Source organism: Quercus robur, chromosome 3, assembly GCF_932294415.1.
Source record: "Quercus robur chromosome 3, dhQueRobu3.1, whole genome shotgun sequence".
NCBI lineage: Eukaryota > Viridiplantae > Streptophyta > Magnoliopsida > Fagales > Fagaceae > Quercus > Quercus robur.
In genome coordinates this window covers 49,909,434-49,981,522 of record NC_065536.1, presented here as the reverse complement: position 1 = coordinate 49,981,522, position 72,089 = coordinate 49,909,434, and the positions used below count along the sequence as shown (strand labels likewise).

General features: G+C 39.7%; 3 protein-coding genes and 2 long non-coding RNA genes across 5 annotated transcripts; 4 read left to right on the top strand and 1 right to left on the bottom strand.

The window, feature by feature from the left end:
• The first annotated feature begins 1,671 nt into the window (after positions 1-1,671).
• LOC126718204 (uncharacterized) lies at positions 1,672-3,206 on the top strand. The gene is made up of 2 exons (XM_050420296.1): positions 1,672-2,377; positions 2,458-3,206. Exons 1-2 carry the CDS (start codon positions 1,976-1,978, stop codon positions 3,001-3,003), a joined length of 948 nt encoding a protein of 315 aa, XP_050276253.1. The 5' UTR covers positions 1,672-1,975; the 3' UTR covers positions 3,004-3,206.
• Positions 3,207-37,501: 34,295 nt separating this feature from the next.
• LOC126718208 (uncharacterized) lies at positions 37,502-39,459 on the top strand. The gene is made up of 2 exons (XR_007652857.1): positions 37,502-37,719; positions 39,014-39,459. It is a non-coding gene; the product is annotated as an uncharacterized LOC126718208 (long non-coding RNA).
• A 1,161-nt stretch (positions 39,460-40,620) lies between these two features.
• On the bottom strand, positions 40,621-43,369 carry LOC126718202 (uncharacterized). The gene is made up of 3 exons (XM_050420294.1): positions 41,436-43,369; positions 41,091-41,295; positions 40,621-40,941 (listed from the first exon to the last, which is right to left on the bottom strand). The coding sequence occupies exons 1-3, from the start codon at positions 43,240-43,242 to the stop codon at positions 40,758-40,760; spliced, it is 2,196 nt and encodes a 731-aa protein (XP_050276251.1). The 5' UTR covers positions 43,243-43,369; the 3' UTR covers positions 40,621-40,757.
• Positions 43,370-44,064: 695 nt separating this feature from the next.
• Positions 44,065-44,461, top strand: LOC126718207 (uncharacterized). The gene is made up of 2 exons (XR_007652856.1): positions 44,065-44,213; positions 44,254-44,461. It is a non-coding gene; the product is annotated as an uncharacterized LOC126718207 (long non-coding RNA).
• Positions 44,462-52,535: 8,074 nt separating this feature from the next.
• On the top strand, positions 52,536-56,729 carry LOC126719716 (uncharacterized). The gene is made up of 2 exons (XM_050422243.1): positions 52,536-54,347; positions 54,381-56,729. The coding sequence occupies exons 1-2, from the start codon at positions 52,536-52,538 to the stop codon at positions 56,727-56,729; spliced, it is 4,161 nt and encodes a 1,386-aa protein (XP_050278200.1).
• The last annotated feature ends 15,360 nt before the right edge of the window (positions 56,730-72,089 follow it).

The window sequence follows — 72,089 nt, the reverse complement described above, 5'->3', positions numbered from 1 at the left end:
ACGGGATTCTTTCCATATAGGAGTCCGTAGGTTTCATGAAACGTGGGGAGCAAGTTAATTGTACACGTAAACGTGCAGAATAGACATTCCATAGACTGACGCCGTCAGTTTATGTTATCCCGTCAGTATACGCTCATCCCGTCAACTTCAGGATGTTCAGCCCTATGTGGAGTTCTTTTACCTTAGGTCACCGTCAGCCTCGAAGGAATGCTGACGGCAAAACCATCTCGTCACCCTTGTTAAGCCTGCATCTTCACCCTTGTCAGATCTGCGCCGTCGCCCTTGTCAGGTATGTACCGTCACCCTTGCCATCATAATTTTATCCTCATCATTTGCCCCCTACTCCATACCTCCGTCAGCCTCTGTACTGACGGGTTATGGAGTTTGTTTTCAAAAGAGGCAGAAATATCGTTTGCGTGGATCTGAGCATTTAATGCCTTGGACAGGTGGCTCGTTCCTATTGGCTTCACTTCTGACGAGACGTCGCTTCGTCTTCCGCGCCACTTTTTCCATATATAATCAGCGTTTTTCAGTCATTTTTTACTATTTCAATACTGCTGATCTTGCGGAGAGAAAGAGCGTCGCCCACCTTTCGTCAGCTTCACTTCCGTCGACTTATCTGTTGCTGTCTCTAGAGTCATTCAGAAGGTCCCCATACCGGTAAGTTTTCATCTTCTCTCCCTTTCCTTCTTTTTCTTTTTTATTTTTGCCTCATTAGTGAGGCCGTCAGCCTAGGTACTTAGTTTGAACCCGTCACTTGTAGGTAGTCAGATGTCGAGTGACGCGTCTTGGGACGAGTCGTCAGTCCACGAAGGAGCGGGCTACGACGAGACCTTTGGTTCTGGAAATGAGTCAGAGTTCTCCCTCCCGTTAGAGAGAGAGTCGTCAGCCCAATCTCCTGACGGTGATGAGAGTTTTGCTGAGGGAGATGGGGATGAGGGAAGAGGGGATGAAAACGATGGGGATGGAATGGATGTTGACGGGGATGGAATAGATGTTGACGGGGAGGATAGTGACGGGGATGAGAGATCCAGTGAAGGAACCTCGGAGGGTTCCGGAGATAACCGTCCCTTCATTCTTCCTGAGGATTGGGCCGTCAACAAATTCTTGCCTGGGATGAGTGGTAAGGTCTTTAGGGAGTTACGGGTTCGCTATCAAATCCCAGACCACATCCCCATCCGTCTCCCTAGAGAGGGTGAGAGGTGTTACTCCGGGCGGACAGCTGACGTCGGCATGTATGACGCCATGTTTGCTGCGGGCCTGAGGTTACCATTGACGGCTCTGCACCGTCAACTAGCTGATTTCCTTGGAATATCCGTCACCCAGGTTGCCCCAAACGCCTGGAGGACCTTTATAGGAGCTGAAATCCTATGGGGCAGTCTTAGCGGAGGACACCGTCAGCTTACACTAGGAGAGTTCTTTTATTGTTACAGGCCTCACCACATTGCCTCGTCTAAGGGGACATATCACTTTAATGCCCGAGAGAAAGGGCTACGGTTAGTGTCAGATATGCCTGACTCAAATAGGAATTGGAAGAGTAGGTATTCTTTTGTTGAAGGGACGGACTGGGTATGCCGTCAGGAGGAGTGGGCGACGATACCCAGTGGTTACTTTGACAATACCTGGGCCTTTGTCAAGGATTCAGGTTAATCCCGTCACCCGTGAGGCTCGTGCGTTTTTTGAAGTGACGGTACTAACACTTGGTATTTTTTTCTTTTTTCAGCTTATACCCGTCCGCATATAACTGACGAGCAGGAGGAGTTCATCCAACGGATTCTAGAAATCCCTTTGGAAGACCGCAAGTGCAGGAACTTGATCACCCTTGACACCCTCCATTTATACTGTGGGGGCCCAGATCCGTCAGCGGAAGCTCGTAGGTTGGAAGAGTTTGCGCGCCGACGTGAGTAGAGTTAGTTCCCGTCAGTTTAATTCTTTCCGTCACTTTTCCTAATCAGTCTTTGTTTGTGTTGTAGAGATGGAATCCGCGAAGCAAAGGATACGGGCTGCCGCAGCTCGTCAGAAGGAAGAGAAGAAGGCCAAGGAAGCGGGGGGGGAAGCCTCGTCAACCCCCACGGCCGTCGCCAAAGTGGCGAAGAGGAAACCTGACGGGAGTGACGGCCGTCCAGCAAAAAAGACTGCCGTCACTCCGTCAGACGAACCATTGAAGGAGAAGTCCCCTCCGACGTCTGGCCATGGCGCGGGAAAGGGGGTGATGACTTCCACTGGTCCCGTCAACGAGGGTCCGTGCCGTCTCCTAACCCACAAGGAATATGCCGTCGGGGAGGTTGAATCTCTGATAAAACCGACGGACATGGAGCCCTGTGATCAAGTAGGGACGGAGGATTTAGGGGCGTCGGCCCTCTTTGATCTCTCCAGGGTAGGTTTCTCACGTTTTTGGGTTGAACATGCCGTATCTTGTTTTGATGTACTTTTTATCTGACGGATACGCTCTTTTAGGCCTTGGTTCGTGTCAAAGCCCTTCGTGACCGTTGCGTGGCGAAGGAGGGGGTCGTCAGTCGAGTTCGCAGCCACAACAAGAACCTGTTGAATCAGCAGGCTCAGTACAAGGAAGCCGTCCGTATCCTTAACCAGGAGCTGCAGGAGGTTAAGGATAAACTGACGGCGGTCAGTGGCGAGAACGTCAAGCTCCAAGGAGAGGTGACGGCTCTGGAGGAGAAGTTACAGACGGCGGGGGCCGACGCGATTAGGGACTTCAAAACGTCACAGTCTTTTATCGACTCTTGTGGTCAGTATTACGGCACTGGGTTCGATGATTGCCTTCGACAGGTCGCGTCGGCCTTCCCGGATCTGGACTTTTCTGGGATTACAATGGATGATGGAGACGACGTCTCTCTTCAGCCTAAACCTACTCCGGAGCATGACGGCAGTGTAGTCCTGGCTCAGCCTGCTGCTAATTCTACAGCTCCTGATTCTCCAGCCGTTATCGTGGATGTCGAAGACCATCATGCTGACGGCAACCCTGCTGACATTCCTGCTGCTTAATTATAGCTATGTATTAGACAGTTTGTTTTCTTTTTTCAAATTTTTGGAGAATAGTTGTAATTTTTAAACAGTTGTAGTTTTAAACAGTTGTAATGTTTAAGTGCCCTCGTCGTTTATGTACGTATTTCATTTCCGTCGCTTTTATCTCTTTATTTTATACGAAATTGTTGGAAATTCCCGTCTGCTTGGAATACGTCAGCTCTTTAAACTGTTGAAAACCCCGTCGGTTTACAGCTTTTGATTGGTCGCGCCTTTCTTAAGGCCGTCAACCTCTTCTGACCGTTAGCCTTTTTTGACCGTCGGTTTACAAGTGTTGTCTTTTGACTTCTTTGTCGGTCCGTCAGTTTTGAGGATCTTGTCCCTATGATGGTTATTCCATCTTGTTGCATCGTTAGCCCTTTAGCTTTTGGCCTTTTCAGGCCGTCAGCCTTTTGGCCTTGGCCTTGGATGTTTTTTGACATCGTTTTAGCCCGTCAGTTTTTTAGGCGTTGATGTCTTTTGACATCTTTGTCGATCCGTCGGCTTTTTAGCTTAGCCTTTTCGGACCACTGTTTTCTTGGCTTTTTTAGCCTTGATGCCTTGACATCTTTCATTAGTCCGTCAGTTATTAAGGCCTGGGCCCTATGATGGTTACTCCATCTTATTGGACCGTCGGCTTTTTAGCCTAGCCTTTTCGGACCGTTGTTTTCTTGGCTTTTTTAGCCTTGATGTTTTTTTTACATCTTCATTGGTCCGTCAGGTTTTTCTTTAGTCCGTGTGTTATGGACTTTGTCGTTTTTGGGCCGCAAACTTAGCGGACCGTCGGAAGAAAAATACACTTCAGCAATTTCTGAATAAAACTCCTCTTATTTCCATGCATTTAAATAAAAGTAATTAAAACCAAATCCTGTCCCTTGGGCTAAAAAAGTATTGTTGCGAAAAAACTAAAGTAAACGATAAATCTGAGGAGTTAAACTATAATTTGCTGAAAAATAAAAAAGAAGTTGGTCTTCATGCTGCTGCTCCTATTGGTAGTACTTCCGTAGGTGCTCGGTGTTCCATGGATGTGGTAGTTTCTGTCCCTCCAATGTTTCAAGGTGGTAAGTACCTTTTCTCTGCCACGACGAAACTCGGTAAGGACCTTCCCAGTTGGGGCCGAGTTTCCCTTGGGTAGGGTCCCTAGCGGCGCCCATGACCTTTCTAAGAACAAGGTCTCCGACTTGGAAGTCTCTGTGTCGGACCCGAGAGTTGTAGTATTTGGCCATGCGATCCTGGTACCTAGCGAGCCTGTGTTCTGCTGCTGCCCTGATCTCGTCCACTAGGTCAAGCTGTAGTCGCATAGCCTCATTGTTTCTACTTTCATCGTGGTTGTGTACCCTGTAACTTGCGAGTCCAACTTCGGCCGGGATGACTACTTCGATTCCGTACGTTAGGCGGAACGGTGTCTCTCCTGTGGGTGTTCTTGCCGTCGTCCTGTACGCCCATAGTATACTTGGCAATTCTTCGGGCCATATACCCTTTGCCCCCTCGAGCCGAATCTTGATGATCTTGAGCAAGGATCGGTTTGTGACTTCGACCTGTCCATTAGCTTGAGGGTGGGCGGGGGAGGAGTAGTGGTTCTTTATTCCCAACTGTGAGCAAAAATCCCGGAAATGGTCGTTGTCAAACTGTCTCCCGTTGTCCGAGACAAAGACTCTAGGAATGCCAAACCTGCATACGATGCATCTCCAGACGAAGCTCCAAACGTTCTTCTCTGTAATCGTGGCTAAAGCTTCAGCTTCCACCTATTTCGTGAAATAGTCGATGCCTACTACCAGGAATTTCAGCTGCCGCATAGCTGTAGGGAACGGTCCCATAATATCTAATCCCCATTGTGCGAACGGCCACGGGGCCGTCATCGGGGTCAGCTCTTCGGTTGGTTGTCTAATGATGTTGCTGAACCTTTGGCATTTGTCACAGGCCCGGACGTAGGCTTCGGCGTCCTTCTGCATGGTAGGCCAATAGTAACCCGCTCGCACAAGCTTGTGTACCAGCGATCTGGACCCTGAGTGGTTTCCGCAGATTCCTTCATGTACTTCTCTCATGACGTAGTCTGCCTCTTCTGTACCCAAGCATCTCAGATACGGTCGGGAGAAACCTCTCTTATACAGGACGTCTTTTATCAGGACGAACCTCGCCGCCCGGACTTTAAGTTTCCTAGCGGCTTCCTTTTCGTCTGGTAAGACCCCATTTTTCAAGTACGAAACTAAGGGCGCTATCCAGCTGCCGTCGAAGCATACTTCCTGCATGTTGCTGAGAGTTATTAGCGGGGAAATCTGTACGAAAGAGAGTACATTACTAGGGATGACCATTTGTTCAGCTGAAGCGGCCTTCGCGAGACGGTCGGCTCTCTCGTTCTCTTCTCGGGGAATCTGGACGACTTTGGCTTCTAGGTCTCCCACCCTTGTCCTTACTTCGTCAAGGTATCTTTTCATCTTTTCGCCCTTGCAATCGTAGTCTCCGTTTATTTGGTTAGTGATGACCTGTGAATCGCAGTAGATGACTACCCTCGCGGCTCCTGCTGCTTTGGCAAGGTCAAGCCCTGCTATTAGAGCCTCATACTCCGATTCATTTTTGGTGGCAGGGAAGTCGAGACGGACCATACATTCGATGGTGTCTCCTTCGGGCGATAGTAGCACGATGCCAGCCCCTGCGGCTTGCCTGTTGGACGATCCGTCCGTATATATGCTCCATTGAGGGGACTCTGCTGCCCCCTTGTCTTCCCCATGAGTGAACTCAGCTATAAAGTCGGCGACGATCTGTCCCTTGATGGCGGTTCGCGGGCGGTACTGAATGTCAAATTCGCTCAGCTCTATGGCCCATAGCGCCAATCGTCCTGCGGCCTCAGGGCTGCTCATTGCCCGTCGTAAGGGCTTGTCAGTCAGGACGTTTATAGTATGAGCTTGGAAGTATGGCTTGAGCTTACGGGCTGCCATAACTAATGCGAAGGCAAGTTTCTCCACGGGCGGGTATCTTTCTTCGGCACCGTGAAGCGCTCGGCTTTCGTAGTATACGGGTTTTTGCACCTTCTCTTCTTCTCTGACCAATGCCGCGCTAACAGCTGCGGGGGAGACGGCTAGATAGAGGAAAAGTTCTTCTCCTGGCTGCGATGGGCTTAGCAATGGCGGGGAGGAGAGGTAAGCCTTCAATCCTTCGAAGGCTTGTTGGCATTCGTCAGTCCACTCTAAGGATTTCTTCAATGTTCGAAAGAAGGGCAAGCACTTGTCCGTCGCCCTTGACACGAACCTATTCAACGCCGCTATCTTTCCATTGAGGCTTTGCACCTCCTTCACACTTCTCGGTGGTGCCATATCCATAATGGCCCGGATCTTGTCCGAGTTTGCCTCAATTCCCCTTTGAGACACCATGAATCCCAAGAATTTTCCTGCCGTTACTCCAAAAGCGCATTTCCCCGGATTGAGCTGCATTTTGTAGGAGCAAAGTGTGTCGAATGTTTCTTTGAGATCTTCTAGATGATCTTCCTCCCTTCGGCTTTTGACTAGCATGTCGTCCACATAGACCTGGACATTCCTCCCGATCTGTTGCGCGAACATTTTGTTCATGAGCCTCTGGTACGTTGCGCCCGCGTTCTTCAGGCCGAAGGGCATGACCTTGTAACAGAATAGGCCTTGGCTGGTCACGAATGATGTTTTTTCTTGGTCGGCTTCGTGCATTTGGATTTGGTTGTATCCCGAGAAAGCGTCCATGAAGCTCAGCAACTGGTGTCGGGCCGTAGAGTCTACTAGGACATCAACCCTTGGAAGGGGGTAACTATCCTTGGGGCAGGCTTTGTTAAGGTCGGTGAAGTCCACACACATCCGCCATTTCCCGCTCGCTTTCTTCACCATTACTACATTTGCTAACCAGTCGGGATAGTACACTTCCCTGATGAAGCTTGCTTCCCGTAGCTTTCTGACTTCCTCTGCTATGGCTCGGTCTCGCTCGGGGGCAAACACCCTCTTCTTTTGTCTGACGGGTGAAAAGGCGGGCGACACATTCAACTTGTGCACCATGATTGAAGGATCTATTCCTGGCATATCTTCATGACCCCATGCAAATACGTCTCGATTGCGTCTAAGGAAAGTTATGAGCTCCTGACGGACTGTGGGGTTAGCGAGCGTTCCAATTTTGGTCGTTCGGCCAGGATCGGAACTGTCAAGGGGTATTTCTTCTAACTTCTCAACCAACTCCGTTACCGTCCGGTGCTCTTCTATACTTAAAGTCTGAACCTGATCCTCTATTTCCATCATGGCTATGTAACATTCGCACGCGGACATCTGACTTTCGCGCAGCTCCCCTACTCCGTAGTCAGTTGGGAACTTAATCATCAGGTGGTAGGTGGAGGTTACTACCTTCCATGAGTTGAGTGTGGGTTGCCCGAGGATAGCGTTGTAGGCCGATGAGCAATCAACAACCAAGAATGTCACGTCCCTGGCTATCTGTTGGGGGTAATCACCTACAATTACGGATAAGGTGACCTTGCCCAGTGGGAATACTCGGCTCCCGCCGAAGCCGACAAGCGGGGCATTTGTTGGGATCAGTCGCCCCCTGTCGATCCTCATCTGCTGGAACGCGGTGTAGTATAAGATATCTGCTGAACTACCATTATCGACGAGCACCCGGTGCATATTGTAATCCCCTACACGCAAGCTGACGACGAGTGCGTCGTCATGTGGATGGTGAAGGCGTCGTGCGTCTTCTTCCGAGAATCCGATTACGGGACCTTCTCTTCTGGTTATCTTCGGCACGACTCCCGTCAGTTGAACATTTTGTATCATCCGAAGATAGGTCTTACGGGCCTTCTTGGATGACCCGGCGGCGGTCATTCCTCCTACGATCATCCTTATATCCCCAATCGGGGGCCTCGGTCGCTCATTATCCCGTCGGGGGTGTTGGTCTTGCGTGGGGGGATCCGCTCTCTCCTTGCTAACGAACCTCTGCAGCTTTCCTTGTCTGATAAGGGCTTCAATCTGCTGCTTGAGGTCATAGCAATCAACTGTGTCGTGGCCGTGGTCACGGTGGAACCGGCAGTATTTATCTCGGGAGCGTTTGTTGGGGTCACTCTTCAGCTTTCTTGGGAATGTCAGCGACTCCTCGTCCTTGATCTGCATAAGGACTTGATCTATCGGGGCTGTTAGCGGGGTGAAGCTCGTGAACCTTCCTCCCAGGGGCTTAGGGCGTCTTTCGTCTCTTCGGTCTGTGGTTCTTGCCTTCTTTCGGCTTTGGTCCTGCCGATTATCTTCCTGCCGTTCTCTTTTCCTAGGCCTCTCTTCCCGAGCTAACAGTGCATCTTCAGCGTTCATATACTTTGTGGCGCGATAAAGTACTTTTGACATGGTTTTTGGGTCGTTTTTGTATAGGGAAAACAAAAACTTGCCCTTCTTCAAGCCATTTGTAAATGCCGCGACAAGTATCTTGTCGTCAGCTTCGTCGATCGAGAGTGCCTCTTTGTTGAAGCGGGAGATGTAGGCTCTTAGAGTTTCGTCTTCTCGCTGCTTCATACTCATCAAGCAAGCCGTAGACTTCTTGTACCAATGGCCTCCAATAAAGTGTGCGGTAAACTGAGCGCTGAGTTCTTTGAAGGTGCTGATGGAGTTTGGGGCCAGTCGACTGAACCAAATTCTTGCTGTGCCCTTCAGCGTTGTAGGGAAGGCCCTACACATGATGGCGTCCGCTACTCCTTGAAGGTGCATTAGGGTTTTGAAGGTCTCCAGGTGGTCCAGTGGGTCCTTGACCCCGTCATAACTGTCTATCTGCGGCATGCGGAACTTACTTGGTAAGGGGTAAGAGTTGACGGCAGCGGTGAACGGTGAGTCCGTTCGGTTGACAAGGTCGTCAAGGTCGCTTGATACTCGTCCCTTGAGAGCATTCATCATAACCTCCATTTGTTCCTTCATGGCTTGCATCTCCGCGAGAACGAGTGGCGGAGTGGTTTCCGCGAGGGAGGGGATGCTCGTGTTTTGTCGTTCAGGTTTGCTCGGGGCGTTGCTGGCCTAGGGTCCTTCCTGGTTTCTCCTGTCAGCGCTGGTTCCTTCTTGCTCTGCTCCCTGGTTGTTGGGAGCTGCACTCTTCTGTCTCAGTTGCTCTTCTAGGTCGTGGTTTTGTTTTGTGAGGCGCTCCACGGCGACAGCGAGCGTCCTCACCTGTCTTTCAAGCGCAGTTGTAGGAGTTTCTTCTTCTTGAATGTCGTTGTTGGTCGCCATTGAACGAGTGAGTACCATGTAACTCTCTTGTCTTGAAAGCGAGAACGTGTTAAAGCGGTTCCCACAGACGGCGTCAACTGATGATGCCGGAAATATGCCTACCAGTGAGTCACACGTTCCTCCCACGATCGCAAATGGCACCTGCACAACGAAAAGGAATAACCTAGCGGGGGGTACCGGTGTGGTACCGGCCAAACACCCTCCGAAGGTCAAGTTAGACTTATTCTCACTGCTCTAGAGTGCTAGAGAGGGTAAATTATGCGTACCTTGGTTTGTGAGGGTGCTTGGGTTTTTATAGTAGAGAGGGCTGACCGTCTTTTCCTTAGAGTAGAAGTCTTTTCCTTATCGGAGTCTTCTTGGGCGTATTTTACGGGATTCTTTCCATATAGGAGTCCTTAGGTTTCATGAAACGTGGGGAGCAAGTTAATTGTACACGTAAACGTGCAGAATAGACATTCCATAGACTGACGCCGTCAGTTTATGTTATCCCGTCAGTATACGCTCATCCCGTCAACTTCAGGATGTTCAGCCCTATGTGGAGTTCTTTTACCTTAGGTCACCGTCAGCCTCGAAGGAATGCTGACGGCAAAACCATCTCGTCACCCTTGTTAAGCCTGCATCTTCACCCTTGTCAAATCTGCGTCGTCGCCCTTGTCAGGTCTGTACCGTCACCCTTGCCATCATAATTTTATCCTCATCAAATAATAAGCTGAATAGTAAAATAAGTTGGCAAAATTAATCATGCCAAACGTACACCTAGGTCTATCCATAAATGAAAAATACAAAAATGAGGTTTCGACAATTCTAGAATTTTTACCTTTTGTATGTGACTCTATTTATAATGAATCCTAATCTTAGAATAGCTAGAAGTTGAATAAACTGAATCAAATTAAATCCTTTATGACATCATTGTAGCCTTACTCTTTATTAATTTTCTCACAGAATTTATCAAAAAGCTCGGAAACTTAAAAGTTAGTTTTACCCGTACACATGCCAAAAGTTATAGGGTCATGCTAACGAATGCCCTTAGGGCATTGGTTAACAATCCAGTTTAAAAAAAAAAAAAAAATTTATGGAAAAAAAAAAAAAAAAGCAGTTAATATTTTGATAACTTTTTTTATTTCTCATAAAAATGATGTCAAAACTTTTCTAAAATGGATTATTAATGAATATCCTAAGGGCACTCGTTAGCATTTTCCAAAGTTATAATTCGATCTTCTTAGGTACGTAGGAGTGAGTGGTAGCGTTGTATTAGGCAATGAAGCCTATATTCTGGAAAGAAGAAAAAGACATTTTTTTTTTGAGAAACATAAAATAGGGGCCTTTATGGCTATATTACACCCCTGGGCAAGGCGCTAGATGGCCTCGGACGGGGTAGCCCGATCTCGGGGGCCCGCCTGTACCATTGTGTGGGGAGTTACCCCACTAAGGATGCCCACCAACGGACTCCTGCGGGCAGCGGGATTCGAACCTAGGTGTGGTGCACGAAGTGAACGAACCTTACCCACTCAACCAAGCCCCCGTTGGCAGAAGAAAAAGACATGGTAGAGCCGCATTGTCTGATAAATAATTCTGATTTTATTATTTCAAAGAGGTAGCAAACACATCAAATATAGTTTACGTACATTAATTATATATGACAAACAAACATCAAGTACAATACATTTATATAACCCGTAGTTCCATTCAAACTTCATCCTCCGGTTCCCCCTTGCAATTACTTGTGACATAGAAAATACAATAAAAAGTATAACATGGAACTATGGAAGCACAACCTAACATGTAATTATTCACCTTGCCTGCCTTCTTAAGTAACTTCCCTCAAATTCATCATGATCACGAACCAAACCTGCACTAACCAGATAATGAAGTGAAATTATATAAAAGGAAAGATGAATTAGATGTAATGTAACTAAAAAATGATTTCTCTATTTAAATTACCTTCAACCTTAGGATTCAATCTTCCTTCGTAGACGAGTCACATTCACTGAGATCACCACAAAAAGTCTATCTTTCATTTTATCGACAAAGTGGAAGTAAGCATGTCTCCAAGACTTCTTTACCACCAAAGTACCACAAACTCCACAAAATCCCACAATAAACCCCAGCGCAATACTTACGTAGAACCATAACTCTTCATACCCTTCATTGTTGCCATCTAAATTTTCTTGATCTTTATGTTCTTGACCCTTGTCACTAGGTGTTGAGCAATTTGTTGGTAATGGAGGCCCACAGAGTTGTGAGTTACCAACATAATTGGAGGGATCGTTAAAGGTTTGGAACTGGTTGGCCGTTGGAATTTGTCCAGACAAGTCGTTATATGACAAGTTCAGACTACTTAATGCGGTGATCAAAGTCATGCTTTGAGGAATGGGGCCTGAGAGAAGATGGCATGAGAGGTCAAGAGTTTCTATATATTTTAGGTCTCTAATATTCTTTGGTATCTTTACAGTCAGGTGGTTCAATGACAAATTTAGGGTATCCAGTTTTGATAGCTTTGTTAATTCTATTGGGATTTTCCCTGAGAGATTGTTCTGTGAAAGATCTATGGTATTTATGATTGGGTAACCATAGTCCAACTGTCTTCCCTTCGACACCAAATCCATATGCTCCAGGTTAGAATGTGCATCGAACAGCGAAATAATTGTAGGATACAAATATTGGTAACCACCCAATCTACTAAAACATGTAGGAATAGATCCTGAGAGACTATTATGCTCAAGATCCAAGACATGGATTTGGTTGCAATTACACAATTCTTCAGGAATGTTCCAGAGAGCAAGTTGCCACGTAGGCGTAATGCCACTATTGAAAAAAATCTTTCTCCAATCCATTTTGGTATAATTCCTGAGAATCTATTGTCTCCAAAATCAATTGCAAATTTGTGAGAGCAATTTTTTAGGGATGAAGAGAGGTCGCCAAAAAATTATTGTTGCTCAATTGCAACCATTTAAGAATAGGTAGTGAGCACATTGAGTTTGGAATACCACCAGAAAGATTATTCTTGGAAAGATCCACATAATACAAGTTTTGCCTACCCTTCCAATGATCATGGATTTCTCCAGACAAATGATTGTTTGAAAGATCAATAAGAAACAAATTCTTTAGTTTGTTTATGGACGGGGGAATGCTACCGTTCAAAAAGTTCATGGAGAGATCTAAGTTGAACAATTGCAGCATTTCTTGGAAGATTTTTATCGGTATTGTTGGTTTTTAGACCCCTTAAAACACAATTGGATTAACCTAGGTAATTAGCCAAGTTGTTACTTAGTCCAAATTCCAAATCTAGGTTATCACAATCAAACAATCATATCATGCAAAGCAGCAGAAAAATAAATAACACAACGATATGATAACCCAGGAAAACCAAACCGGTAAAAAACCTGGGGAGGATTTAACCTAGCTATCCTCAAGGTAAAAAGCAAATCCACTAGAAAGAATCGAAGTTCATACAATAAGACTTACAAGCCCCCACGCTCGACTTCTTATTGCTACCCACCAGTAGAACTTACTGACACGACCACGTGCAAACTCCGAATCCACAGACTCCTTCTTTCTTTGGCCTTTGCAAAACACAAACACCCCCGTTTGTGACTTTGAGATCCCACTCAAAAGTTTAGCAACACAAACTCTCCTGTTTGTGACTCCAAGACCACCCTTGAAGGTTTAGATCATCAACACCTTTGATGACAAGAGAAGACAGCAACTTCTACAACACCGGTTCTTGAGATTCTTCAAGGAATAATCCTGGTAGAAGACATAAGAGAGCTTTTTGGGTACAAAACCATAGATCTACAAAAGAGGCACAAGATGCACTCTAATCTCTCTAAAAAACTCTCAAAACCCCACCTAGGGTTAGCTTATAATGTCCTTTAAATACTAGAAAAAACGGCTCGCGACTTGGGCTTCAAACGAATAAGTTATGGCAATTTTACATTTGCTGATTTTGCTGATATGCGATTTTGGATCAATCGAATCTGTCTTTCAATCGATCGAACCAACCAGCTTGTAACTCATTAGTTTTTATCCCAAACTTGAGTTTTTTGTCTTGGGCTTCAATGTAGACCATTCTAAACTAATAAGACTTAGTTTTTGTCATGTTTTGTCATGGTTTGCCAACATTACAAACTCAAAACCTAACAGGTATCTCTCTAGAAAATGAATTATTCCTCAGATAAAGATTTGTCACAGTAATCCATAAAAGGAGTGAGCCCTCTAAAAGATTGAAACTCAAATCTATAGATGCAGGAATATTAAATTTTAATGACCCAAGAAGATTTCCACTTAATTGGTTATGAGAAAGATCTAGATTATAAATTTGTGAAGACGAGTTCCATAACCAATCGGGTATTGTGTCTAATATTGCAGCATGTTTGAGAGTGATATCCCACAAGTTTTTCTGAGTCCTAAGCCATGCAGGAAATGCAGGGCCTAATTGACAGCCATCAGCTTCGATGAGGGATAGATCAAAGGAGGGAATCCAGTTATGACTCACATTAAGAACTAAAAGATTGGTAGTTGATGACAAAGATAATCTGCTCAGTTTTGTGAGATTTAGGAATTGAATTTCAGATATGATTCCTTCCCAAGAATTGCCAAAGAGATTCAATTGTGTCAACTTTGTAAGTTGTCCAATACTTTCCAAAATAGTTCCACTCATCTTGTTATAAGAAAGGTCTAATTCTTCCAAACAAGACAAATTTCCTATATTTTCTGGTATTGGACCTGAAAATGAGTTTACAGATAGATGAAGGCGTTTCAAGCCTTCAAAATATCCCAAAGAGGAGGGCAAATTCCCACTAAGAATATCAGAATTCAAAGAAACTAGAAGAGCTAAATGAATCGCATGAATCCAGAAGTCCAAGTAGCAGTATAGCTGAAGCAGAGATCAACGACATGTAGTTTAAATATAAAAGCTACATGTAGTATAATGCTAGTTAGTGGACATGTGACTTGCACGTCTTTTACTTAGCTGTACTTTTCTGTTAGTTAGTTAGGAAGTTTGTTAGATCAGATAAGTTAGTTTTTGGGTTTGTTTAGCTGCTTAAGTGTTACTATAAATACCTGTAATTATCCCAATTATATTCAGATTAATGAAATCATTTTCTCAATAATTCTTATATGGTATCAGAGCTTTCCTGCTCTATTTTCTCCCAAAATTTCTAGGGTTTGTTCTTGAGAGTCTTGAAGCTTCGTCAATGGCTGAAGCAACGAACACTTCGTCTTCTTCCTCTGTGCAAGATCCTGCACTTGTAGAGGATATCTCAAATCCTCTGTTTCTTCATCACGCTGAAAGTCCTGGAGCCATGCTTGTGTCCGAACCGCTGATTGGCGAGAATTATCATGCTTGGGTTCGTTCAATGAGGAAAGCATTGGTTGCTAAGAATAAATTTGGTTTTGTCAATGGTAGTATTACTCTCTCTTCGCCATTGATAAAAACTCCAGCAGATGTTGATGCTTGGATTCGATGTGACAACATGGTAGGTTCTTGGTTGATGAAGGCTGTGTCACCTCAAATTCAAGTGAGCATCACCTATAGGGATACTGCTCTGGAAATCTGGAATGACCTCAGGGATACACATTCTCAAGGGAATGGACCTAGGATTTTCCAACTTCAGAAAGATATAGCTTCAATGTGTCAAGGCGATTCTTCAATCACCAACTATTTCACTCAATTGAAGTTGTTCTGGGATCAACTTCAGAATTTTAGGCCTACTCCTACTTGTTCTTGTGGGAAGTGTACCTGCAATTTGCCTCAGAAGATTGAAGATCTTCGTCTTCAAGACTCAGTCATGCAATTTCTGATGGGACTCAACGAGTCATACTCTCAGATCAAAGGTCAGATCTTATTGATGGAACCATTGCCAACCGTCAACAAAGCCTACTCTTTGTTGATTCAAGAAGAGAGGCAGAGGAGTGTAGGGCTTGGCAATTCTATTCACATAGAGTCTACTACTCTTGCAGTGAAGGGATTTGATGCTAATTCCAATCCTAATTTTCCTGCTTTCTTTGCCAATTCTAGTGTTTTTGGAGGAAAGAATTCCAAAGGTAGAGACAGACCTATATGCACTCACTGTGGGAAGCTTGGGCATGTCATGGAGAAATGCTTCAAACTACATGGTTTTCCTCCAGGATTTAAGCCTAAATGCAAGTACTTTAGGGTGAATCAAGTCAATGTTCAAGAGGCTTGTGCAGATGATGATCATACCTCTGCTAATTTTCCTTTCACTCAAGAGCAATGTCAGCAATTTTTGACTATGTTGGGGACTCAAATGCAAGCTGCTCATCTTAATTCTGGTGGCAAGGAGACTCAGTTCAATATGGGGAACAAGGAAACACACATGGCTAACAGTGTGATCAAGCCTAATCCATTTGTGTCTTCTTCTTCCAGTGGCATAGATGCTCTCACCATGGCAGATACATTTAATCATACTTGTCCTAATTTGAGGCTTTCAGTCTTTTCTGCCCAAATTACACATAGAACAGCTTTTGGTGGTAATGTTTGGGTTATTGATACTGGAGCAACAGACCATATAGTGTACTCTGTTAATCTGTTAACTGATTTTACTGCTGTTAATTGTGTGGTTGCTCTTCCTAATGGTGAAACTGCCTTGGTAACTCATATTGGTTCTATATGTCTCTCTGAAAATCTTGTCTTAACCAATGTGCTTTGTGTTCCATCCTTCTCGTTCAACCTTTTATCAGTTAGCCAGCTCACCAAGAAAATACATTGTTGTCTCATTTTCTTGTCTACCTTCTGTTTCATTCAGGACCTCAATTGCTGGAGGACGATTGGTGTGGGTGAAGTTCATGATGGGTTGTATCTTCTTCAACATAGCCCTTCTGATACTTGTGCCATTCCAACTCAGTCCCAGGCTATTCCATCTTTTCATTCTGTTTTCCATTCCATTTTTAGTCCCAATAAATCTCATGTTGTCAATAATGTCAAAATTCCTTTTTCTGTATGGCATTCTAGACTTGGGCATCCCTCTGATGCTAAGATTTCTGTTTTGAAAAATGTACTTCCTGATCTCAATTCTGTCTCTAATAAAATCTGTGAAATTTGTCCTCTAGCTAAGCATAAAAGACTTCCTTTTCCATTTCATAATCATGTCTCTGAATTTCCTTTTGATTTGATACATTGTGACATATGGGGTCCCTATGTGGTACCTACTGTTGCAGATCACAAGTATTTTCTCACCATTGTTGATGATTGCACTAGATCAACTTGGGTGTATCTTATGAAATCTAAGTCTGAAACCAGGTCCTTATTACAATCCTTTTATACCATGATTAAGAATCAATTTGGTAAGTCTATTAAAGTCTTTAGGACTAACAATGGACTTGAATTTCAAATGAATGAATTCTTTAAACTTCATGGCATCATTCATCAGCACAGTTGTGTTGCTACTCCATAACAAAACTCTGTTGTGGAGAGAAAAAATCAGCATAGACTCTGTGTTGCTAGAGCTTTAAGACTTCAATCAAATATTCCTATTGCTTATTGGGGTGATTGTATCCTCACTGCTGTTCACCTTATAAACAGACTCCCTTATCCTTTTTTGAACCACAAATCCCCTTTTGAGCTTCTTTATAATAAACTTCCAAATTATTCCCATCTCAAAGTGTTTGGTTGTCTATGTTTTGCTTCTACTCTCTCTCACAATAGAGGCAAATTTGATCCTAGGGCTCTTAAGTGTGTCTTCTTGGGGTATCCTTTTGGGGTTAAGGGTTATAAGCTTTTAAATTTGCAGACCAGATCTTGTTTCATTTCTAGAGATGTTCTTTTCCATGAATCTGTGTTTCCATTTCAGTCTCTTCCTACTTCTATTCCTTTATCTCAATCTGACCCCCTTTATCATGATTGCTTTCCTGATGCTCCACCTCTTCCTATCACTGATTCTATTCACCATTCTACTCCTATATTAGATACCTCTGTTCATGTTGATTCCAATATTCTTGAAGAACATTTTGTTGATCTTCCTAAGGAGTTGTCTGTTTTTTTTCCTAATGACATTACTACTCCTATTCCTGACCTTCCCTCTTCTTCTTTGTCCACTGATTCTGTCCATGTTCCTCACTCCCTTCCAGCTGGTCCTGTTCCAACCACTCTTGTTCCTAGGAAGTCTACTAGAATCTCTAAGCCCCCTGCTTATCTTCAAGCTTACAAGTGCCATGCTGTTTCCACCAAATACCCTATTGCCAATTATGTTTCTAGTCATAAACTTTCCCCTTCTTACTCTCATTTTTGCAATAGTATCTCCCAAATTCCAGAACCTCAGTTTTACCATCAGGCAGTTGGTGATCCTAATTGGGATGCTGCCATGGCAGCTAAAATTCAGGCTTTAGAACTTAATAACACTTGGTCTCTTGTTCCTTTGCCTCCACATAAAAGGGCTGTTGGATGTAAGTGGGTCTTCAAAATCAAATACAAGTCAGATGGTAGTGTAGAGAGGTACAAAGCAAGGTTAGTGGCCAAAGGTTATACTCAACAAGAGGGTTTAGATTACACTGAGACATTCTCTCCTGTTGCCAAGATGGTGACTGTTAAACTTCTCTTATCTTTGACTGCTGTGCAAGGCTGGACTCTTCATCAATTAGATGTTAACAATGCATTTCTTCATGGTGATTTGCATGAAGAAGTGTATATGTGCCTCCTCCAGGCCTGCCCAGCAAGGGGGAGCTTGTGTGCAAGTTGAATAAGTCATTGTATGGCCTTAAACAAGCCTCAAGGCAATGGTATTCCAAGTTTTCAACAACTCTACTGCAACATGGTTTTCTGCAGTCTAAGGCAGACTACTCTTTGTTCACCAAGCACTCAGAAGCTTCTTTCATGGCACTTTTGGTATATGTTGATGATATACTTGTTGCCAGCAATGATCCTCAATCTGTAGCAGACCTTAAGGTTCTCTTAAATAAGGAGTTCAAGTTGAAGGATCTGGGCAGTTTGAAATACTTCTTGGGTTTGGAAGTGGCTAGATCTGAGAAAGGCATCTCTTTATGCCAGAGAAAGTATGCTCTTGAAGTGATCAATGATGTGGGAATGCTTGGGTGTAAACCTGTTAAAACTCCCATGGAGATAAATCTCAAATTAAGCAAAGATGAAGGCAAGTTATTGGCTGATGCTGGTATGTACAGAAGACTGATAGGTAGGCTACTGTTTCTTACCATTTTTAGGCCTGATATCACCTACTCAGTACATAGGTTGAGCCAATTTATGTCTAAGCCTAGAGAGCCTCATCTCAGGGCAGCCTATAGAGTGGTTCAGTATCTTAAGGGTACTTCAGGACAAGGCTTGTTCTTTTCATCTCAATCCTCTTTGCATATCAAAGCATTTGCAGATGCTGATTGGGCTGCATGTACTGATTCTAGAAGGTCCATCACAGGTTACTATGTGTTTCTTGGTGACTCTCTCATTTCTTGGAAGTCTAAGAAGCAGAACACAGTTTCAAGATCCAGGGCAGAAGTAGGGTACAGGGCCATGGCTGTTGCAGTATGTGAAGTGACATGGATTTTGTATTTACTTAAGGATCTGGATGTAAAACATAGTCAGGCTGCCTTGTTGTTCAGTGACTCTCAAGCAGCAATTCACATAGGAACTAACCTAGTGTTCCATGAGCGTACAAAACACATTGAAATAGGCTGTCACATTGTTAGGGATAAAGTGCAAGCAGGAGTTATAAAGCTGATGGACATTCGTACCCAATGTCAGATAGCTAATTTGTTGACAAAAGCTTTGAGCTGGAATCAATTTTCTGGTCTTCTTACCAGGATGGGCATCTCCAATATTCATTCTCATGATGTCCATCCTGAGGGGGAGTATCAGAATTCAAAGAAACTAGAAGAGCTAAATGAATCACATGAATCCAGAAGTCCAAGTAGCAGTACAGCTGAAGCAGAGATCAACGACATGTAGTTTAAATATAAAAGCTACATGTAGTATAATGCTAGTTAGTGGACATGTGACTTGCACGTGTTTTACTTAGCTGTACTTTTCTGTTAGTTAGTTAGGAAGTTTGTTAGATCAGATAAGTTAGTTTTTGGGTTTGTTTAGCTGCTTAAGTGTTACTATAAATACCTGTAATTATCCCAATTATATTCAGATTAATGAAATCATTTTCTCAATAATTCTTATAAAGCATATTACATGAAAAATCTACCTCTTCTAGACTACTATTACCGCATCCTGCTAAGTCCTGGAAAAATTCTGTTATTTTGCCACTAATATGATAATTTGATGATAGGCCTAAACTTCGCAAATTACATAGGATACCCCTTGCGATCTCAGGGATGGAACCCTTGAGATTACAGAAGTTAAGTTGGAGATTTGTGAGGGCAGTGAGGTTAAACAACCACTGGGGAATTAAACTAGAGTTGAAGTCATTAAAAGAGAGATTTTGAAGTTCACAACCAGAGAGTCCAATTCTACCAAAGAAGGAAGCATATTAACAACTTGCAACCAATAAGTCATTGGATTAATAACCCTCACGCCACTCAAACTGAGGTATTGTAAGGAAGAGAGACCAGAAAGCCAATTTAAATTTGAAACCGAAAGGTTCAGTGAAAACGTATACCTAGAAAGATCAAGATTGCTCAAGTTAGACAGATTCCCAAGATGAAGAGGGACAGTTCCACCAAATGATGAATAAGAGAGATCAAGGAAACTCAACTTATCGAGAGAACCAATGAAATTTGGGATGGGAATTCCTTGAAAATCATTGTTGCTCAGGTCTAAGTAATTTAGATATTTTAGATCAAGTAAAGAAGGAGATAACTCACCACCCAATGTTAACTCCTTACAAAATACACCACTACCTGCTACCTGCTACCTGATTGCAAGCAGGTTGGCTTTTGAGATCAAGTTTAATGTCGTGACCTGTTTGATTGTTACAGCCCACTCCTAACCACGTGCAGCAATCTTGGCCAACCCAAGAAGAAAGACCATTTGAAGGATCCTTAAGCCCTTCTTTAAATTTAAGAAGAGCTTGCCTCTCCATCTGAATGCAACCCACAGGGGTATTCCCAGCACTAGAATTGGACAATATAGCCTCAAGTGAAATTAATTTAGTTGACAAAAGAAGGAAATGGAAACTGAGGAGTAGAAAGGTAGTTTTCAGGCTAGCCATTGTTCCTTGACACCTTACAAAGTTGAAGGTTTAGATGCTACTTATAAACATAAAACATGGAGATTGTCTATTTTAGATTTTTTTTTTTTTTTTTCGCTTTCCTTTGTATAATTTGTTTATTTGGTATTTCATAAGTACAAGAAAACATACAAAATCATGCGGAGAAGAAATCTGGAGTTGACTCTATGTTAGGTATTTGAATACCAAAATAGATTTATCATGCGGCCGGCCAGAATAAATTATATTAATTACTTGGTGTTGGTGGAAATCATGCACTTTTGGATTTTCTTTTGATTCTTATAGTGAATTCCTGGCCAAAAGGACAAATAATAACTTGGATCGATCTGTTTTGATTATTTAACAGAGTGGATGTTTTATAAGGAAAATATTTGGAATTTCCTTTGCATATAAAATCCATATATCTATCTTCCTGGTTCTAGGTCCCAATTAAATTTTCTGGTTGGAAAAAATTTGGCTCTAAATAAGTTTAAAATTATTTTTGTGGGGGGTACAAGACCGGGAGACCCATGTCAATGTCTACGTTGGGCTGAGGGCCCAGTCCAACGAAAAACTCCTCCTCGGCCATGGGAAGGACCCTTCTCGACCATAGATATAGCCGAGGACAAAAGGAACAACCTGCTACTGGTAGTGACACTCCAGATCATTTCACGGAACAAGAAAAGTACTAAAACAGAAAAGGACAACAAAGAAAAGAGAAATATTTGAGGAAAAGGCTGCCATTATTGCATTCAGTGCCTGAAACATGACATAGCCATGCTTTTCTGCCTTTACAACCACTCCCAACAACTGGAGGGAAGGGCTGATGGGACAAGTACCTGCCCTGGGAACCCAATTCAGGAGGAAGGAAACTACTATAAAAAGGAGGTGGAGGGAGACTGGGGGGGGGGGGGGGCGGAGACCCCTATCACACCAGAGGCTTCAGAAAGAGCTCCTCGGACCGTGCCAAGAACCAATCTTCTTTGGTAAACTCAGTTAATCTCAGCTTGATCGTGAAGAACACCGTGTTAACTGTTGTCCATACATCAAGGCCTAACTCTTTGACCCATTATCTACAAATTCATTGTACCGGACTCGCTAGTCTAAGGTCCCATGCATCTTGGGCCTGGGCTGAAAAACGTGACCCTACAATTGGCGCCGTCTGTGGGAAGAGCTTGTGCATTGGCGAATGCAACGGTTAATCACAGTGGGATCAAGCTCCTATCAGCAAGAGTCCCTCGAGAGGACCATTTTGGCGGTGGTGTAAGCTAGGCGAAAGCCTCCCCATTATTTCCAAGAACACACCGTCATTGTCATAACTCAACTTCCGCTTAGGTCTACACTTCGAAATGTTGATTACGTGGGAAGGATTGCTTAACGGAGCGCGGTTCTAGGGGCTTCTGATGTCAAGTACATGCCCCGTGCATTCGTCAAAGGGCTAATTCTAGCAGGTCTAGTAGTCCGGTTCGCTGAATTCCCTTCGGAGAAAGAAGCCAAGGGCCGAAGCAGAATCTTTTGAAGCGGTTAGACAAAACCAAGGTCTTGCACGGTCCTCGGACTCAAACCTATAGGGAAACTAGCTACTTCAAGAAGATCTAAGTGGTAGACAGAACTAAGGTCTTGCATGGTCCTCGAACTCAAACTTATGGAGAAACTAGCTTCTTCAAGAAGATCTAAGTACTAGACAAAACCAAGGTCTTGCATGGTCCTCGGACTCAAACCTATGGTGAAACTAGCTACTTCAAGAAGATCTAAGTGCTAGACAGAACCAAGGTCTTGCATGGTCCTCGGACTCAAACCTATGGGGAAACTAGCTACTTCAAGAAGATCTAAGTGCTAGACAGAACCAAGGTCTTGGATGGTCCTTAGACTCAAACCAATGGGGAAACTAGCTACTTCAAGAAGATCTAAGTACTAGACAGAACCAAGGTCTTGCATGGTCCTCGGACTCAAACCTATGGGGAAACTAGCTACTTCAAGAAGATCTAAGTGCTAGACAGAACCAAGGTCTTGCATGGTCCTCGGACTCAAACCTCTGAGGAAACTAGCTAGAAGATCTAAGTGTTAGACAGAACCAAGGTCTTGCATGGTCCTCAAACTCAAACCTATAGGGAAACTAGCTACTTCAAGAAAAACCAAAGTCCTAGACGGAACAAAGGTCTTGCGTGGTCCTCGGACCTCCGGTTTTGTGGAAACTAACATGCGATGGTACCTTTCTAATCGTTTAAGCTAAATTCAATCATGCCTCGGTCCTCAGACTAGACGCCTAAAGCAAGTTAAAGCTATAAACATCATCGGAATCGTGGAAAAGAGCCTTAGTACCCGGCAATCCCCTCGGACTGTTTACTTTAGGTTACACGTCCTCGGGCAGTCACACTATTCGCAATGAAGAACATATGGTTGTTTCCCTGGTTAATCCTATATAATTAACTTACTTAAAGTTGGCAATGGTGTGCCCGTCAGTTTTGATTGGTTCGGGATGACAACTCTTTACCATTAACGGCGTCAGTTCTAAGCACTATTCAAAAGAAAAGATACCAGCACACCCATGCATAAAGTAATTATTGCGGAAAAGAAAGAGTACGCGAAATGAAATAAAGTCATTTTTTCTTATTAAATAAAGAAGAAATACAATGTACATTAAAAGGGCTTAGACAAGCCTATATCGGAAGCTAACTAAAAAAAAAGCAATCCATGGGAATGATAAATCCTCAATCTTGCTCCAGCAGCAATCGAGCAAGTATGGATGGCACCGGCGGTGGAAGAGAAGAAGAAGCAGGGACGCCAAATCTACATACTTGCTCTAGCAGCAATCGAGCAAGTATTGCTCTAGCAGCAATCGAGCAAGTATGGATGGTACCGGCGAGGAGAAATCCAAACCCACACACGCGTGACATACGGCACCGGATGAAAATCCAAGTTTTGTCGCACCAAAAATCTGATGCAAACTACACCTACTTCGGATTTTGGCTGAAGGAAGGGAGACTTCTTTCTAATCCAGTCGAAGGGGAAGAATATCTTTGGCCTCTGCCTCCCTTGCCTTAACTGTGTCATTCTGAATCTCGGAGACACCCATGGCTTTTGAAGAGGGTTTGGTTCCTTCACTCTCACCCTTATCCTTGACCATCTCACTCCCTAAATCTTAATCACTACCTTGGTGGGGACTTTAGGAACATTTGGAGAGTTAAAAACCTGAAAAACTCAAGGGTCTACGAATAAAAGAGAATGGTCTCCCCCTATGTGTCTTATATAGGGGGCAAACTTGGTGGCAATCAATTCGCCCAACTCCCCAAGAAGGAATTACAGGCGAGATAAATCTCGCTCAATTTCCAAAGCAGTCTTCAACCAATAGATTTGCGTCACCTCGTGAAGAGACCTTTATAAAAGCGCGCCTCGTGTATCGAAACGGCAGGAATGCTGCTTGGATAAACTAAAAGAATGTCTTACTGCCAGGAATGTGCACCAGGCAAGCGAAGAGGCTCTGGCATTGATGGAGGACAAGATTTGGCAAGCCATGATAGAGGCCCGATGTCACCAAAACCCTCCTCTCCGTCCGAGGAGCGGGACAGTAGGATTTTGAGGGGCTATTGTGGGGGGTACAAGACCGGGAGGCCCATGTTAATGTCTACGTAGGGCTGAGGGCCCAGTCTAACGAAAAACCCCTCCTCGGCCATAGGAAGGACCCTTCTCGGCCATAGATATAACCGAGGACAAAAGGAACAACCTGCTACTGGTAGTGACACTCCAGATCATTTCACGGAACAGGAAAAGTACTAAAACAGAAAAGGACAACAAAGAAAAGGGAAATGTCTAAGGACAAGGCTACCATTATTGCATTCAGTGCCTAGAACCTGACATAGTCATGCTTTTCTGCCTTTACAACCACTCCCAACAACTGGAGGGAAAGGCTGATGCGACAAGTACCTGCCCTGGGAACCCAGTTCATGAGGAAGGAAACTACTATAAAAAGGGGGTGGAGGGAGACAGGAGAGGGGGGGGGGCGGAGACCCCTATCACACCAGTGGCTTCAGAAAGAGCTCCTCGGACCATGCTGAGGACCAATCTTCTTTGGTAAACTCAGTTCATCTCAGCTTGATCGTGAAGAACACCGTATTAACTGTTGTCCATACATCAAGGCCTAGCTCTTTGACCCACTCTCTACAAATTCACTGTACCGGGCTTGCTGGTCTAAGGTCCCATGCATCTTGGGCCTGGGCTGACAAACGTGATCCTACAATTTTGCTTCAACCTATTATATTGCAATTGAAGAGATTATCTATGTATAGTTTTAAACACATGAATGTTTTAATGAGTTATGTGATTTCTTGAAGTAGCTAGTTTCCCCATAGGTTTGAGTCCGAGGACCATGCAAGACCTTGGTTCTGTCTAGCACTTAAATCTTCTTGAAGTAGCTAGTTTCCCCATAGGTTTGAGTCCAAGGACCATGCAAGACCTTGGTTCTGTCTAGCACTTAGATCTTCTTGAAGTAACTAGTTTCCCCATAGGTTTGAGTCCGAGGACCATGCAAGACCTTGGTTCTGTCTAGTACTTAGATCTTCTTGAAGTAGCTAGTTTCCCCATCGGTTTGAGTCCGAGGACCATGCAAGACATTGGTTCTGTCTGGCACTTAGATCTTCTTAAAGTAACTAGTTTCCCCATAGGTTTGAGTCTGAGGACCATGCAAGACCTTGGTTCTGTCTAACCGCTTCAAAAGATTCTGCTTCAGCCCTCGGCTTCTTTCTCCGAAAGGAATTCAGCGAACCGGACTACTAGACCCGCTAAAATTAGCCCCTTGACGAGTGCAAGGGGCACGTACTTGTCGTCAGAAGCCCCTAGAACCGCGCTCCGTTAAGAAATCCTTCCCGCGTAATCAACACTTCGAAGTGTAGACCTAAGCGGAAGTTGAGTTATGACAATGACGGTGTGTTCTTAGAAATAATGGGGAGGCTTTCGCGTAGCTTGCACCACCGCCAAAATGATCCTCTCGAGGGACTCTTGCTCATAGGAGCTTGATCCCACCGTGATTAACTGTTGCATCCGCCAATGCACAAGCTCTCCCCACAAACGGCACCAATTATAGGGTCACGTTTTTCAGCCTAGGCCCAAGATGCATGGGACCTTAGACCAGCGAGCCCGGTACAATGAATTTGTAGAGAGTGGGTCAAAGTGTTAGGCCTTAATGTATGGACAATAGTTAACCAATGCGCGGATCCCAGTACGCGACTTCAATCACCAACTAGAGAAGGTTGTTGGCTGCAAAGTTCTTCAGTTCATCCCAACGATAAAGGTTAAGAAGTTGCTTGGTCACAAAACCCTACGGTGCATATACACAGCAATTTCTTCAAGAATGATGAACTAGGGCAAAACTTTGTCTCCGGTTACAAATTGCTTGAACAACTTTGCTCAACACTTGTGCAACTTGTATATCTTTTTACGACCCTTAAAATAATCCTTTTTATATGTCTAGAGTTGTGAGAAAAGAAAGCTCAAACACATAAAACCAGATTAGAGTCAAAATAGAATTGGAATTCTGTTTTTCATAAAGCTCGACAGATACTTGTCTGTCGAGCAACTGTCGAGCCACGGGGCTGAAACAGCTTCTTAAGCTCGATGGATAGCTAGCTGTCTAGTACAAAAACCAAAGAGTCTAGAATAAATGAATCGTAAAAATTAAAAAAAAAAAAGAAAAAAAAGTGCTTCACAATAATTTTTTTTAAAAATGGACAATTTTCATTTTATACCTAATAATATCCTTATAATTTTTTTTAAAGAGTTAACAAAATATAAAAATGACTATCAATAGTATTTAAAATATATATATGAATTATATTATGTATCTTATTATATATCTTTAAATGTATCCAAGCATATGATGGTATTATGCATGTACGCAGCGGAAAATTAACGGATCTACTTCATTCACAATTGATAACATGTGCTATGTAAATTTCAGAATATGAGAATAAGAAAGTGTACCTTGATGCGGTGAAATTCAAAACCGAAGATGAAAAGCACTTGGGAACACTTTTAATTTTCACTCCAATTCCACTTGATGCTCAAGAAGTGTGGTCTCTCAATCAGTTATGTGTGTATGTTCTAGAGAGAATGTAGAAGTCTCTTACCAACATACAAACCATTTCATATTCTTAAAATTCTGTATGTTTCTCTCCACATCTCTGATTATCTAATTGGGCTAGCCTTTTGGGCCTTCCCAATCGGGCTTTTGTGTGTGGCTTAGAGTGGGACAAAAAAGGAACAAATAAGACTCTAGCTCCAATGGGCCTTAGGCTTTTCTGTCAACTCTTGACAAGTCCAAAGTTACCATTAAGTATATTTATTGCCACTATATAAATATAATTGCACTCTAGGCCTTATTGATAATTATATCCCAAGACTTTATTGTACATGCAACCTCTTCATAAAATATTCGTAGTAATACAAAGTCATTAATGTAGACTACCACTTTGTAGATTACTACATCTTAATCCTTGAGTACCCAGTTTAATCCTTTAAGTTATTCATCATATATTTATGAAATCCAATTTTATAAATATATACTTTAGTAACTATTTACTAAAGTAGTTAGGCCTAACTTTCTGAATAACAAACCCATTAAACTTATCTCAAGGGAATATTTTGTATCTCCGTTAAAAGACTATAAATTTCATCTTGAGAATATATGTTCCATCAACACTAAATGTGGCTGCCCAACATACTGAGGTTTTGATCGTCACCTTAGATCTCACTCCTGATATATCAAAGCAACCTACACTTCATGATCAGGTCCATTATTCTCTTAGGATTAAGAGTTCATGTAAATAGAAGTCGTGAAATTTATTATTCAATTGATAGTCATTAGGAGAATAATAAATCTCACAGCGGTCCAGTTCAATATTTCTTAACTCTTAAAACATATCAACATATCAACTAGAAGTCTCCACTTCCATGATCAAGACAAATCATCTTAGTTAATATGTTATAGTCTTCGCAGATGAAATGCCCAATTTCATCACCGACTACGAATTATAATTCTGAGTTTACAAAGAACTTGTGATTTATATCTTCTATGACTTTTTAAATAAATCACATACTATGCATCTCATGGACTATATGATAATGTCCGAATATTCATGTTACCATTATTTAAGATAATAATAAAACAAATTTATTAATCACAATATTAAGTCATACATAATGTCATACTTAATATCATATATAGCATCATACAATAGGATTTAAGGGCACTAATCCTAACAGCATATGCATGGGGTTACAAGCTAGTATATATATTAATAGGCAAATCTGAGAGAAAATTCAATTAAATTTCAAATTGAAATTCAATTAGAGTCTAATTTTGCGCAATGTGTCTCATCTAATCTAAGTTTTTAAATTTTTGTTCCAAGTGAGTTAATTCAGTGTAAAAATTGAATTTCAATTAGATTTTAATTTTGCGTCATGTGTTCCATCTAATCTATTTTTTTAAAAAAAAAAATTGTGCCAAATGAATTAATTTAATGTAGAAAATGAGATATTCAATATAAATAAACCATAAAAAACATAATCATATATAATGGAAATTTATTTATGGAATATAATTTAAAATTCAATTAAAAAATATGATACGCCAAGATATTAATAGAAAATTTAAATATAAAATAAAATTTGAATTTAATTATATATATATATATATTTATATATATATATATATATATATATAAACAATCACATGTAATGTATGGTTTTAAAACAAATATAAGCTAATACCATGTATAATTTGAACTGTATAAGAATTGTATTTGTGCATATGCACGGAGTTACACACTAGTTATATTAAGAGAGATAGTCTGGTAGTCTGTCAACTCCCAATGCTCAATTCTGCATTTTTGTTTAATAAAAGTCAATCCATAAAAAAAAAATAAAAAATTAAGAGAGAGATTGCAGCAAATAATAATAATCACAATAATAAGGGTACATTTAAGAACCCTTAAAGCGTTCACATCAAATGTGCTAAACTTTAGCTTTTAGCACCTCAAAAGCTATTTTATCTATTTTACCTCTCCATTTTACAATACACTTCTTCTATTTTTACATGCAATCTATTAAAATAATATAAACAACCCAACATATTAAATTATTAATTTCTCTATAACCTTTTTGTCTCTCACTTCTCTCTCTTCCTCTCCAACCCATAAAAATAAATGAATTAAATAATAGTAGCGCAACATGCTACAATGGTCGACTATTAGTAGTTGATCACGGTAGCACATTGCTAAATTTTTTTAGCTTTAGCACCTTTGATATAGCATGTATTTTGGTGTTTGAAGTGCTAAAAATAGCTTTTTAGTAGTTTTACAACCACCATTGTGAATGCTCTAATTGTATAAGTTAAAGATTGATAAACTCTCAATTAAGAGAGAGAACTTATTGATTCATGCTTATAAATTTTTGGAAAATTTTTTTTTCTTATTTGCTGCATACTTCTTCATTTTTTAACTTATGAGAAAGGCTAATAAAGATTTAGTCTTTGGAAATTGTCATGTAAAAAATTAATGTGTTTTCATCTTAAAAATAAAACAAAAAAAAGACAAAAAGACTTGCTCATTTTTAAGTAAAAATATTGTTAACATAATTTTTTTTTCCAATATGGGACTAGTTTTATTGTAAGAAAGACTTCAGATAATTCAATTATTAGGATAAAGAAAATTTGAATCTTAAATGTCTTTATTGAAAACATTAAAATGTGTCGGTTGAGCTACAAGGCTCTTGACTTGTTGAAAGTCCTATATTGGAAAAATAAAATGAACTTTATAAAGGAGAATGTTATGCTTGTTGTCTTTAAAGAAGAAACATTCATTGTCGTCTTCATCTTCTCTCTGTTTTAAAATTCTCTCCCAAGATCTTCTTCTTCAACAGTTCAATCACCACCTATGTCTTCTCTCACAAAGCTCGACTTCGACGTGATTCATGCAATCATGTGAGGCTGAATTGATGTTTATGTACTTAAAAGATCATATTGGAGCTTGAATTCTAGCCCAAACCTTCTTAATCTACATGCGCGAGCACCGAGAGAGAGAGAGAGATATAAAAAAAGAAAAGAAATATTGGGCTAAAATATCTTAATTCATGTATAATGCTATTGTTCATAAATTACTTTTTGTCTAAAGGCTATTGAACTTCACGGAAATGTGTTTTAATAAAGTTTCGCTATGTTGAGCCTAATGTGAGTGCTCTAAGTAGGGACGAAACCAAAACTTTGAGTTAGGGGGGGTGGCTTTACTATTGACTGTGTGCAGCGGATTCAACCTCTGACTTTGTTACTACTTAGCTGCTAAGATTTTTTATTTTTTATTTTATTTTTGTGTGTGGGTAAGAACAAAATTATTTTTGCTTAGAATTTTTTAAAGGGCATGGTTGTTTATTTTGGATAAAATTGGTTAATTGAGATTAATTCTTTTTTAGTTTTACTATTGGTAATTTTTGTTGTTGAGTTATTTTTTTGGGCTCGTATATTTTGTTTTAGATTTTAGATCTATAAATTTTTTTATAGTCACTAAAATGAGGAAAATGCTAGAACTACAAGTTTTTTTTTTTTTTTTTTTTTTTAAATTACTGATATGATAAGTGGTTACTGGTAAGTAAAAAACTGATGTGAGTGGTAGGCCCATTATGCGAACCAATAAGAATTTGCTACCAAAACAGTTTGTAAAAATGTTGTAAAAAAATTTGTGAGTATAGTATTATGCTTAAAAAAAGAATTAATTATATTATTTAAGGAAAACAAAAATGTAATTTTATATAACAAAATTGCTAAAATTAATACACATATATATAATAATATTAAAAAAAAAAAAATTGGGGGGCCATTGCCCCCCTGGTCCAATGATAGTTCCGTCCATGGCTCTAAGTGGTGAATGATTTCATTGTAGAACGTAAAGTTGTCTTCACTATCAGGCAAGAAGAAAACAACATCAACCCCAAATGGCATCATGGTAGTTTTTGTGAGGATCATGATTTAAGGAACTGGTGACAACCATATATCCAATGAACTTGACTCAAGTCTTTAGAGGAGAAAATGCAAATACCAAAGTAGTAATAATGGTCAATTTTGGTATCAACAGTTTAGGAACATGCACTTTTCTTCACAAACATTTCTAATCGAAAATTAAATTTTCCATTAAATTTGATGGAAATCTTAGTGTGCAAATTGTTTATTACCCATAGTTAAGGAGGGAAATAGCTAAATTTTTTAGTTTTGGGTGACAACTACATCATAGTTAGGGAAACTACAATTTTCAATTTTTGTGTAATTTGTTTCATTAATTTAATGCAAAAATATGAAATTTACTCTCTAGGCTTGAGCAAAATTCATTTCAATCCTTTAAGTTTACTTTCGTTCAATTAAGTCTTCTAAGTTTCAAATTTGTTTAGTTAATACTTTCCATCCACTTTTGTTAACTAGTTATAACCGTTATCTGTCCAAATTTTATTTTTCTTTTTTTGAGTACCTTTTTTTTTTAATTAAAGAAATGATATTTTGAAAAAAAAAAAAAAAGGGAGAAGAAGAAGAAGAAGGAGAACAGACCAGGTTGCCTAGATCAGCATGAATGAAGCAACACTATCGGCAACACAACCCAATTAGCAACGCAATCACTTTTGATTATGTTTTCTTACAATCTTTTTTACCTCTACAGGTGCTGTACTGGTTCTAAGAGCACAGAATTGTACTTTGAGAACCGAGACAAAGAAAAATGGGTTAAAAAATTTATGGAGGCCAGTATAACTCTCTTCAATCTTTCTTTGTTAACCATATTTAATTAGTCGAGTTGCGCTTACCTTTCACTTCAATATGCAAGACCCTACATTGGATATTAGAGCAGCTATAGAAGTGATTGGATACAACATAGCTGCAGCAACTCAGTTGGCAACAATCTCTTTAACTTTGTGCGCTCTCATTGGAGATACAAGGATTCATCTATGGAGATACAAGTCAATCAACCTGTGAACGTGTTTTAGTGTTGTGGGCTTTAGGCCCACCTTGATTACTTGTATAACACACATACTTGTACTACTCTTTTACTTGTACTTGTACGCTTTTAGACCCCTTAAAACACAACCAGATTAACCTAGTTAATTAGCCAAGTGATTACTTAGTCAAATTATTCAAATCGAGGTTAACATAAATATATCATATCATTGTAAAGTGCGGAAAATAAATTACACAAAGATATGATGACCCAGGAAAACCAAACCGGTAAAAAACCTGGGAAGGATTCAACCTATCTATTCTCAAGGTAAAACAGATCTACTATGAAAGAATTGAAGTTTATACAATAGTGACTTAGACCACTAATATCCTATTGCTACCTCGAGTAGGAAACTTACTACCACGACCACGTGACAGCTCCGAGTCCACGGACTACTTCTTTCTTAAATTCATAGCAAGCACAAGCACTCCCGCTTGTGTATCTTTAAGCTCTTTATGCAGCAACCAAACCAATCATCAAGCTCTTGACATAATCTTGATTCTTGATAACCCTAAATATATGTGAAGGCAAACACCTCTAAATCTCACAAGAGATTCACATCCACAACATAAACAACAACTCTAAAATGTGGCTAGAGTTTTTCCTTTTATACTTAAGGCAAAACATAAAACCCTACACGTCACACCGGCTTAGGCTAAGTTGGAAAATTCTGCAGAAAAACAATCTGCACGAGCTTTGATCGATCGAGTCTAGTTTTCGATCAATCGAGCCTTGCAGAAAAACAATAGTAATTTTCTGCATTTTCTGCAATTACTTGATTCCAACTTTACATACAAATATATTTTGAGCAAGTCTAAAACAAAACTAAACATTTTGATCATGGTTTGCCAATATTACATAATGAAGTTCTAATACATTTAAACCTAAAGTCTTAGAACCTAACAAACTCCTCTTTTGGCAATCCGTGACAAAACACAAAATAAACAAAATGCTTAAAGTTTACAAAAACAACCCATTACAATAACATTACCCAACAAAAACAAATTCATCCTAACTACTATCTATCAGTTACAAGTGTAAACAGCAGCACGATTGAATCAATTTGTATATTCCTATAACACTTAACAAACATATAAACGCATGTGTGGAAAATACAAGTAAAACAAAATAAATTCATGATTTCACATAATCATAAACTACAAGACATATATCATGAATAACCTCATAAATATAAATCAATAATCAATGTAGCACAATGTGAAACAAGAAATAGAAATAAATACATCACAGTATCTCCCCCTATCGTAGACAACTCAAATAAAAAAAAAAAAAAAACAACATGAGCCAAAAAATATAAATACAAGATGAAGCACCTAGATACAATCTAAGAGCTCCAAAGCTCCAAAACAACAAAAATCTCCCTATATCAACAAAATCTCCTATCCAAATGTTGCCAAAGGGCAATCACTCATCATCAAAAGGAGGTGGCGGAGGTGACCATCCAAAACTCGCCAAGTCTGCGCGCAAAGCCTGGATCACCTGAAGAAGGAGGAAGAGGAGGAGGAGGAGGAGAAGGTGCACAAGAGGAAGAGTCGACCTTAGGTTGTTTAAAACTAGCTTGCATCTGAGCAGCTCTCTGCCGAAGGAAGGTGGCACCTATGGGAGCTATGATATGAACAGGCTCAAACGCCGGAAAATGCTCTAAACCTAGATGTAATAAAATCCTATGAATAAAAACAAGAAAGAAAAGAGTATGAGCAGAAGAACTACTCCTATGAACCTCAACCAAAGAACGAATGAAAAGATGAGGAAAACTCATAGGAGCGTTTGTGGCAAGAGCATACAAAAATGCACATCTCTCTATAGGAATAGTGTGCAAATGAGAGATGGGCCAGATCGAATGGCAAGAAATTTGGAAAAAGAGATAATGAATCTTGGTCAACTCGTGAGAGGTGATCTGAGGATCAGAACCCCACTAGATAAAAGATCCAGTAAGATATGACATGATATCATCCAGGAGAGGAGACTCATCGTAAGGATAAACAGAATGCTGGACCATAGGCACCCCAAGAGCAGAGGCCACTACCGTAGGAGTAATAGTGTACTCTTCACCCCGTATCCAACTCTTCACCTGAGTGTTAGAATCATAGGAGTGGACAGAGAGGTTCAAGTAGAACTCTCTGATCAAGGTAGCAGGAGGAGGATGGTCAACATCCAACAAAGGCAACCAGCCCCTACGCTCAAAGTTTCTCCTAATTTCCGGGTCAAGCTCATCTAAAACTACTTTCCGCTCAGCCCACACATTCCTAAGAATGTTCAGCTTCTCAGACGTCTCTTGGTTTTTCTCACTCAGAAACCTTTCACTATCAAAGGATGGAGTAGAAGAAGAAGAGGATGTCCTATGGGTTCTAGTCTTCCTAACCATGATGTTAAAGAGTAGAAAGGACAGACAAAAAAAAAAAAAAAAAACCAAGGGCAGACTGTATCAGACACAGTTAGATCAAAAACAGTAGAAAATAATAATCTATATGATGCATGAACAATATCAACCCATGATGCATGCTCTAATGCATTGAGAATAGTCCAATTACACTTTAGAAACACAAAATTGGCTTGAGCATAGAGTTTATATCCAAAAACCCCAAATTTTGAAAACCCACTTTCACAAATTCCAACAAACTGACCAATTGATCATTACACAAGATAGAGAACATATTAGAATGATCAAATTAATCAATTTAACAAGCCAATTTCATCAAATTATGTTCAATTGAACAAAATCCCTAATTTGGGTAGTTTCAAGCCCTAGAAAAATTCAATTTTTCTCAAATCAACAAATTGATCAAATTAAACACCAAGGAACAATTTAATAACATTCCATAACAAAAACCCAATGATCAATTTTGAAAGAAAAGATTGAAATCAACAACAACCCCAATTTTCCTTAGGTTTCTAAATTTTCCCAAAATGCATGAAAAAAATGCTTGAAACATGAAAATAAATGAAAAAGGAAGGGCAAAAAGTTCTTACCGGTCTTAGAAGTCAAAAACCCTTGAAGAAATTTGAGGGAAAACGACAAAAAATTTTGCTTTGAACCTTTACCGATCGAAGAGAGAGAGAAAGAACTTTTTGAAAAAGTTTGAATAGTGACAAACACGTGAAAAACTTATGTTTTTAAAAAACTCTCTGAACGATTTTCAATCGATCGAGTCTAATTTTTGATCAATCGAGCCTTGCAGAAAAACAATAGTAATTTTCTACAATTACTCAATTCCAACTTTACATACAAATATACTTTGAGCAAGTCTAAAACAAGACTAAACGTTTTGATCATGGTTTGCCAACATTACATAATGAAGTTCTAATGCATTTAAACCTAGTCTTAGAATCTAATAGTATTGCACACATCTGCCCCCTATATAAAGGCACACATGTATATTCTTTTACTATGAAATACAATACTATTGAATTCAGTATTTCTAACATGGTATCAAAGGCAAGTTCTAACCTTTTCTTAGCAGTCTTGTTTTTATTGGTGTTACTCCATTCTCAACATCGCTTCCGCCGTCACAGCAGCCGCCGCAGCCTTTCACTGTTGAACCTCCGACGTCTTCCAACCGTCGTCCTTGGGTTTTGAACCTGCAGCTGTCGCCGTTGAGGAGTTCCACACCGCAAAGACCACTACTCTTTTCATCACCGCAGCGAATATTGCTTCGATTAATTTTCTGCTTGTACCACTGAAATCGTCATGCGCCGATCTACACATTTGTGGAAGCCTAGAAGCCATCGGAGACTGCACGCGCCCCCACGCGCCGCTCAAAAGTTCTGCGCTGCAGCTCACGCGCCGTCAACTGCTCCAGGCTGACGTCACCCATGACGTTAGTAATGCCACGTCAGCCCTAGCTTACGTCAGCATCTAGTCATCTATTGACGTTAGTGCCACGTCATCTTGCTGACGTCATCACCTCTGACCGTTGACCTAGTGGACCGTTGACTTTGACCGAACCATTGATCGTTGACTTTTCTCTAGAGTTGACTTTTTGCAGTCTAGGTTCTCCTTACACAGTTTTTCGCGTAGATTTCATTTTTGCAGTTTGTTTTTGCATATTGTGTCTCTAAATGGATAAAAATGATATTTTTCTTCCTTGCCCCATCAATACTATATTGGAGGGGAATAAGAATTACTTATCTACCTCTAGCTCTAGCAATCGTTGTAAGTAGACCAACAAAAAGTTCTGCAACTATTGCAAGCGTCCTGGACACACTATTGAGACTTGTTACCGTTACAACAAATCTATTGCTACTATTGCTAATACTGATTCTACTCTGCCGATGCCTTCCATTTTAGCTGAGTCTCAGTCTTCTGGATCCACTATCAACCTCTCCTCCACTGAATTACAGGACATCATAGCTCAGGCTGTTCGTATGGCTGGTAATGCATCTCATATCTCACTATTACTCATCCAGACATCTCCAATGCTATTCATCAGGTGAGCCAGTATCTGTTTGCTCCACAATCGACTCACTATACTGCTGTTCTGCGCATTCTTCGATACTTGAAGGACACTCTCTTCTATGACCTTTTCTACTCAACTTAGTCTCCTCTTGTTCTCCGTGCATTCTCTAATGCTGATTGGGCAGGAGATCCCACTGATCACAGGTCCACCACTGGTTATTGCTTTCTCCTTGGTTCTTCTTTGATTTCTTGGCGAAGCAAGAAACAGACCATTGTGGCTTGCTCCAGTACTGAAGCAGAATATCATGCCCTTGCTGATATCACATCTGAGCTCATTTGGCTACGATGGCTTTTTAAGGACTTAAGTGTGTCCGCATCCTCTGCTACTCCTCTTTATTGTGACAACCAGAGTGCCATTCATATTGCTCACAATGATGTCTTCCATGAACGAACTAAACACATCGAGATTATTTGTCATTTTATCCGTTATCATCTTGTTCATAGTGCTCTCAAGCTCTTCTCAATCTCCTCCAAAGATCAACTTGCAGATATCTTCACCAAGTCACATCCTAAAGGATGCCTTCGTGCTTTGGTTGACAACCTCAAGTGGTCTCACATCCACCTTGAGTTTGAGGGGGGGGGGGGGCTGTTAACGTGTTTTAGTATTGTGGGCTTTAGGCCCACCTAGTTTACTTGTATAGCACATATACTTGTGCTACACTGTTAGTTGTACTACACATATCTGCCTCCTATATAAAGGCACTCATGTATATTCTTTTACTGTGAAATACAATACTATTGAATTCAGTATTTTAAACACAACCATTAGCATCAAATCCATATGCCTCCTAACTTGCTTCCTCCTGGCTTTTTCAGGCTTTGTTCAATCAGTAAGGTTTCTTAATTATGCAAACTATCTGATGAGCACCCAAGGCAGTGGCAAGGATAATTTCAAAGCTTTGGTGAAGAAAATTAGAAGGGCTAGTGAATGTTGGTTATTTGGGCTTAGAGCACTCTATTTTGCTCTAATTTTTCTGCTATGGTTTTTTTGGTCCAATTCCCATGTTTGTTACCTCCTTCATCCTGGTGATAATCCTCTATTTTCATGATACTGATACTAAAGACTGTGATAATGAAGAAGATAATCAGCAAGGGAATGTCTAAGGTAACTTTTGCCATTCCATTATAAGGGTTAAATTCAAATTATGGTCTTAAAGATTTTAGATTGTCATTTTGTATTTTAGTTGTTGAGTGTGCCTGGACGTGTTTTAGGCCTTAAAATTTGTTTTCTTTCTCAAGATTATGTTGCAGATACCAGCTGCGGGTTTGTACTAATTTTTTTTTTTCCTCTCCTCTAGGAAAAAGTATTTTATATCAAATTTTATCACGTCATCTAAATTAAAATCCAATAAATGAGAAACATATGTACAAAAATAACTAACCACTAACACATGTCTTTCAATTATTGGTAAATTAGTTATTTTTTGCTAACATATCTCACACTTATTAAATTTTGAAGAAAAAGTATGTTTTGCTGACCTTGTAGTCACAGCCAATAGAAAGAAGACACCTCATGAAAAATGAATGACATCAGCTTAGCTGCCACATCATTCTGACACACCCATAGATTTTAACATCGTTAGTCCTATCCGTTAACTTGCTTGCAAATTTCAAAATTTCATTTGGGAATTAGGCAGGTCGGTGAGAGATTTCAAAAGGTAAAAGCTTTCAAAATTCATTATTTTGAAAATTCTTTTTTTTTTCTCTCTCTGATGGTCCATCTCCATGTTCATCATCATCACGATTTGCTACTGCTTTCTTCCACCACAACGTTGGCAACACTTCTTCTCTATTTTTACTTCATCTATTCCTGCCCAGGCCTATAGATATATCTCATGGCTAGATGATAACTCTTTTAGTTTTTTTACTTGGTAAATTCGAACTCTTTTAGTGTTTTTTTTTTTTTTTTTTTTTTCCCCTCTTAGCTCAATATTATCTGGGTCAAGTTCCTGTTGCCTTACTTTTCTTTTATATTAAATGGGTCAAGCCTTAATGGTGTTCCTTTAGTGGCAGTTTGTTGGAATCTTAGGTTCTGTAATACATGAACATGGGTTTCAGATTAGATTTATAGTTTAACTTTATCGATTGTTAAATATGAGTAATAGTTTTGTTTTTGTTTCCTATAAAATAAAAAATAAAAACAAAAAAAAACGAAAAAAAAAAGGTTTTAGTTTTGTTGGATTTGATTTGATCAGATAACTTTTGAGAGTGGTTAGGATCGAAAGTGCTTGATTTAGGCAAAGTGTCAATGTCCCAAATTTTTTTTTTGGGTGGCATAGAAAGTGTTTGTTGAAATGCCTCATAGAGTTCTGGTTTGTCTGAACTTGTTATGTCTTTGTATCCATGTCTATGTGGTTCTGCTGTTTTTATTTTTGTGAAATCCGGTGTTGAAGCTGTCTCTAAGTGTAACAAATTTGCCATGCATCAACTGCATTATTTTGTATCTTTTCTTTTTTAGTTAGTCAATCCATGACCTCAAAGTTTGATAGTGGAGTTAAAGTGTCATATAAGTATGCCATGGGCTTCAGGTGCTAAACTTGTAATAACTCTTTGAAAATTTTGATTACTTTGTTTCATGTATGATAGAAACTTAGGTGGACTTATTCTAAATTCATGTGCAAGTTTTTGGTAATTTCATTGTTACTTTTGCCTACTACGGATGCACATCCATCTCTTAGGGGATTTTGTAAGTCATGTCCAAGTTTAGTTCATTGTCATTCATGAGCTTATTTATGAACATCATAATTGACATTTTATAAAATTAGTAGTATTATGCTTATTTTCAAGTCTATATGCAAACAATTAAGGGAAAATTTTGATTACAAGTATGAGAGATACTGATTGGCTTTCATTGGTTGCTCTATGTGGCTTTCTACTTTGGTACTTATCTTAATCGCAATTAGAGGTTCACAATTCTAGAATCAATTACAACAAGAAGCCCATGCACCATTAATGCATAAGCATCTTGATGCAGGAGCACAACCAAAATAATTCTTAGGAATTAGGATTTATTTTTTAATTTTGTTCTTTTAGTTTCCTCCTTATTTTCCTGCATCACATATCTTGTTTAATTCCATTAGTGTTGATATGACATGATGCCACACAATATTTTTAGCAACCATGCATAGTTCTTTTTAATTGATTATTGTGAATTTTTACTTGCAGATAGGATTAGCATTGAAGCCCAAATTAGAACAATTGAAGTTGCCCTACAAATGACTATGGGAGAAAAAGTAAAGTTGCATGAGTTAAGGAGATTATATATATATATATATATATATATAGAATATTTAGGTTTATTTATCAAATACAATGATGAGGTCAATTTGAATGTAAATGCGGGAGGGTGGGGAGACTTTTTTTTCCCCTGACGTTTAACTCTCCAAACTCTCTTGTTAGTTTTATGAGTTTTTTTAATTTTTTGTGCTCTTCTTTATATCATCATCATAGAGGGAAAAGATTGTATCCTGTATGAGGTTTTTTTTTTTTTTTTTTTTTTTTTTTGAGCTCTTTTTTATCATGGTAGAGGGAAAGGAGATGTTGATTGTAAACGACTATAATAGAAAGGAAGTGCAAAAATGTTGGTGAACCTCTTTAACGTTACTTTTGCATGTTATGTTCCTATTTTAATCTACTTCTTTGAATCAAGTTCTTCAAAGTATGGAAAAATTGTTTTGTACATCCAATGTATTACAAATTCTTGCATAAATTTTTAGGTTTCATGTGTAGAACTCACATGTGAAGTGTTTGGTTGATCAAAAAATGAACAAAATATGTAAAAATATAGATCTCAGTAATTTTATTTTTTTGTAGTTTATCTATAGTAGGTTGTATTAGCAATGATGGGACCAAACTTGCACTCCAATGGCATTGGCATTGTTGAGTGGTTGTGATTGCAGTTTATATGGGTATTGATTAACTAGACTTTTTAAAAATCTAAAACCAGTCCATATGAAACTGATAGCCACTACTTGTGATAACTTTACTGGTTTTTGCTTGGTTAAGGAATTCATAAATCATGAATTTGCTTTGAGCAATCTAACATAATATCAAATACATTCTATTTGAGATGAATAATTCATACATCCTATAAACATCAACTTGACAAAGAGATAGAGGACTAATTGATTCAACATCAACTTGATAATATCCAAGAAAAATAATAAACTAATAACTCAATTTGAAAAATCTACTTATTGGCTAAATTCTAATTCTAATAGACTACTAACAGCTCCCTTGGATAAAGGAACACTCATGCTTATCCACGTTGCTTGAAATTTGCATCTTATGTTGTTGCTGCAAGATATTCATACTATTTAGCTAGCCTAGAGTCCCCTATTGAATGGTGATGCTTGTTTAAATCCATGGTTTTAAAAACCGGTACGGTGAAAGAACCGGAAAATGAGCTAATTACCGGTTTTATGGTCGGACCGAGGTCCGACCGATGGTCGAACCGGTGACGTCATAAATAATTTAATTAATATTTATTTAAATTATATAAATAATTAATAATTTTTTAATATACTAAAAACATAATTTTTTAATATACTAAAAACAAGTCATTGAAAGCCCATCAAAAAATCCTCCTCCAATTAGGCAATTACAGGGAAAAACAGTTAACAATTTGTACAAAATGGTGACTTGGCTTATCATTCATATTCTATTCTATTCAATAGATACACATTCATATTCTTAACTCATGTTCTATTCTAATCAATGGCTTATCTCTAAATCCGGGAGGAGCATCATCTTCATCACCAAATGATTCCAAATTAATGTCATCATCGTTATCCTCAATCACTTCATTGTCCATATCTATACAAATTCCAAAACCAAAGAACAATATCATTTCTCATAAATAATAAATAGTCTAATTAAAATATGCATCTAAGCAAAGAATTGTTATAAACTAACCTCTTTGTACATGGCTAGAAGACCCTTCTTCAATTGGATAGGCTCCCTCTTCATATAATGCATTTTCTATCTCCTCATGATCAAGGAATGGAGGTTCCTCATCTTCCACTACCCAAAATTCAGTTTTATCGATACTTGCATAGTCAATAGGATCAAAATTGAACTTCTTCCTTTTGACTCTATATCATGAGATGAACATAATTAATAATTTATTTAGTAAACAAATCACTTATATTTAACAATCACAAAGAACCCACTTGACCAAATCAATGAATCACTCATATTTCCCCACAAAAACATTGAAACAAAGAAACTATATAAGATATACCTTTCTTTCAATCGGTAGTTATAATGAACAAATACAAGATCATTAAGTCGTTGATGCTCCAATCTATTTCTTCTTTTGGTATGTATTTGTTCAAAAGCACTCCAATTCTGCTCACATCCCGAAGAGGCAGCTGTTTGGCTAAGGATCCGAATTGCAAACTTTTGTAAGGTTGGAGCACAAGATCCAAACAACTTCCACCACTCATCTAAGTTCTATATAAAACACAAAACAATAATACAATGAATCAATAAACACAACTATACTTATCCCAAAAATATAAAAAAGAGCTATGATCTTTAAAACATATTTTTATTTTATTATTAGTTAAAGTAAACATTATCTTACCCGGCTGAGATGTCTTGGCTGATTCTTGAGCAAGTTGGCTTCCAAAAGTTTGTTCACGCTCTCGAAATAGCCTTAATTCCTCCACCAACTTCAACCGACCAACTGAAACTTTTGATTCAATAACATCTGTCACAGCAGATTGTGTCTCTAGCCTCTTATTAAGAGTGGAAGTGTCATATTGGAATGCAGGATTCAACCAATAAGCAGCAGCATGAATATCTCTATAGAATTGATTATCCCAACGATCCTTAATAATATTAACATAAGGCTCCCATAGTCTCTTCTTGTCCTTGAAAATTTTTTTAATTCCATCAATTACTCTATACATGCCATCATATACATAACCCATAGCTGGTTTTTCATCAGAATCAACAATGCGTAATAAACGAATCAATGGTGACATAATATGCACAATTACATGACAATCATTCCAAAATTGATTATCAAGAATGATTTTCACCACTGCCTTAGCTTTCTTATCTTTTGCATATCTTGATTCAACATAAAATTTGCTAGTCACCAATGCTTGTAAGTCATGCTTATGTTCCTTAAGACTCCCTAAGGCAATGAAAGTAGTAGCAAACCTAGTTGGCCCTGGACGCACAATTTCCGTCCAATTTTTTCTAGTCCTCAACCAAGCTTGCAAAGCCACATGGTTATAGATGAACACAGTGATCTTGGATGCACGCTTTGCAAGTTTAGCTACATGATCCATCTTCCCAATCTCTTTAAAAATTAGGTTTAGGCAATGTGCTGCACAAGGTGACCAACTAATGTTCCTATATTTTCCACACACAATTCTTCCAGCAGCTACATAATTTGCAGCATTGTCAGTGACCAAATGTACTATATTTGCAGGACCAACCCAATTAACAATTTCATCAAACAAGTTACTTAAAGTAATAGCATCCTTAACCAAGTCAGAAGCATCAATAGAACGTATAAAAATAATACCTTTAGGACAATAGACAAGAAAATTAATCAATGTTCTATGCCTAGTATCAGTCCACCCATCAGCCATTATTGTACAACCAGTATCAGCCCAATATGAACGATGAGAATCAACAATCAATTGAACTTCTCTTTTTGCTTCTCTCAACAAAGGCACTCGAAGGGCATGATAATTTGGACCTCTATATCCAGGACCATAAGAAGCTACAGCATTGAGCATAGGTTGATAATAACTAGAATTCACAGCATTAATTGGAATGCAAGCATCATACATCCATCTAGCTACAGCCATATCAACCCTCCGCTTCTTTTCTTTGCCAGCAAGCACACTTTTAATAGAAGGTTGAGCTCCCGGTGTTGTCCTAGGAGCGAAGTAATTATCAATGTCACCAACCTTTCTCTTGCCAAGATTGGATCTTGGTGGAAAATTACTAGGACTACTTCTATTTCCCCTACCTAACCCCCTACCTCTAGGAGTAATTTCTTGGACATCTTCAAATTTTGGTGACTCCTCTAATGGCGAATAATTAGATGCTTCTTGATCCTTTTTGGTTTGTTCTTTAGATTTTGAAATTTCCTTCAAATTCTCAACCATTTGGAACCTAACATCATAAGGTACACCCATACATGGAGCCACATCACCTTTAATTCCAGCTAGATGTCTTTTCATTCGATTAATGCCCCCTCCTTTATAAGTTTTCCCACAATGTATACATCTATAACTACTTCTTCCGTCTTTCAACTCTTCAGTTACATGATCCCATGCAGGATCACATTTTGCCCTCACAGATGAAGAATTAGCATTAGACCCGGTTGTAGAAGCACGTTCATTAGATGGCACAGAGGCAGATTCCATTTCACTCAACAATTTCAGACTGTAAACAATATTTCACAAACAATAATATGCTGTAAATCAAATCCACAACATACAATCCACAACATACTCAGTAAAATACAAATACACAGTAAACAATATGTCAATATTTCACAAACAATAATTCTCTGTAAATCAAATCCACATCATTGATCATACACAAAATCCATAACACACTCTGTAAAATACTTTGTAATTTATATTTCACAAATAGTAATACTCTGTAAATCAAATCCACAACATACTCTGTAAACTAATAATTGAAAGATAAAAGTAACAACTTACCAGTGAAGTCACAGAACGGAGAACCTAAGATGAAGCCGAGAACTTGAATGGAGAATCTGAGATGAAGCTGAGAGAAATGAAAAAAAAAAAAAAAAAAAAAGAACCGAGAAAAGAAAATTATCAAAATCAAAATCAAAATCAACTAATCAAAAAATCAAGTAATAATTGAAAGATAGAAATAGAAGTTACCACTTAGGCACTTACCCAGTGAAGTCCAGTGAAGTGAAGGAATGGAGAACCTGAGATGACCGAGAGAAATGAAAAAAAAAAAAAAAAAACAGAGAAAAGAAAATTATCAAAATCAAAATCAAGTAATCAAAATCAAGTAATAAAATCAAAAGAAAAGAATGTTACCTTACCTGATGAAGCCGAGAAGTAGAAAGCAGAGCACTTTAGAGGGCGAGACCGAGAACCCGTAAGGATGAGAAGGAAAAAACCCAAAAAGAAAAAAAAAAACCCAAAAAGCAGAGCACTGTACTTCAAACCCGTGAGCTTGAGTGAGGCAGAGAGGAAGAAAAATGTTTGAGGCGGAGAGGGCGAGGCAGAGAGGAAGAGACTAGAGAGTGTGAGCTTGAGTGAGGCGGGGTGGGCGAGTCAAAGGGCAGAGAGTGTGAGCGGCAGAGAAGGCGAGGTAGAGAGAGTGAGGCGGAGAGGGCGAGGCAGAGAAGGTGAGGCAGAGTGTGAGGCGGAGAGGGCGAGGCAGAGAAGGCGAGGCAGAGTGTGAGGCGGAGAGGGCGAGGTACAGAGGCAGTGAGGCGGAGAGGGCGAGCGGCGACTGGCAAGGCAGTGAGGCGGAGAGAGTGAGGCGGAGAGGGCGAGGTCTGAGCGGCGAGGCAGAGAGGCTGTGAGCGGTGAGGAAGAGAGGCTGTGAGCTTGGGTGAGGCGGAGATATTGAGATCGGAGAGTCTGAGTTTGAGAGTGAAAAATGAAAATGACAAACACAACAAAACTGAGTGAGCTTTAGGGTTAGGAATTAGGATCCCAGCCTAAAACGACGTAGTTTTGTTGTTTTAGGCCTAAAACAACAAAACTACGTCGTTTTAGGCTGGGAAAGGACAAAAAAAATAAAAAATTAAATAACCGGTCAGTAACCGGTTTAACCGTGCCGGTTCCCGGTTTTCCGGTTGAACCGGCCGGTTTTTACTGTTCCACGGTTTTTTCATTATTTCCGGTTTTTAAACATAACCGGACCGGATTGAAGGCCGGTTCCCGGTTGAACCGGTCGGACCGGCCGGTCCGGTCCGGTTTTTAAAACTATGTTTAAATCATTAACCGAAGCCAGCCACTTTGTCCAACAACTTCGCTTATATTGGTCAGGAATGGATAACCATTACTAGAGTAAAGTAGATTGAGAGGTATAGTGCAGTAGCTGCATGTCTTTAGACTCTGCATCCATGTTGAAGCAACCAACATCAAGTTTAACTATAAAAATTATCCATAGGCCGCTATCAAAATCACAAAACAAAGAGAAGTTGAACTTCACAACGTTATATAACCAGGGTGGCATTATGGCATCTTGCAAATTAATCCATTGTGTTCCTCATAGCATTAGAGACTATAAATAAAGTCTCTAAGAAGATCTATAGCATAAAACGCAATCATAATCAAAATGACAAAAGAAAAGTGAAATATTGTAATTTTTTTACATGATATAGGAAAAAAATTTTCATAAACTTATTTCAGTTTGAGAATTAAACTATGCAATACACCAGATTTAACACCTAAACCAAAAAAAAAAAAAAAAAAAAAAAAAAGAAGAAGAAGAAGAAGAAAGAAAAAGCAGAACCACATAAACATGGATACAAAGCCATAACAAGTTCAGACAAACCAAAACTCTATGAGGCATTTCAACAAACACTTTCTATGCCACCAAAAAATAATACGCTTTGCCTAAATCAAACACTTTTGATCCCAACCACCCTCAAAAGTTATCTGATCAAATCAAATCCAAGAAAAACTAAAACTTTTGTTTTTTTGTTTTTGTTTTTGTTTTTGTTTAGGAAACAAAAACAAAACTATTACTCATATTTAACAATCGATAAAGTCAAAGTATAAATCAAATCTGAAACCCATGTCCATGTATTACAGAACCTAAGATTCCAACAAAGTGCCACAAAAGGAACACCATTAAGGCTTGACCCATTTAATATAAAAGAAAAGTAAGGCAATAGGAACTTGACCCAGATAATATTGAGCTAAGAAGGAAAAAAAAAAAAAAAGAGTTTGAATTTACCATAAAAATAAAAATTAAAAAAAATTAAAAGAGTTATCTAGCCATGAGATATCCGTAGGCCTAGGTAGGAACAGATGAAGTAGAAATAGAGAAGAAGTGCTGCCAACATTGTGGTGGAAGAAAGTAGTAGCAAATAGTGATGATGATGAACATGAAGATGAACCATCAGAGAGAGAGAGAGAGAGAGAGAGAGAAAGAAAAAAAAGAAAAAAAGAGATAGAATTTTTAAAATAATGAATTTTGAAAGCTTTTACCTTCTGAAATCTCTCACTGACCTGCCCAATTCCCAAATGAAATTTTGAAATTTGCAAATGAGTTAACGGACAAGACTAACGATGTTAAAATCTGTGGGTATGTTTGAATGATATTGCAGCTAAGCTGATGTCATTCATTTTTCATGATGTGTCTTCTATCTATTGGCTGGGACTACAAGGTCAGCAACCTGACCTTGTAGGACCTTGTAGTCCTGGATTACCTAATAATTTCCCGAATTTTGATACCGTTCACATGGTATCATTTGATACCAAATACCTTCTTCTTGTAAAGAGTACCTGACTTTAGTAATTTGAATAGAGATTCAGGCCATGACTGTGAGAAGGCAAATTCACATGTAGCAAAACTGAAATCCAACATCACCGTAGGAAATTAGATTTGATCGTCTCCAATGAGGGACATCAATGCTTCTATGCAAATTACTAAAGTCATTGACTCACAATGCATTCCAAGTGGGAACATAGCAAAGGATCAAACCAACTCTCTTTTGGCCTCATCATTGTTAAAAATTAAAACTATAAAAGCACCCTCTCCTAGCAACGATGAGACCATATTTTACCCAACACTCCAGCCATGACAACCAGCATGGTCAACCTCGTCACCCATCGATGCCACACCCACTGCACACTTCGATTAACCATATTTTCTTTTCTTTTCTTTTTCTTTTCAAAATTTTTTTTTATTATTTTTTTGAATTTTTAATTAGAATTTTTTTTTTTAGAAAATTCAAAATTAAATACTTTACGACAAGTAGTTAACATAAGTGGATGGAAGACCTTAATTGAATAAGATTGAAACTTACAGAGCTCAATTAAGAGAAAGTAAATTTAGAGGACTGAAGTGTATTTTACTCAAATTTAAAGGGTGAGTTTTGTATAGGATTCCCTCTTTCAACTAGACTTTTATGTGATTCAAAAATATTCTCATTAATGAAAAGTAATTTAATTTAGAAATAGGGTCATAAATTTCAAATAACAAATTTTATTTTGAATTCAAAAAGAGAACTCCTAAAATTTATGATTTTTTTCCCTTCACGTTCAAAAAAGAAATTATAGTTACTACTTATTTCTAAAATATATCATTTTTATTTGTTTGAAAAATAATATATATATATATATATATATATATAATAGATGCAAATTATTAACATTTATCTTATATAATAAAAAAATAAAAAATAAAATAAAAAAAGACTCTGAGCACGCGCATGGTGTAAGCACGTGCTCAGAGCTTAGTTTAATTATAAGAACTTATAAATAGTAGTATTTAAGGCCCAAAATTATTGAGCTAATGTAGGCTCGTTTCCTGCCTGTCAAGTCTATTGAAAGGCCTCAATGATTTTCAACTTAACTAGTCCTCGGCCGAGCATTCTAACATTTTAATTAGTTTATGGGCTATGTGTCTGACCACAACATACACTGCCAGGCCCAAACTCAAGCTTCCGCTCTACCCAAGCTCTCAACAAGAACTTATAAACATAGTATTTAAGGCCCAAAATTAATTAGTTCAACGTTTTTGCGTTCTTCGTGATCTTCTTAATTCGCCAAAAAATCAAGGACCTTCCTCAGGTGAAATGTCACTTTTTTGAATTCTAATTTTTTTTATTATAGCTTTTTGAATTCTAATTGATTAGTCATTTAGTGTTTTTTTAATTGGTATTACTATATGTTTATGGAGTGAATAGAATTGGTTATAGAAGTTTCAAGGAAAACACAAAGAATGTTTGTGTTGAGAAAAATATGTGAGAAAATGTCCATATATTCTTTACTATATTTATTTGTTCTTCTTAAAATTTCATTCATCCCACTTTTCTATCCTCTCAGAGGATATCATAGAACGTGCCCTGTAACAACTAGCTGTGTCCAAGTATTCTACTTCTGTGACTCTGTAGCTTACACATTTTAGTAACTGGTTTACACTCAGAAAGCTGTCCAATTAATTCTGAGATGGTTCTATTCATCATGTTGACACTGAGGTCCAATATCTCCAGACGGGACAATTTTGTATATATAATGGAATTGAGCTGGAGAATGCGTTGCCGTAAAGTTGAAGGTTTCTCAAACGTTTTACATACCCCAAAGAATGAGGCACGTTCCCAATGAGTTGGTTCAAGCTCAAATTTAAATGCTCTAGGCTACTGTTACTGCATTCCAAAAAAGGCCTGGAAAAATTTTGTTATTTTGCCGCTTAAATGATTAACTGATAAATCTGAAGTCTGCAAATTGCATAGGTTCCCCTTTGTAATCTTAGGGATGGAGCCTTTGAGATAACAATTGCCAAGTTTGAGATCTGTGAGGGAAGTGATATTGAACACCAATTGAGGAATTGAAGGTTGAAGTCATTACCAGAGATACCAAGTTTTGAAAGTGATGAAAAGTTGACAGGGGGAAAACTTTCAGGGAGATAGTGAAGTAGACAAAAGGACAAGCGCAACTCCAACAGAGAAGGGAGCAGATTTATAGTTTGTAGCCAATCAGTTTTTGCTACGGAAAAGTTCATGCCATTCAAACTGAGGTATTTTAGAGGAGAGACCAGAGAGCCAATTTAAATTTGAAATTGGTGGTGCTAGTGGATATGCAAACGTAGAGAGATCAAAATAAAGCAAGTTAGAAAGATTCCCAAGGTGAGAAGGGATCATTCCAGCAAAGGATGCATAGGAGAGATTAAGATAACTCGACTTATTGAGAGAACCAATGAAATTTGGGATGGGAATTCCTTGAAATTTATTGTTGCTTAGGTCCAAGTAATTTAGATATTTTAAATAAAGCAAAGACGGAGATAAAACACCACCCAAACATACTGTTGATGTATCACCAGACATTAGATCACAGCAAAATGGACTTTTGAGGTCGAGTTTTATGATGTTACTTGTTTGATTGCTACAGCCCACTCCCCACCACTTGCAGCAATCTTCGCCAACACAGGAAGACTTCTTGAAGGATCTTCAAGTCCTTCTTCAAACTTGCCTTTTCTGATCTTCAAACCCACCATATTCTACATAATTATCAACTTGTCTTTTCTAATCTTATATGTTTGCATTGTTGTTATAATGATGGTTCTTGTTTTCTTTGATAGCATATGATCCATGACAGTATGACTTGAAGTTTTGTAGATTCTGTTATTTTTTGTTGAAAATGAGTTTGATTTGGTTCAAATAACTTGACTTGTTGATGAAGATGATGTATTATTTTATCTTGAATCTACAAAAATTATGTCACAGTTTTGGTGGCTCCTTAGTTCTTCATCATAGTGGTTTTGTACACCTGTCCTTTAAAATGCTTCTTGTATTATTTTATGCATTCGTTAGATCTCTTGACACTTGCAGGGTAAACAATAATCAGTTTGATGTTTTAGCACACTGATTGTAGAATTACCTTCTTTAAATGAGGGCAAACCATCTTTTGACTTGGAAGAGTGAATGTCTACATGCAAATGGTGACATTATAAGGGAAAGAAGATAAAATTGCAGTGCAGGAGGGGGAAAGAAGCTGTTGTAGAGAGGGAAAATTCCCGACCTATCACAAGCTGACACATCACATTATCAAGTCCACAAAATACAGCCAATTACAGAACACCATGTATTGCTGCTAGGTTTTGCTATCACTATTCAGAAGCCAACAGAAATTTGCCAAGTGTCATGCAAGAGCCAATCACGCATCAGCGCACGTGTAAGCGATGACTCAAGCAGCCTCGCACGTGTAAGCAATGACTCAAGCAACCTCGCACGTGTAAGCGATGACTTAAGCGGACCAATCAAGCTGTGACATGTGTCACCAATCAAGCTCCGCCACGTGTCGCTCACCCACCCCAAAACTCCTATAAATAGAAGCCTTCCTGAGACATTAGAAGGGACCAAAAAAAAATTTAGAAGTGAAGAAGCTCTGCGAAGATCAAGCCTCAAAGCCTTCAAGAACTTCAAGAACTTCAACTCCAAAATCGGAGAACATTCGAAGCAGAATCATCCAGATCATCTGCCTAGATCCTAAAGTTCACAGGAATCCAGCCAAAAGTGTCTGAAAACATCAATAAATCACAAATCATTGAAGCTCAACGGATTCAAGCCTCTAAAGCTCCGAAGAACTTCCACCACAAAACCTTCGAAGACGAAGAACGCACGAAGAACACGAAGAACGCGAAGAACAAAGGATTTCTAAACAAGCCCATAGCCAGAGATTCATTGTAATTCCGTTTCAGTAATCTTCAATCCATCCCTCAACCAAATTGAAGGACATTTTGTGTTCAGGTCAAATCCACATTACCATAAATCTAATCAACAAATCTTGCAAGGAGATCGAATCAGAGGATCACTCTTTTGTAATTCTAGAGAATTGTACCACACAATCATCAATACAAATTCGCATTTGTGAAACTATTTTACTTGTTTGATTTATTTCAAACTAGAAATTTAGTCGCTTACAAATTCTGGCACGCCCAGTGGGACCTCTCTGCCTCTCATCTCTTCCTCCTTCATAAGAAAAGAAATTCGACATCATTTTGCTACTAGCTTTAATGGCCTCTAGCAAGAATGTTCGAAAGTCAGTGGTTGATGATTCCAGTGCTGATGAGTATGTCGGCCCAATCACTCGCAGTCGGTCTAAAGCTCTTGATCGACTCCAACCTCAACCAACCCAAGAAAGCCAATCTCCTGCTGTCACCTCTCTGGACTTTCTTGCAAATAGGAAAGCTACCACTAAAGATTCATCTGCCTCGAAAGATTTGGAGACCAGTAATGAATCATCTCCAACAAAGACCTTTTCTATCAACTCTTCACCCGTGATGAGAAACTTAAGGAGTAAAGTGCCATTGACTCATCCTGTTTCATCATTTTCCCCGTCATCTATAGAGGTCATGCCAGTAATGATGACTAATACCTCTACGATGGAAGAAAAGATGGCTGAAATGGAACAAAGGGTCATCCTTCTCACAAAGGCACTTGAAGAAAAGGATGTCAAAATTGCAACCCTAATGAATAAGCTGGAGGTACAAGATTCGGGTGAATCAAATCTTGGCCTTGAGCCGCCACCTGGCTTTACCTCCAAAGGAGAAAGCGCCAAAGGTGATAAAGGAAAAGGAGGTGAAGGCACTTCTCAACATGGACATTCCACCTCAATGGCCTCAATATCTGTCCAACAGCTGCAGGGTATGATTACAAACACCATTCGAGCACAATATGGAGGTTCTTCCACAAGTTCTCTCATATATTCCAAAACCCTATACAAAGCGCATAGATAATATGAGAATTCCAAACGGGTATCAACCTCCCAAGTTCTTGCAATTTGATGGCAAAGGAAACCCTAAGCAACACATTGCTCACTTTGTGGAAACTTGCGAGAATGCAGGGACTCAAGGAGGCCTCTTTGTAAAGCAGTTTGTCCGTTCACTAAAAGGGAATGCCTTTGATTGGTATACAGACTTAGAGCCTGAATCAATCGATAGCTGGGAACAACTTGAAAGGGAGTTTCTCAACCGATTCTACAGCACACGACGCACAGTAAGCATGATGGAGCTTACCAATACTAAACAGTGGAAGGATGAGCCCGTCGTTGATTATATCAATCGGTGGTGTTCTTTGAGTCTAGACTGCAAGGATAGACTTACTGAAATATCTGCTATAGAGATGTGCATCCAAGGCATGCATTGGGGACTCCTTTACATCCTTCAAGGAGTAAAGCCTCGAACATTTGAAGAGTTGGCAACTCGTGCGCATGACATGGAATTAAGTATTTCCAGCCATGGAAATACGAAACCTCCCGTACCTGAAGAAAGGAAAGAAAGACGGGAAATAAGGAAAAATGACAGAAATGCAAAAAGTAATGTCAAAGACTCAATGAATGTCAATCCTGCCCCAATCAAAATTTCAACAAAAAATGTGAAGGCCAATGAAAAGAGGCCTGAAGGAGGTCAACAACGTGAGACGCGTCGCTCATCACTTAAGGAATGGGAACAAAAGGTCTATCCTTTCCTAGATGCCGATATGCCTGAAATGCTAGAACAACTGCTCAAGTTGAAATTAATTGAATTGCCAGAGTGCAAACGACCGGAAGAGATGAGAAAAGTTGATGACCCGAACTATTGTAGGTATCATCGCATCATAAGTCATCCAATCCAAAAATGCTTTGTTCTTAAAGAACTCATCATGAAGCTAGCCAAGGAAAGGAAAATCAACTTGGATTTTAATGATGTTGCTCAGTCAAACCTGGTCACGTTTTCTTGTGAGTTATCTAGTTCCCTGTCTCCAAATATTAAGCAAGGGGCAAATACCACGCTTATCCATTTTGGTTCTTTAGAACCGGTTCAAGTTCAGCTCTCACAAAAAGCACCTCATTATAGTTCAAACGATGATAAAAGGTCAACGACGGACAAGGAAGAAGGTTGGACAATGGTTGTTCGCAAGAGATGGAAGAAGAAACGAGCATTCCCTCTTCATTTGATCACCCAAGAGTCCAAAAGAGCACAAAACCAGATTCAGCCTTGGTAAAAAAGAATGAGTGATAAGAGGCAAAGGAGACTGGGAACAAAAGTATATGAAGATTCAGCACAAACCCAAAAATCTCGAAATCTCATCACATTGGAAGAATTCTTCCCCAGAAAATTCTTTCAAAATAACTCAGCTGAGGCCGTCCACACAGTTTCTCGTTGCGAAATCCAGGACGAAAAGGAGGACGTTGACCATGATGATCCAAAAGAGACCTTATCATCTTTGGAGGAACTCCAATCTCAGGTCGATGAAGTTGAACCCTTGCAATCCTCCACATCACCAAAAGAAGTGCTCACCCAAGCTCTTGAGGAGCCAGAGATATACGCCCCTCATACCAATACGCTTCAACAAACACAGGGATGTTACGCATGCTCTCCAGATTTGACTTTCACTGATAAGGATCTATTGTTAGGCTCTAAGCCCCACAATCGCCCACTCTATGTCTCTGGTTATGCTCGTAAACAAAGGATCGAGCGTGTCCTTGTTGATGGAGGTTCAGCCGTTAACATACTTCCAAAAATGACCATGAAACGACTGGGTTTTACTATGGAAGAATTATCACACAGTCGTTTGGTCATCCAAGGTTTTAATCAAGGAGGACAACGTGCAATCGGCCTAATCCACCTAGAATTATCCATTGGAGAATTGAAAAGCAACGTCTTGTTCCACGTCATTGACGCTAAGACGACCTACAACATGTTGTTAGGACGTCCTTGGATCCATGAAAATGGAATAGTACCATCAACCTTGCATCAATGCTTCAAGTTCTTTCAAAATGGAATAAAAAAGGTCGATGCCGATCTAAAGCCTTTTGCAGAAACTGAAGCTCATTTTGCTGATGCAAAATTTTATGCAAAAGAAGACATTTCTAACGAGGTTCTTCCAGTTGAGATCCCGTCTATGAAAGGTAAACAAGATGAAAAGGAGCATGTTAAATTCATCGCCAAAAAGGACATCTCTTCCCCAAAGAAAGGTCCAGAACCATTCCTTCGGTATATACCATTATCACATCGCAAGAATGGACAATCACCATTCGCGGAATGCCCTCAACCTACAAAAGATATGTCGAGACCTGCAAAGCTCACGATGAAGGATGTAGCCATATTGAAAGAAAATCATGTCATGCCTTTAACTTCATCCACAAATCCTTTGCCCTCGAAGCCGTTAAACGGATTCGTGAGGTCTTCGCAAAGTCCAATAGAGCATGGTATTCTACCAAGTGAGCGGACGAAAGAATGGTTCGACCCAAAGGCATATAGGCTGTTAGCCAAAGCAGGCTACGATTTCTCAAAACAAGAAGACTTAAGGAAGCTAATTCCAGAAGCCACCGGAGAAAAGATGCATGGCCTTAGCAGAACACAAAGGAAAATGCGGCTTGAAGGGCATAAAATTCCTATCCCAAAGACCGGACTAGGTTATACTCCCGAACAACCAGCTCAGATATGGACCAAGAAAAGAAGCGATCCTTCGAATTCTCAATACATAACGGTGGAGGTCGGCGAAAGTTCAAATCAAAGAAAAGACCATTCTTCACCCCATGTCTCAGTGTTTGATCGCATCGAGCCCTCGTCATCACAAATCACAGTGTTCAACAGGCTAAATACAACTTGTTCAACATCAAATCGGGACACTCTTGCTTGTAAATCAGTCTTTGATCGACTGGGGGCAACAAAAAGGCCTATTGATAGTCATTCTCAAAGTTCATTAAACTTTGACGTTCAAGGGGAGAAGAGAGCCAATGATGAGATCCGCAGTAGCATTCCTTCACGCATGAAACGTAACTTTACCTTGGAGATCAACACTGAAGGATCGCTCAAAGTCAAAAGACGAATGATTGTACATACAAGTTAGTCACCCGTCCATGATGAGGAAATTGAAGAGGTATCATCCTCGTTTCATATTACAATAGAAGAGGGTACACTGTCAGATGCTGAAGCAACCAATGAAGAGGTCGATGAAGCTCCTCCAGCCTTGGAAGATGGAGGACAAGCTACAGTTGATGAACTTAAAGAGATCAATTTAGGAACTGTTGAAGAACCCCGACCAACTTTCATCAGCGCGCTTTTTACCCCTGAAGAAGAAGAAGGATACCTCAAGCTCCTAGTAGAGTACAAAGATGTGTTCGCTTGGACTTACAAGGAAATGCCTGGGCTCAATCCAAGTATTGCTCTACACCATTTGGTAGTAAAGAAGGATGTGCGCCCAGTTAAACAAGCTCAAAGACGCTTTCGGCCAGAGCTTATCCCTCAAATAGAAACCGAGGTCAATAAGCTCATTGAAGCAGGTTTCATTCGTGAAGTACAGTACCTGGAATGGATCGCTAACATCGTCCCTGTCAAAAAGAAGAATGGACAAATCCGAGTGTGCGTTGACTTTCGTGATTTGAACAATGCATGTCCCAAGGATGATTTTCCATTACCCATCACTGAGGTCATGGTTGATGCCACTACTGGTCATGAAGCTTTATCTTTCATGGATGGATCTTCGGGTTACAACCAAATTCGAATGAATCCTAAGGATGAGCAGCTTACAGCTTTCCGTACCCCTAAGGGAATTTACTGTTACAAAGTGATGCCCTTTGGACTAAAGAATGCTGGTGCTACTTATCAACGGGCCATGCAGAAGATCTTTGATAATGTACTTCATAAATACGTGGAGTGTTATGTTGATGATTTGGTGGTTAAAACAAAAAGGAGGGAAGACCATCTGGCAGATCTACGATCCGTGTTCACCCGCTTGAGAAAGTATCAGCTTAAGATGAACCCTCGCAAATGCGCCTTTGGCGTAACATCTGGAAAATTTCTTGGTTTCATTGTGAGGCACCGCGGTATTGAAATTGACCAGTCCAAAATTGAAGCAATCCAGAAAATGCCAGAGCCCAAGAATCTGCGAGAACTTAGAGGCTTGCAGGGAAAATTGGCCTACATACGACGATTTATCTCGAATTTGGCTGGTCGATGTCAACCTTTCAATAGATTGATGAAAAAGGATGTCCACTTTGAATGGGATGAGGCTTGCAGCAATGCTTTTGCATGCATCAAAAGATATTTACTTAATCCTCCAGTTTTAGGTGCTCCTATCCCAGGAAAGCCTTTGGTGCTGTATATTGCGGCCCAAGAAAGGTCTCTAGGTGCTCTTATGGCGCAAGAAAATAAAGAGGGGAAAGAAAGAGCCCTTTATTATCTAAGTCAAACTCTCAATGGGGCTGAATTAAACTATTCTCCTATTGAAAAGATGTGTCTCGCTCTTTTCTTTGCCATAAACAAACTGGAGCACTACATGCAAGCATATATGGTCCGTTTGATAGCAAAGGCAGACCCGATCAAATATGTCCTCTCCAGGCCAGTGATTTCTGGTCGTATAGCTCGATGGGCAGTCTTGCTTCAGCAATATGACCTTGCATATGTTCCACAAAAAGCTGTCAAAGGACAAGTATTGGCAGATTTCTTAGCTGATCACCCAGTTCCGTCTGATTGGGAATTCTCTGATGATTTCCCGGATGAAGATGTGTTTTACATTGAAATAATGCCACCATGGGTGATGTTTTTTGATGGGGCTGCACGTCAAGAAGGAGCGGGGGCAGGTGTAGTGTTTGTTTCTCCACAACGGCAAATACTTCTTTACTCGTTCTCATTAAGCGAACTCTGCTCTAACAACGTGGCCGAATATCAAGCATTGATCATTGGTCTACAGATGGCTATTGAGATGGGCATATCGCAACTTGAGATCTTGGGAGACTCCAAATTAGTTATCAACCAAATCTTGGAGCAATATGACGTCAAGAAAGAAGACCTCATCCCCTATTGCAAATATGCGAAGAAGTTGCTAGCAAATTTTGAAGCCATCACATTGGAGCATATACCGAGGAAGGAGAATAGACAGGCCGATGCTTTAGCTAATTTAGCTACTGCCTTAGCATTATCCCAAGAAGAGACAACCAAGGTCGCTATTTCCCAAAGGTGGGTGGTACCTCTCGTGGTTGAAGAAGAAGAAGAAGAGCAAGCCAACATCATTTCTGTATGCCTTGTCGAAAAAGAAGATTGGCGACAAGTGATCATTGAATATCTTCAACATGGAAGACTCCCGGATGATAAATGCCATAAGACTGAAATTCGGCGGAGGGCTGCTCGATTCATTTACTATAAAGACACTCTCTTCCGCCGTTCATTTGATGGATTGTTTCTCCGTTGCTTAGGATAGGAGGAGGCTAAACAAGCCTTAGAGGAGGCTCATTCTGGAATATGCGGCGCACATCAGTCAGGTCCTAAGTTACATTATAGGATCAAACGAATGGGTTACTATTGGCCTACAATGGTGCAAGATTCTATGGAATGTGCTAAAAAGTGTGAAGCTTGTCAGTATCACGCAAACTTCATCCACCAACCGCCAGAACCTTTACACCCAACTGTAGCTTCTTGGCCTTTTGATGCATGGGGACTTGATGCAATAGGGCCATTACCAAAGTCATCCGGTGGCCACTTGTACATCTTGGCCGCAACTGACTACTTCTCAAAATGGGCGGAAGCTGTACCCCTTAGGGAAGTGAAGAAAGAAACGGTGGTCAATTTCATTCGAACTCATTTGATCTATCGGTATGGTGTCCCTCGGTATATCATAACTGATAATGGCAAACCATTCTACAATAGGCTGATGACAGAGCTATGTGAGAAGTTTGAATTTAAACAATACAACTCCTCCATGTACAATGCCCCGGCAAATGGACTAGCTGAAGCGTTTAACAAAACACTTGGCAGTTTGTTGAAAAAAGTGGTATCCAAGACAAAGCGAGACTGGCACGAAAGAATCGGAGAAGCATTATGGGCATATCGAACAACATTTCGAACGCCTACTCAAGCAACGCCATATTCTCTTGTCTATGGAGTAGAAGCCGTCCTTCCTTTAGAACGCCAAATCCCATCGTTACGGATTGCCATTCAAGAAGGATTGACTGGAGAAGAAAATGCCAAGCTCAGGTTGCAAGAATTAGAGGCACTTGATGAAAAAAGGCTTGAGGCCCAACAACGCCTTGAATGCTATCAAGCTCGTCTTTCAAGCGCATTCAATAAAAGAGTCAAACCACGATCATTCCAAGTTGGTGACTTAGTCCTCGCCGTTCGAAGACCTATCATCACAACTCATCGTACAGGCAATAAGTTCACTTCAAAATGGGATGGACCGTATGTTGTGCAAGAAGTCTACACCAATGGAGCTTACAAGTTGATTGATAATGATGGTGTAAGGATCGGCCCCATTAATGGGAAGTTCCTCAAACGCTTCTATGCTTGAAGATCGAGGGGTGCTCCTCGGTAAGAGCTTAAACTACCCACCATAACGCTGCAAGGGTACATGATGTCTTCCCATTACCTTTGAAAGCGTACAAATAAAGAAAAATTAATCCCCCTTTATGACACCATTTGCGAGTGTGGCGTAGTGGTTGGATGCCTATGTCGCCCTTGAGGCCAAGGTCTCGGGTTCGATTAGTGGTAATACCCACTATGCGCAATTGGTACCCATGAAATACCGTGGGGCGTAGGGCGAGGATTACACACATGAGCCCTCCATTTTTGCCAAAGAAAACAAGATTGATCTAGACTTCAATGAAGTTGTCAGGTCAAACCATGTGACCATTGCTTATGGTGTACTTCCAACTCTCAAGCAGGGGGCAAACACTAACCAAGCTCACAAGTTGATCAACAATGACGATGCAAAGATCGGCCCCATCAATGGGAAGTTCCTCAAATGCTTCTATGCTTGAAAGTATACCAATAAGGAGAAATTAATCCCACTCCATGTTAACAATTGCGAGTGTGGCGTAGCGGTTGGACGCCCGTGTCACCCTTGAGGCCATCTCGGGTTCGATCAGTGGTGATACCCACTATTGCACACTGCGCCCCCCTTTTTGTGAAACTAAAAAAAAAAAACAAAAATCTTTTGAACTACGTGATGACTTGATCCCTCTCAAGGGTACGTAGGCAACTTAGTATCCTTTGCTAAGTTCAGTCTCAAAAAAAAAAAAAAATGATGAAGGAACAGAAAATAAAGTCTTCTTTATTGATTAACGAAAGAAATATAGTACAAGAGGAAAGCATGTTGACATATATAAAGGAAATTAAAACAAAAGAAATTACGACATCCATTTCAAATCTTTCAAGCTAGAGCGATTATCTTCCAGAAGGGCTCGTATCTTCTCTAAAGCCTCCATATCCTGGTCTTCAAGAGCGGGGGTAGATTTGACTTCTTCAAGTTGTTCTTCTAAGTCTTGCACAACATCGTCTTGTTCAACTTGATGAGTTTTAATTTGAGACAATAATTGTTCTAACTGGACAAGCTCAGTTTTCAAGTCAACCATCCTCAATCTAACAGCATCAAGTTCAGTCTTCAAAGACGCTTTCTTCTGCGATGCTTCAGAAAAAAGGGATTCAACTTCAGCCTGGCGTTGAGACAAGATGACAGAACTTGGTCGTTGGTTTAGAAATTCCTTCATCTTCAAATAGTCTACAATACCCTCGCAATATTTGTCAACATTCTCGCGCAAGTGTTGAGGGTCCACTCCAAGACTTTTAACCCCACTATAAATCTCTTGTACTTCAGCTGGTGGGAGGATGGTGTCTACGGAAAGATTTGAAAGCCTGTTTAGAAGAACATCTCCTAGCATAGAAGCCCCTTTCCTACGCACAAAAGAAATATGTGCCTTGGCTTGAAACACAGAGACTTCCGGAGGTTTAACTGGTTGTAGGGATGGCAGAGGTGCCCTTTCTGTCTCAATCGGAAATTGGGATGACGTACCAACATCAGCAAATTCACACCTCTCAAGATCCGAACTCTTTGCAGATGGCTTTGAAATAGAAGACTCGCTATTTGAAAGAAGCTGTGCATGATTAATAGAAATCTCCACATCAACACCCTTCATTGGACTCTTCGATTGTTTCCAATTATAGCCCAGGTCGTTACCCACCTCCTCCTCAGAAATCTTACTGGCATCTTTAACTGGTACAACAAATAGACCTTTGGTGCCTTGACTGCAGGTGACTTCGATATGTCGAGATGAGGCTTTTGAATGACTATCATCTTCAAGACGACGTCGTGCAAACTCTGACAAATGCTGTGGAATGTATGGATCTGGTAGTTCCCTCTTTCCCTTCTGAGGCTTGTTGGATGTTAGTGGCTTAACAGGGAAGGAGGCGATGTCAGCTAGGAGGTCTGTTCCTTTGGTAAAATCATTGCCGCAAACCCTTTCCCACCATTGTTTGTAACTATGTCTGACTCGACTTCCAAAGTCTGTGGCAAAAGCTGGAATGAATACCTTAGAATCTGTGTTGCAGCAAGAGAAGGATTGATAGAATTGGTAGAGGTCTTTTAAAGAACCGGTGTGAATTTCTTCCTTCAAATCACCTGGGATGTCTTGATGAAATCCAAAGCGCCGACTGAACCTGTGAGGACTATATGCTTCTACAATATGTTGGTCTTCACATCGAAGTGACAAGTACCCCGAGCGAAGGCTTATAAAGTAGTCGAACTTCTGAACGGATAAATGATCATTGTCAATAAAAGTCTGGTCATAGTTTTTTTTGAAAGCAGTTCAGTGCCAAAGAAAGTTGGTGGCATTTCGTATATGCTTGCGTGCAGAGAATTCGTTGAACGGAGAGACATAGCCCACACCAGAATATTTAGTCATCAAAGCATCAGATGGTTTATCTTGGGTGAGGCGATTGCTTCGGAAGAAATGACCTACCCAGGCATGAACATAATGGATGGCAAAGCTAGCTCCGGACTTGCTCGGGGTAGAAGAGGAAGAAATGGTATTAAGCCCACGATAAATGCTAGCCAATACTGGGGAAGCAAGGCCAAATGAACGACCATTAGCTATGGAACTAGCAATTTTGAAAGTGCCAGGACGGATGCTGTTCTGATCCTTAATAGGGAAGACAAATATGCATAGCCAACAGGAAAGAAACGCCGATAAATAAGTCTCCTCCTTTAAATCACCTTCAACTTGAAGATCCACAAAGACCCCGTGTTCTTTATCAAGCCATGGCCCATGCTCCTTTATCTCACCCGAGGGATTCTGACTATACTTGGGAATGGTTGTCCGTCTCGCTGGTTTTCTGGGAGCCGAATACTTGCTATTTCCTCTATACCAAAAAGTAATCCAGTCGCGAACACTTACTTTCCCTTGTTTCTTCAGCCGATTTTGAAGATGATGATACGCCAGGAAGAGGTAGCGACAGCTGTACGGCAGATAGGGTCGTCCTTGGTCATTGATCCCATCTAGCTCTTCCGCATTGGGTACTACTTCATCATAAAATGCACCGGTACAAGGAAGTCCACCGAGAATGGAAAGATCCCATGGTGTGATGGAAATTTCCCCAACGGAGGTATGGAGGGTATTAGTGGACGGACTCCAACACTCACAAAATGCTTTCATGAGGTTTTCATCATAATCATATGTGAATAAGGAAGCAAAGACCGCACTGTAGAGGTGGGTCACATCAAGGAGCTGTTTACACCGGCTGAGCACATCTTCTAGCCAATCCCAATAAAGGAAGAAGTAAGAAGATCCTCCATTCACGTTAAAGGAAAAATCCCAATCCGCATGTTTGGCAATTATCTCCCGTCCCAAAGTGTTGTACGGCTTTGATTTAGCAACATTTTTGTGATGCGAGGCAAGAAGGATGGTTGTTTCCAAGTTAGAGCCGCCATTAGAAGAAACAACCTGTGACCATTTCGGCAAATTGAGAGGATAAGAGTTACGACCCCATTTCTCTGAAAATTTTCCAATTGTGGGCGGACGAACAATCAAGGTCGTAGGCTTCGCATCCTTGTCATCTTTCTTCTTATAAATAAACAAGGCTGGTTCTTCACCAATTTTCGAATCCTTAAAGAAGAGCATCATGATACCTGTGTAATAATAAAAAAAAAAAAAAAAATCAAATAATAGAAAATAAATTAATTAACATAAAATAAAATAAAATAAAATAAAATAAAATAAAATAAAATAAAATAAAAAAGGGGGTGGGCATGGTTTCTCCATACAGAGTATTATGTTACTATAGAGTATTCTGTTATTAGAGATTACCTTTGTACGAGTTAGTGCATGTCCTGAGTGGCTTTATATAGAGATCCATAGAAGCTAGTAGACAAAACAAAAAAATACACCTGTAAAAAAGTTAAAAGTGCCATATCTTCAAAGGGTGACGTGCCCATTTGAAAAATCAAAAATATCAAAGCCCATAAATGTATCATGCTGTCAGAAAGAAAAAAATTACACTAGACCTCAGAAATTATGACACTAGACTGTGAATGAAGTCTTAGACCGACGAAGGAAAGCTTCTTGTTCTACTCCTTTGTAAACAGCAGAGATACTCAGTGATTACTCTGGAACCACTCTCTGCCTGGATTGTCAAATGTTGTCAGAACAACCACCATTAATATAGATCAAGGTGCCAACAAGTCCAGCAATGCTTTCAGTCTCCCATCCTAGACCGACGAAGGAAAGCTTCTTGTTCTACTGTGTCACCGACTTCTTGAGGACAACAGAGATATTTAGTGATTACTCTGGAACCACTCTCTGCCTGGATTGTCAAGCATTGTCAGAATGGCCCCCGCCAAATTAGACCAAGGTGGCAACAAATCCAACAATGTGTGCGGACTCCATTTTGGATTTCTAAATTTTCTGACAAGATTTCACAAAGAAATCAATCCACATAAATCTTCTAAGGACTTTGGTGTACAAAACCCAGAAAAAATCTTCAGCAGCAGAGCCGCCACGAGCCGCCACAAACTCCCAACGTTTCGCGAAGTTTTTCGTTCAAATCTGCACAAATCTGAGAAAATCTTCACAAAACAGGTGTCACCACCAGACCCATCGGCCCACGACCTACAAAGCCCAGAAACTTCAAGCCCAAAAATGGCCGCACGCGCCACCACGCGCTGCCCCGGAGTCGTGACGACCCGCGGCCTAGTGCTTCAAATTTGTGCAAACCTGTTTATAATTTTACAAAACTGACCATACAGGGGTCTTGTACGGCCTTAGATCAACAAAACCCAAAAATTTCAGGCCCAAAAGCCCAAGCACGCGCCACCACGCGCCGCCAAAAGATTCTGCGGCGCGGCCTTCAGTCCCACGCGCCGATTAGGACAGCCAACGCTCGCACGTGTCACACGTGCCACACATGCCACACGTGCCACTTGTGCCACACGTGCCACACATGCCACACGTGCCACTTGTGCCACACGCACCCTCAGCACTGTGACGTCATGATGACGTCATCCACTGCTGACCCGTTTGTCCAGATTCGACCCGGACCGGCCCGGAAATTTGACCCGGATCCGAAACCCCTGCAAAAAAAAAAAAAAAAAAAAAAAAATACTTTGACCAAATGGACCTTTGACCTTGACCAGAAAATCAAAATTTTCAAAACGGACTTGTCCCACTCGATTTTTCGAGTACATTTCGATTTTGGGACCCGTTTCTTCATTCGAAGTTCAGAAATTGTGCAAACATCCAATTTCCAAAAAAAAGTTGACTTTTGTGCAAATATTAACCAGAAAGTCAAAATTTTCAAAACGGACCTGTCCCACTCAATTTTTCGAGTACATTCCGATTTTGGGACCCGTTTCTTCATTCGAAGCTCAGAAATTGTGCAAACGTCCAATTTCCAAAAAAAGTTGACTTTTGTGCGAATGTTGACCAAATGTCAAAATTTTTGAGATGGACCTATCTTGCTCAACTTTTCAAGTACATTCCGATTTTGGAGTCCATTCTGTCATTTGAGACTTGAAAATTGCAAAAATGACTCAATTCCAAGTGTTCAAAACTTAGGTCCTCAAGAGCAAAATTTGAGATTCATCCATTTAATTGGGATCCTCGCAGGGTTATTCTCCAGATTCCATCAAGGCTTGCCTTTCAAAGTACAAATGAACTCTCACAAGTGTGTCTTAAAATTACACTAGGTCATTAGTTCAATCTGCTATTCCCGTTCGGTGCCTACCAGTCTCCAACTTACCATTCCCGTTCGGTGCCTACCATTCCCACCTACCGTTCCAACCTACCATTTCCACCTACCGTTCCCACCTACCGTTCCCATCTACCATTCTCACCAAAAATTCTCAACTACCATTCCCAACTACCTACCTACCATTCTTCATCTCTCTACTATAAATAGGAGGGCCGGGTCCATCAAAAACTCATCCAAAAAAAAAAACACTGAATCATGAAATGAAGATTTGCCTCTTTCAGATTTTCAAATCCTCATTTTCACAACCATTTCTCACTATGACCTCATCATTCTCAACACCTAGCAACCGATTTTGCTTCATAATCGGTTTGAGATCAACCCTCCCATGGTTCGATCGAAACCCTATTTACAACATCATTGCAATTTTGAGATCCAAACAAACTTTGTTTCTCCACCTAACGACCACCTTTGTCCATAAGATTACTCATAACAAGGTCTGCATCGACCTCCCATGTTTCCGTGGACTTGGTTGGCCAGGGAATCCAAGTCCAGCGGACACACCTGTTCCTAACCTCAGGGCTCCTGTAGTCTCTTTCCAATTGCTTGATCTTCCAGCAGCAGCAGTGGTTCGGAACAAACAGCAACTTGTCTGGTTTCCAAACCAGGTTCACAAGTTGGTTCCATCTTTCATTTTTTCTGTGCTTTTCCAACAAGTGGCAGTAGATGAAGATGGTAAAAAAGTGTTGGGGTATCCTACAAATTGTTTTCCATCAACACTTAAAACAACCTCCAAGGCGCCAGCTCATCAGAATTCAGCCTTTGGTGCTGGTAAATGGTCATCAAAGCCTTATTCCATGTCCCCACTACTAGGGGACTCAAAGGTCATCGTTGCTGGTACCTCAAAACTCATTTTCTGAAATTACTCCAACTTAAAATCAGCTTGAAGAATTTCAGAAGATACTCTTCTGAAATTACTTCAACATAATGTCCGTTAGCATGGTCCTATTACACAGGCGCATTCGATTACTTACTGCCGGACCCCATGCAACGCACAGTCAGTCCCATATTCAAAGTTGTACTTCTCATAAACATCTACACCAGAAGGGTCCCAGCATACAGGGCCAGTACCATGGTGGTGTACGCTTTGCTCGTTTGCTTTGCTTCATCTCCATCTGCTTCATTGCCGCTACCAGCATACCCAGAATACATAAGCTTCTGAAATTACTTCAACTTAATTTGGGTGATACAAATATGCAGGTGCATTCAACCATTTTCCCACCTGTCCTCGTTGAAATCCAACGCGTGATCTTCTGAAATAACTTCACCAGAAGTTCTTAAGAACACGAGGTTAGTTCCATGACCCTGCATGCTGTATCCAGCCACCATTCTCTCATCTTCCCCATCTTCAACATCTTGTGATCGCCGCCAACGATCCAAAATACTCTTCTGAAAGTACTTCAACTTAATCTTATCCTCCTGAAAGCTCCACCACCTTCAACAGCTCCACCACCTTCAACAGCTCCACTACCTTCAACTACTTCACTTAAAGAGTCAAGTACCAAAAATCCATTTTCGAAACTCATTCCCACACCACAATCATCAATCTGTGTGCGTGAACGAGTCTCGAGGGGGCATTTGTAGAGAGGGAAAATTCCCGACCTATCACAAGCTGACACATCACATTATCAAGTCCACAAAATACAGCCAATTACAGAACACCATGTATTGCTGCTAGGTTTTGCTATCACTATTCAGAAGCCAACAGAAATTTGCCAAGTGTCATGCAAGAGCCAATCACGCATCAGCGCACGTGTAAGCGATGACTCAAGCAGCCTCGCACGTGTAAGCAATGACTCAAGCAACCTCGCACGTGTAAGCGATGACTTAAGCGGACCAATCAAGCTGTGACATGTGTCACCAATCAAGCTCCGCCACGTGTCGCTCACCCACCCCAAAACTCCTATAAATAGAAGCCTTCCTGAGACATTAGAGGGGACCAAAAAAAATTAGAAGTGAAGAAGCTCTGCGAAGATCAAGCCTCAAAGCCTTCAAGAACTTCAACTCCAAAATCGGAGAACATTCGAAGCAGAATCATCCAGATCATCTGCCTAGATCCTAAAGTTCACAGGAATCCAGCCAAAAGTGTCTGAAAACATCAATAAATCACAAATCATTGAAGCTCAACGGATTCAAGCCTCTAAAGCTCCGAAGAACTTCCACCACAAAACCTTCGAAGACGAAGAACGCACGAAGAACACGAAGAACGCGAAGAACAAAGGATTTCTAAACAAGCCCATAGCCAGAGATTCATTGTAATTCCGTTTCAGTAATCTTCAATCCATCCCTCAACCAAATTGAAGGACATTTTGTGTTCAGGTCAAATCCACATTACCATAAATCTAATCAACAAATCTTGCAAGGAGATCGAATCAGAGGATCACTCTTTTGTAATTCCAGAGAATTGTACCACACAATCATCAATACAAATTCGCATTTGTGAAACTATTTTACTTGTTTGATTTATTTCAAACTAGAAATTTAGTCGCTTACAGCTGTAATATAGTAAGGGTTATGTTAACGGATGCCCTTAAGGCAATTGTTAATAAACTATAATAGGAAAGTTATAACACCTCTTTCATGAGAAATATAAAAAGCTGTCAACAATATTATTATTTTATTATTTTTGAACAGTGTGGTAGAAGCCAAAGGAGATGATAATAAACAGCTATTTCTATGGCCCCCATTGTTCACCAAGCTTGCTGGGTTGGGACTATTGGGTGTCTTTTAAACATTCAAAAGTGCATTTCGTTGGGTTGAAAAGTGAGAGTAAAGAAAATGGTAAAGAGAGAATGGAAGATGGATTGATTAGAAAAGTGGAAAGAAGTTAAAAAGGAGAGAGAATTAATTTTCTATCTAGCCCACCATTTTTAATCTTCCCAAAATATGAGAAAAATAGGTGAGAAAATGTTTATATATTCTTTACTTTTTTTTATTGATTCTTTTTTGTATTTTATTTCATCCCACCTTTCTATCCTATCAAGGAATGTATAAATCAACAGTGGGTTAGTGGCAAAGCATCATGAGGACCGAGAGGGGCCTTCCCCCCCCCCCCCCCAAATTTTTGAAAAAAATTAAGTTTTTTTTTTTTTTTTTTTTTTGAAATTATCCTAAAAAATTTGAAAGTTTTTAAAAGAATCTTATCATTCCCCCATACCCGATAATATACATATGTATTTAAGAAATTCTAAAAATAAACATGACTTTCATTTAAATAAAATGTATGTCAAAAAATTACAATAATTAAACATTCAGTATCTTTAAAATAAACATATAACCTTTTAACAACTACCTGAACAAATAAAATTGAAAAAAAAAAAAAAAAAAATCTAATTTCATCCCAACGCATCTAGGGCTTACTTATACCACAACAGTATAAAAATTGAAAGGTCAATAGCTTTGTTGAATTGCTGTACCACCAAGTCCCTCACACAATTGCAGAAAATTTTGCTCAGAGTGTTCTCTCTCTCTCTCTCTCTCTCTCTCTCTCTCTCTCTCTCTGTTGGCATTTGCCTTCTTTTTTTCTTTTTTTCTTTTTTCAGTTCTTTCCATTTTTCCACTGCTGTTGCAGTTTTGTGTTTACAATGTAAAAAGTAAAAGTTTTGTGTGACTAGACTAGACAAGAAAAAGTGAAAGATAAGCTTGAAACTTCCGTAGACCCCTAACCCTTGTACAGTGCTCCTGTGTTACTTTACTTTTCATTTGCTTTCTTTTGATTTCTTTACTTTTGTTAGGACATATGTGATTCACTTGTTAGGAACATATGTCACTATTTTATGTAATTGGCTAATCTTTTGACAAAACGCACTTTACTTGTATTTGGGTAGATCTAGGATGTGTTTAATACTTCAAGAAATTTTGTTTCAAGATCAAGTGTTGAAGCCATGCAAGTCTATCCAAAATTCAAGTCTGAAAAGTGTCTATCATTAAAGCTCGACAGCTAGCCATCTATCGAGTTTGAAGAGCTGTTCAGCCCTGTGGCTTGACAGTAGCTCAACAGATAAGGTATCTGTCGAGATTTATGAAATTCAGATTTTTTGTTCTGTTTTTCATTCAATCTGTGTTTGTATGTTTGGGTTTTCTTTTCTCATAACCCTAGACATATAAAAGGATTATTTTAAGGGTTGTCAAAGTGGACATAAGTTGCACAAGTGTTGAGCAAAGTTTATTCAAGCAAATTGTGATCGGAGACAGAATTTGCCCTAGTTCGTCTTTCTTGTGAAGAAATTGCTGTGTTTATGCACCGTAGGGTTTTGTGACCAAGCATCTTCTTGATCTTCATCGTTTGGATTAATTGAAGAACTTTGTAGCCAACAACCTTCTCTAGTTGGTGATTGAAGTCGTGTATTGGGATCCGCGCAATTGGTTAGTCACGTACAAGGAGCCGTGCATTATAATGAGAGATTGTCACTACAGAACAAGTCCAATTGGGTATTGGGGTAAGGGTTCAACTATAGGTTAATATAAGATACTGGAATTCATTTCCTTATAACCGCTTGTTGTGATAATAGTGGATTCTCGGGAGTGGTGACCTTAAAATCACTAGGTGGGGTTTTTGTCGTGTTGGTTTTCCCCATTCGTAAACAAATCATTGTGTCAATTTATTTTCCGTTGCATACTTAGTTTAATTGGTGATTTGTTTGTGCTACCACGCGTTTGTATGTTAGTTTGATTAATTAATAAACTTGGCTTATTAATCAATTAATTCATCACACGGGGTCAATATGTTTTTGGCCTATCAACTTTACTTTTCATTTGCTTTCTTTTTTATTTTCCTTATAATATTTTATTTTTTATTATAATAATCAATATACTATATATCGTATTGGCATTATAATTTATAAAAGTACTTGATTAGTTTAATTAAAGCATATGGTATATACTACTATATTAACATGTATTTAGTTGTTATTTATAGCACATATTGAATTATGAAATATTGTAATTTACTATTTTAGATTAAATACACACAAAAAAATTTTATATATGGCCCTCCAAAGATAAATTCCTCACTCCACCACTGACAGTGGGCCAAAGTTGGGAGATTTTGAATTTCGTATGCAAACTTATTCATGCAGACTTGTTGGGAAATGTAACTTGTTCAGGTCTTCTACTTCTAACTCTGTAGACTGTAGCTTACACATTTTAGTAAACTATTTTACACTTTCAAACCATTACGCCCATTTCTTCTTGACTTGCTCATGAACTATATAGCAACTTTAACAGAATGGTGCTCGTTATGCAGGTTCTAAAGAGAAAGTATTTAAAAAAAAAGAAAAAAAGAAAAAAAAAGAGGAAGTATATTTTGATCTACAATCTACATAGAATCTGATTATGAAGATTTCTTCAGTGTCAGTGATGGTGTGAGTTGTTTTCAATTTGTTTCAAAATTTGGCTTACTTATATATATTTACTCTTCTATAATTCTCATAAAGGCATGACTCTTTTTATTAAAAAAAAAGAGGGAGAATATAGTTTATATTTGTGTCTAAGCTTTTTTACTAGCTTGTGATTTCTGCAGATACTACCCTTTCTCGTGGCAACACTCCTATCCACCATTGTAGCTTCAAAGAAACTCATCACTTAGAAAAACCACTTTACATGGACAATAGCTCCAGTCCCATTCTTGAACCCTCTAAAACAGATATGAAGAAACAAATAATAGCTTTTTCAAGAGAGCTTCTGGGATGATGCCATTGATGGCAGTCAAAATTTACAAGAGAGGTCAAAAGTCCATCCTACCATTTGTCCCCTTTCTTCGAAATCTACAAATAAAAACCTTTGCAGATACATAACAATTTCTATCCTGCATTACAAATGGAGAGACATCAACAGGGATGTCCTCAAGCCAAAACTGGGGCGAAAGAAAATATCTTGCTTTCTTAGCTAATTTATCTGCCACCACGTTACAAATTCTACACATATGAGTGAAAGTAGAGAACCTAAGGTTGCCCGCATGGACTCGGCAATCTTCAACTAGATGAACAAAATGGGCAAGGCAAGAACAATCTGAATTTAAAGAGTTAATGATCATCTCAGAGTCCTAACCCAGGACAACCAGAACAAAATTGAAAGAACAGAAAAATAAAGGATATGACCTAGGAGTTAGCACCTAGGCCTTGCTTGGAGTCAGCACCAAGCGGGGAAACCACTAAGAGTCAGCACCTAGGGTAGACCTAGAGTCAGCACCAGACCAAAGAAAGACTAAACGGCCATTGTTTTCATTCATCAAAATATCAACTATCTCCTCAAGGAGTACAATAGGTTGCTTATAAAGGATTACTAAACCCTAGTTCTAATTGGCTAGGAAGCCCTAATTGCCTTATTACACAAATACCTTTGCTGGCTAAGAAACCCTAATTGCCTTATTACAAAAATAACCTTACTTCTAAATTAAAATACTAAAAGCCCAATAAACTACTAGGACCTAAAACATAAAAATACAATTGACTTGCAAACATAAATAATATTAGATAATAATTCTCTTTCATCTCCCGCATCAAGTCCCCTTCAGAAACAACTTCATGCATACCAATTTCAACGGCAAAAGAAACAGCTCTCCTACAAGCAAGAGCTTCCACCTCCACCAGGGAAGCAGGTAGACCAATTCGTTCAGACAAAGCTCCGATACATTACCTTCAAAGTCTCTAACAACAACTCTAATGCCAGCTGATGAGGAGTCTCTAAAGAGAGCTCCACCAAAGTTAGCTTTGTAAAAAGGCAGGTCAGGGGGTACCCAATGCCCAGACCGAAATACAGGCTGAGGCAAACTAGATAACTAGACAGTATGGAAACGGCATAGAATTCTTGTAGTCTTGCCACTGCATCAAAGTAGATCTAATGGTATGGTAGTGATCCTTGCACCGTACGATCTGCATTCCTCTTAAACCAGATACACCACCCTACCATAGCGAATCGATCTACTAATTCTGGATCATCAGAGTTCAAAAATCCCACAAACAAATCCCTGAAATCTATGAAGTGTTCAAATAAACTTGTCTAACGGAACTTATCCTCCCATCAAACATATTTAATCCTTTGACACCCTCAAAGAGCATGAACTGTGTCCTCCAACTCAGTTGCAACCACCACATATTGCAGACTTATTAACTTTCCTATGGAATAAATTCTTCTTAGTAGGCAAAGTGGTGTGCTGTCACAGGCAATCAAAAATAAAACCTATACTCCTAAAAATATATGTAATAGTACAAGTAAGGATCATTCCCACTGAGAGTATCTAGCCTAGTTTTATGCTACGTGAACAAGGAGGGGGGTTGCGTTGAGTATAATGAAAAAATAAATTTAAGAAAAAAAAACAACTAAGGAACAATTCAAATTAAAGAATCAAAATCAATCAAAAGAACAAACCTTGGTCTAAGTCAACATCCCCCATCGGAATTTTACAACTAATCATCGATGCAAGTATATATCAATTCATACTTTGAATATTCACCATTGGAACTATTTTCCTATCTCTCCTTAGTCGCAGTTACTTAGAAAACAAGTGATCTAATAAACCCTAACTACTAAACAATCCAAGACAAGTGCTAAAAGTTTAATCTAGTAGCAGCATTAAGAATTAAAGAGATCAATGAAACTAAACAACACAAGCACAAGCGGTTGTATTTAATTTAGTCGAGCGTTCTTCCTAAAATCTTATAATTTCTGACGTAGTAAATCATTAAATCTTGGTTGCTTCACAAGTTAGAGAGATCAAACAATTACAGATTTGATATTTAACCTAGCAGTAGATTGCAACGAATAATAAACTAGTAAGCCTCCTATTAATTAAACGAGACAATCATGAAAATAGGCACAGAAGAACATCTGATATTCAAAGCATAAATTGAACAATAAAAACAAATTAGATCTCACAGTTTTATTGATTTCAAGGCTTCAGTTTCCTTCGACCAAGTATAAAAGTTTTAGCCACACAGGGCCATGATGAAAACTCAAAGGAGAAAATCAGAGAAGAGGGGAGAGAGAGGCGTGTGTATCCAATTCTGATTTCTCCTCCCCCTTTTACACGTTAATTCCCCCTTTCCCAAGCCTACAAAATCTCCTAAAATTATTCTCAATAATAATATCCAAATCTGATTAAAAATAAAAAGGTGTAAATGCACTTTTAGTCCCTACATTTTATTTTTTTTCCACTTTTAGTCCCTAAAATCAATTAACGCGTTCCATTTTGGTCCTTTCCGTTGGCCCACTACCGGAATTTGCTTAGGTGGCAGCCGGAGGGATTAAAATAATAATTAAAATGCCACATCACCAATGACACATCAGCATAAAAATTTAAAAAATTAATTTATTAATTTTAACAAAATTAAAAAACATAAAAACAAAATTTAAAACATAAAAATACATCAGAAAATCAAACCAAGAACATCCGTCATCAGCCATCAACTTACAACCCAGAAAATCATCTTCTCTCACTCTTCTTTCTTCTTTATTCTTTCTTGGACTCTCCCTCTCGATTTTTTGGCAGTGGATTGGAGGGGCTGTGGATCAGTGGGTCTTGTGATTTGGGTGTAGTGGGTTAAGA

Coding starts and splice junctions, on each gene's coding strand:
- LOC126719716 (XM_050422243.1), top strand. CDS start 52,536: ATGAGTGATAAGAGGCAAAGGAGACTGGGAACAAAAGTATATGAAGAT. Junction 54,348..54,380: donor ACACTGAAGGATCGCTCAAA/GTCAAAAGACGA, acceptor CATACAAGTTAG/TCACCCGTCCATGATGAGGA.
- LOC126718204 (XM_050420296.1), top strand. CDS start 1,976: ATGGAATCCGCGAAGCAAAGGATACGGGCTGCCGCAGCTCGTCAGAAG. Junction 2,378..2,457: donor CCCTCTTTGATCTCTCCAGG/GTAGGTTTCTCA, acceptor ACGCTCTTTTAG/GCCTTGGTTCGTGTCAAAGC.
- LOC126718202 (XM_050420294.1), bottom strand. CDS start 43,242: ATGGAATCTGCCTCTGTGCCATCTAATGAACGTGCTTCTACAACCGGG. Junction 41,296..41,435: donor AGCCAAGACATCTCAGCCGG/GTAAGATAATGT, acceptor TATAGAACTTAG/ATGAGTGGTGGAAGTTGTTT. Junction 40,942..41,090: donor AACTACCGATTGAAAGAAAG/GTATATCTTATA, acceptor CTCATGATATAG/AGTCAAAAGGAAGAAGTTCA.